The following is a 57901-nucleotide window of genomic DNA, read 5'->3' as shown; positions in this document are numbered from 1 at the left end:
AGTTTCTCTCTGCAGCAATTTCCATAAGAACAGATAAGAGATCCTAATATTGGAGTGGTGACATTATGAAATCTTGTCTTTCTTTTCCTTCTTTTCTTTTCTCTTTTCTTTTATTGTATTTTGCTTGTATTGCATTTCTCTTATATTTTATTCTATTTCTATTTATGTCTTATATTGTCTTATTCAATTTTTCCCTTCCTCAGATTTTTAAGTCTTAATTTTTAAGCTTTATATTACTGTCACACTGTTTTTGTTGTGTTTGGTTATTGTGTCTATGTTTTTACTTTGCTGGACATTGGCACTAATTTTTTTTTTTTTAATTCACTGGGATGTGCATCTGACTCCAGACACTCTGAGAAAATCCATTGATTTCATCTTCCAGTTGCCTATAAAATTTCTCACAGTGGCCCAGTAACTGTTCTTCCTGTGCTGATTTGCTCAATAGGATCCAAGTTATTTTAAGCAGTAGATGCATACAATAAGAGAAGATAAATACTTATGTTTTACCTCAAATCACCCCATAATAGGTGCAGACATGAGATGTAATCCATGTTCACCCAGATTCTTCATTTTCTGCCAGTGGTACTATAAGTATCTCCTCTGCTGCTTCATCCCTTTAAGCTGCTTGGTAAATGAAGGAGTAAATAAGGAGAGAGAGACCACTCAGGTGCAATCCTATCCAATACAACAGATGCTCCCTTGTTCTGGTGGGAACTGGGACTGCCCACCAGAGCTTCAGGAACTCCCCAAGCAACCTCTGAAAACCATATGGTTCCATCAGGCATTTGAAGTGGTCCAGTCAAATAGGTGCCTTCTCCCTGTGGAAGGTGATGGCATCTCTCAGCTCCAAAGCAATCATAGAATGATCTGATCATGACATGGGACTGATGGTAATGTTCCTCAATCTCAGTGTTATATCTGCTCTAAGACATAAAACAGGTTAAGCAAGTACTCTCCAATATATGTCAGGCCCTTTATGTCTTCTAACAGGTCCATGGCTGTCATGGTGGCCATGAATTCCTGGGCTGCCTCTAACTCTTCAAGGAAGGCAGACTGAAAGCTATCAAGACCAAGCTATTTTTCCCAGTATGGGGGTTGGGAAGTTAGTCGACCCAAGTGGGTTAGTTGCTGGTTTGTTTTGTTGCTGTAGTATGTTGGTTGCCCTTGGCCCTTGTTTCTTTTTTTTTCCTTTTCCTTTTTCTCTTTATTTTGATTGTACAGTTTTTTTAAAATTCACAGCCAACCAGAGTTGCACTTGCGAGATATAAATTACTTGAAATAGAGATATGCTTGAAGTGAAATAGAGTTTTTCTTATGGCTGTGGTATGTGCCAAACATAACCAGTACTACTTAAACACACACACACACACACACACACACATTGTGCATGTGAAACTAAGATGAAGGATGTTATAGATTAGAATGTAGGTGATCTGAGCTCATAGAGTGGAATGTAGTGGAGGTTGTTTGTTAAATTCCTGTAACAGTGCAGTCAAAAGGCTCTTGAAGCTATACAACATAATCTAAAATCTGAAACATCTATGGTAAGTTATTAAAACATCCATGGTACACAGTAATGGTAACATAAGAAAAGTCATTGTATGATGTGCAGCACAGGTATAATCTACTCCTGGTGCCTTATGCCAGTTAACATGCAGGCAACTGCATTGGCTCCAGCTATAGGCTCTGGGATACCTTTGAAGCTAACACATGGCAGTACTCCAACCAGATAGTAATGAAAACGTAAGAGTTACTTTTGCAAGATCCTCCTGCTCCAGATAGATCTGCAACTGTTGATAAATACATGTATGGAAATGTAGTTGGAAGTTTAATTACAAACAAAAGTATGAATTAGTGGCATCTGGATTACTATGGTTCTGTATGAAACTAAGAATTCAGGAATGGTGATAGTTGCATTTAACAGCCAACAGAATGATAATGGTGAAAGAACAAAGCTTTACAGAAGTTAACATAACAATCCTAACTTTAGGATAAGTTTTGTCTGGTTCGTGACACTTTTATGTGTTTTGAAAAAATAGACTCTCAAGCCAGTCACTGATTTCTTATTCCTTTCATTATTTTTAATCTCATTTTTGCCAATATGCAGCTTTTGTTTTAAAATAACAATTGCCACTCCTTCCTTCCTTCCTTCCTTCCTTCCTTCCTTCCTTCCTTCAAGCTATTGATGACTTTTTAAAAAACTATTAAACCCTAAAAGTCAGGACTGTCTATACAGAGGCTAAGGCTGTATACTGCTTCAAAAATGATTTAGAGGAAGAGTTTTAGAATTCTCATGAACATACCACTTCTCTGTGATTCATCAAAGCAATGCAACTTCTTTTTGGCATTTGTATAAACCTGAAAAAAAAAAAAAAAGGCTTTTGTGCCAACCATTGCTTTAAGATATCAACTCATTAAATTTTAATTCTTCAAGGAGGCTTGAAATAAGTCAGGATGCTTTATTTTTTTTTCAATAATTTTATTAAGAATTATATTAAACAGAAACTAATACAAAAAACTAATTGAAAAATACGTTGAGGGGGGGAAAAGGTTTTAAAAGTGCAAAAAAAAAAAAAATCCCCGTCAAAAAATGAAAGAAAAAAAAAGAAGGAAAGAAAGAAGAAGAAATTTCCCCCTTCATCCCCCGCAAGTATATTCAACATTAACAACTGATCACTGTCTCTTAAAATACAACCAAATACTTCTCCATTCCATACTTCAAAATAAGTTAGGATGCTTTAATGGATTGCAAAAAGATGCTGTGCTTACATGAGGTCCAAAGTATTTCTTCCAAATTCATTTTCAAATATGAACAGCCTCATGAGAGACAAAGAGAAGAACAATAGCTTAAGAACACAGCACAATGCTGCTGCAGTAAAAAAAATCATTTATATCCTATGTAGTTGTGATTATGGAACTCAAAGCAAATTATTTAGGAATTCCTAAACATTGTCATCTCCAGTCACTGGAGATATTCAGACTTGCTTAGCTTCTGCATATTTGTGGTTATATTCCCTTTGGATCACCCTGAAATATAGTCACACATTCTTCTGTTTATTGGTCATAGACATATGATATTTATCAGAATAGCAGCTATGTCATGGGAACTTCCTCAGAAAAAAATGTGGGTTGATGCATTCATCAGAAAAGTTCTATTTCTTTAGCAACCTTCTGTATATAAGAAACATAATAAATGATTGATGCAGAGATACATGGTAGGCTCTTGAGGTTATTGCTCCAATTTCTATGAATTTCTGTCCAATACAGTTAACATTCTCATATTACCAGCATGCAAGGGAAGGGAAATGACAAGAAGATCTCCTAGGAATCTAGAATTAAGGGAATAAGGTTCAAGCCAGCTAGACCCAACAGAAACTCTGACTGAAAAAGACAGTTGAGATGTCAGCAGTATCCAGTATCCATTCCAAAGAGGAAATTGACCTTTTTTTCCCAGCATAATTACATTTTCCAAATGTCTATATACATCTCAAAAATAGGTAATCCTGTCAAAGACAACTCTTAATAGTAAACATCAAAAACAAGATGAAAATAGATAAAAATCAGAAGATAAATCAAACCAAGAAATATTGATCAAAATGCGATTCCCTTTTTTCATACTTGCTGATGGAATACCATGAAAATCCAGATAGTGAAATTATACATGTTTAATGAAATAATTATTTAGTACAAAAAAGTAGGGTTTTTATTTTAAACAAAAAAAAATCCAAATTGCTTTTTCAAAAAATCGTTATTATACAGTCTATTTTGCACATAATAAAGGATATATAGATGCTTTTAGCTTTCTCTTTAGTCATCAGTTAGTTTATATACTGATGGATCCATTCATAAAATGCCGTGACCTTTGTGTAAACCCCGGGTCGGTTCCTTCGAGCACATCCTTCACCCCAGCTGACAATGCCTGTAAGGTACCATCTGTTTCCTTTTCCCAAGCAAGCTAATGGACCTCCAGAATCACCCTAAAAGGAAAGTCAGAAGTCTTGCTATTAGAAATAAAAAGTTTCATTACATCACTTAGACATACTGACATTTAGTTTCATGTTATAGACTAACAGATTCAGAATGGGAAATCCTACTGAAGGTTATCTAGTCCAACCTCCTACACAATGCAGCATTTATGACAGATAAGTCTAGCAAAGAACCACAGGCAGTCTGTTTTACTAAACTGCTGTCAGCATTATAAAGTGTGCAATGTTTATAATGTTTAGCTTAAAAACTCCCGCTTCTCTGCTATTTTCATCTATTAGCTTTGTACTGGCTTTTGGAACAACAGGAAATAAAAAACAAATGACCCCCTTGCTCATTTTTGGTATGATTGCTTTTCAGATCTTTGAAGACCGTCTCTTTTCATCTTTTCTCCTCTCAACCAGGATTAACAAACACAGGACTTTCAACCATTCCTCATTTGATTTGGTTTCTAGCTTTTCACAATCTCAGTTGTTGTTTTGTCCAAATGCAGTCCAGCTTCTTAGTGTTGATCTCAAAATGTTCTGCTCGGAATGGGACACAGCATTTTAAATGTAGTCTTCCTGGTGCATAATAAAACTATTGATCCTCTACTCTTTTTAACACAGACTGAGATTGCAAAGACCTCCTTCTTTCTGATGTACAGTATAATATTTTATTCATTTCTATAAATAATGACCAAAATCTTATCTTTAACTGGGAACAGTCACTGCATTTATCCTCATTTTGTGAAAAGAAATTGGTAAAAGTTTATTTAATTATGTATATTTATATACATAACTAAATATTCAGCACCTATTAACTTCTAAGAATACATCTATTTTATGCAAATATTACTAACAGACAAATCACAGGACTTATATTGTCTTCCCTTCCTTACAAAAAAGACATATGAAAAGTATTCTTTGATCATACCTTTCATTTGAAAAGGCAGTCATATAAATCATGTTTTCTTTTCACAGTTTTGTTTTTGGCTTTACCTGACATGCGTCAATACCACCATTAAGGTTCCCAGCACATAGCATTTGAGATGTAATTAGATAATCATAAAGCTTGTTGCAAACACTTTGGTTAATGATTTTCACTTTGGCTTCCTGCAGTATTTTTGTAAGCTGACCTAAATTAATAGAAACATTGTGTAAATCAGATATACAATTTGCTATGTAATCCTCATATCTGCAAGTTATAGCTGGTATAAATTAACGTAGGAATAAACCCATCTGCTGAAAGAGAGCAGAAGGATCCAAGCTATGCCTAGTGTGTGTTTCTGCAGTGGTAGGACCCAAAACGGAGTATTGCAAAAGGTCAATCATTTTTTAAGACATCTGAAAGTTAGATTGCTATCTATATCAATTAAAAAAAAATATGGGCGGAGTGGATAATAGATCACTGATACTGATTATTGTGATCCAGAAGATACTTAAATGTGGTTGGTGGTCTTCATATCACTCCCCCAGAGTGAAATTACAATATGTTTAATTACAACATATTTTGTAACATAAATTACAATTAAAACTCTCAAGATCTGGTCTATACTTTTGAAATTTTACTAGCTTATATGTTGCCTGTACGTTCCCTTATAGTAATTTGCATAGCAATTGGTACATTAAATAAATTAAATATAAATAAAGTTGTATGTTTCTTCCAATTTAAAGATGTGCCTTCCAACTGGCATAAGTCATTTAATGCTAAGAACATTATGAAATTAAAGATCTCCATCGTTTGCCACTAAGGATATGTTTTCAGAATTGCAACAGATTTTCCTTAATCCTGTTAAGTTTAATTATATCCAAAACATTTTAACTAAAATTGATTTCCAAAGCAGCTGACAGATATAATTCACAAAAGGGTACAACAGATTAGGGATACTTGCAATTTGAAATGAACATACTATTTTCTTTTACAGCTCCCCAGCCAGTTACATAGCAGACAGTTCCATAAATAAATACTCTAGGACTGCTCAGTAAACATATGGGTTGTACCAGCTCAGTGAAAAATACTGGTGTCTCCATTTCCAAGAGGGCAATGTCATAATCTGAGACGTATTGGTCATAATTTGGATGGAGTATTATCCTTTTGATTGATCTCATTACTGCTTGATTATTGCTGTGTTTGTTTATGATTTTTATACCCATATATGCTGTCCAGCTGGATGCTATGGAGTATCTGAAAAACAAAGATCGTAATTTTCCTAGTATTTTTCCTGTATTGATTCAGCAGAAATCATGAAAGATTATTTTTAATGAACTAAACCTAAACAATATAATGGTCACAAAATAAATCCATCAGATTAAAGTAGAAAGTGCAAGATAGGGGGTTTGAAGGTGCACCTTGTCTTGTATTCTTTTTCTAGGGGTACACTACAAGAAATGGTCCAAGCCATGGAATAAAAAATACTAAATTTGATATTAATTAAATTATATGTTTACCATGGTTGTTCCCTGTGCATATAATAATTTTCTTCTTTGGAAGCAACTTTTGGAAAGATCCTGGGGATTGTACCCAAGACTTTAAAGGGCTACATGTAGCCCTAAAGTTCAGATTGTGCAGCCTTGAGAGCACAATAGTAATTCAGATCAATAAATACTACAAAATACTATTACTAAATTCAGATCACTTAGTAAGCCCTACTGGTGATTATATATAGTAAAAGATACAGTATTCTATAAAGTCATTCAAAACTTCTGAAAATTAAAACTGCTTACATGAAAAGACACATTTCTAACTTAGGAACATGGGATATGATTTGACCATGGTTCTGTCTAGTCAATGTTGTCTGCATGGACTGGTAATGGGTTTCTAAGGTTTAAAACAATCTTTCCAAGCTGACCAGGGAATCCAAAGATCCAGACCATTTGCTCATGTGAATGATTGATGAAGGTGATGCTTTAACCTCGAGTTTTAATAGGAAGTGATTTATATTTCAAATAAATATATAAACAAAGAAACACCTTGAAGGCCACCCAGAAGTTAAAACTGGTTCAGAATACGGTAGTTTGCTGGGCTAGGCACTCTTTGGTTTATCCATGTTATACCATTCCTGCACGAGCAGCTACGGCTCCCAGTTTCTTTCTTTCTTTCTTTCGTGCAATTCAAGGTTCTAGTTATTACTTTTAAAGCCCTGTATGGCACATGGCCAGGTTATTTGCAGGACCTCTTCTCTCTGATGGTATCTGCCTGTTTCATCAGATTGGACAGGTCCAGGTCCCTTCCCTTAAACGTTGCCATCTAGGAAGCATGCCTTTTCCGTAGCAGGCCGTGCCCTATGCAACTTCCTTCCCCTGGGATCCAGCAGGCCCTCACCCTTTTAGCCTTCCAGAAAGCTGTAGAGGGCTTGCTTTTCCACCAGGCTCTGGGATAGTAAGATTGGAGCCTGGGAGCTCCAGGCTGTATAGATGAATAGATGGAGGTAATGGATCAGGCACTTGTTTTTTCTCATTTTTTTTCTTTTTACTGTTTATGGTTTTATTATTGTTGTGAACTGCCAGAGTTGTGCTTTACAAGATGGGCAACCATATAAATCTGAGATGATAGAGACAGAGATAGATAGAGATAGATAGATAGAGAGAGAGAGAGAGAGAGAGAGAGAGAGAGAGAGAGATACAAATTATTGCTGTTGTGTTCCTGAAATTTGTATTCAATATCATTCTGCTTCTAAATCTGAGATTTCTATTTAGCCATCAGAAGTTTATCTTCACCTTCTGGAATAATAAATTAAATTCTACAAAGTAACTGCTATTATTTTATTGTGACATATATACCATCTTGGTTCCTTGATATATCTATGTCTCTGATGCATTTTTAGTTAACCTATTAAAGTTAAAAAGACAGCTGTCATTTGAATCCTATACTTATCTACGCAGAAAAAAGTTCCTTTCAATTCTGTAGGGCTTGCTCCCAGCTTAGTAAATTTGGGAGTGGAGCCTAAGTCATGCTTTTTGACAGGTTGTATTTTAAGCAATTCAGCATCCAAAAACTTACACAGCATGGATACCATTGACTTTTTGAGGTCAGAAGGCACATTGGAGAGATATATTGTGGGTACTGTCCATAGTGGTGGATTAATTTCCCTGTTCATAACCAAGGTGCCTTACCAAAAAGCAGACTCTCACCTCCTTTAGACCTGCAGAGTGATCTCTACCATTCCTTACTTTTGTTTCTTTTATTTTCTGGTCAGTTATGCACAATTCCGAACAAAGTATTTAGGCTGTGGCAAGCCACATTTTTTTCCTAAAAGTTGTTGCTTTGACTTATGGCAGATTTCTTTTTTAGTATATAATTAAAAGTCTCTTTAAAAGAAAAGAATAAAATCAAGGAGTATGATAGGTGTCAAAGGAAGGATCCACAGAAGCCATGTGGTTTATCCATGATGTAAATAATTTTATGTTGGGCTATAAATTTGTATAAACTAATTCAGAGGACCCCAAACTTTTTGAACCAGTAAGCATATTTTACATTATAGAGCATCTTATAGGATTTTGTACACTTTGGGTTGGCTCACAAACCACCAGTTTATCATATAGCAACAGGTAAGGTTTTTCCTTGCCAGTTTCTTTATTAATTCCCTAGGATATTTCTTATCAACCCCCAATTTACTTTGGCCCTTTTGTTCTCAGCAGATTGGCACATTTTCAAACACATTTACAAACAATCTCCATTCACTATTTACATTTTCTAAGAACGTCTATGGAATCAATCTGCAGCCCAAGAGGATTTTTGGAAATAAAGAGGATTTGGGTAGTTGATGTTTTGCTCTGCAGCATGTCAACTTCCATTTAATTTTGTTTAAATTTAAAATAAAGAGTGAGGAGGGAATAGGTAGACATGAATGGAGATGTCCATGAATTAAACAATAGCTAAACGAATACAATACAATGGTTTGAATGACTATTATCAGTGATACATGCTTTGCATTACATAATGCATACCTTGTAGACTCAGAGTCCTGAAAACAATGTGCAGCTGATACCAACCACCGATTTGAAATTACAGATGCACCACATATATGACCAGATGTTCCCAGCTGCAAGCTTGCTTGCCAAGGCCATTTTCCAGGCCTAGCATCTTCACCACCAACAATTCTGAATTTCTTTATCTGACTCCTTCCACATGCTAAAAGAGAGATGCTGATTACTCTCTATGAATTGTGCAATGCAATCCCGAGAACACACAGAATCTGATTTGCATCCCAAAATAAATGCAGAAATACAGAGAATTACAGCTCACTTCAGCTATTCACACATTAATTACATACCACAATTCATTTCATCAAATCCATCTGCACAGTCTCTTATGCCATCACATTCTGGATTTAATTTTATTGGACATTTCCCATTCAGACATTTATATGAATGAGGCAGACATCTTTTATAGGCTGAAAAGATGCAATGACAGGTGAAAAAAAAAGTCAGTGTCTTTGATTCCGTTTGTAGTTTAGATTTCTATTCTACATTCCTCCAAGGGCTTAAGATGATACATATAGCATTCTCTCCTCACATTTTTCCCCAACAATAACCCTGTGAAGTAGGTCGGGCTGAGAGATGGCCCAGACTTATAGTTGCTCACAGGCTATGTAATTAGTGTTTTACAAAATGACAATATAACAGCATCCTTCTGATTGGGTGAGCCCAGTATCTTATATAATCCAGATACATAAGAAAATGGGCAATAGTAGAAATCCAATTCTACCACTGGAGTGCTTGATGTGATTCTGAGTTTAAATACCCAGTATCCTCACTCAGTGTAATGGTCTGTGGGAATGATCTTGGGAGACTGGGTGAAAAGATGCTGCCTAGGGAATGGTCAGATAAGAGGGAGGATAGCCTACAGTTGCATAGTGGGTGGACCAAGAGGCTCAGAAAGGATGCTCCCTACGTTATTGGGCTGTAAAGGTGATGGCGGAAGAATGGCACTTTCAGACTTTCAAGATTCTGTTAATGTAGCCTTACAATAAAGTAGAATTAACTCATCTGGTTGTGTTTCCTGTCTGGTCTACCTGGAAAGGCTGATGCTCAGGTTCCTCTGTGCATGAATGCACATAATGCTCAAAATGCTTATAGCACCCATTAACAGAGGACTGTCTTCTATAGCATTGGAGGGATGGCCACCCTTCCATTACTTAATGTCCACTGGAGTTGGGCAGCTAATAAATTTAAATAAATAAATAAACAAACAAACAAACAAACAAACAAACAAACATGCTTTGGGCAACTTGGTCTCTTCTGTAGCTTTCATAAATTCTAGACCATTCTGCATCAAAGCAGCAAGATATCAGTTATAAGAGAATTAAAGAAATGTGAGACAGATTTTAAATGTTTCTGAAATTAACATTATATATTACCATTACATATCCTAAAAGACAACAAATAATACCCAGGAAAGTTTAAGTGTATATATTAAAAATACTGCATTATTTTCTTACAAGTTATGCATTATCCTTTCAATTCCTACCTCCAATCTAAAATTAGTTTAAAGCATACTTACAACAGCTGACTTCCTTCCCTTCCTGGCTTTCATTCTTGCAGCTATTGTCTTCCTTGCAAGACTGGGAATAATTTTTACACCTTCCATTACTACAATTTAACTGCACTGTATTGCAACCTAAAGAAGCATTAACACAGTCAAAACTGTAGCACTCAGTAGCAAATATCTCCAGAAAGCATATTTACACAACACAAATTAACTTGGTTAAGCAGTATTTTCATATAATGCTAATCCAAATTTGTTTTAATCAAAGTATGAGATTAAAGATAGGAAGAAGCTGCGTAATCATAGTTCATTCAGGCCAATTCATTATAGGTAGTTCTCATTTAATGACTGCCCTGTTTAGTGACCATTCAAAGTTATGACAGCACTGAAAAAGAAGTTAACGACCCATCCTCACACTTACAACCATCAGCACATCCCCATGGTCACTTGATTAAGATTTGGGTGTTTTGCAAACAGCGGGCATTTACGACCATTGGAGCATCATGCAGTCACATGATCACCATTTGTGCATCTCATAGCCAGCTTCCAACAAGCAGAGTCAATGCAGAAGCCAGCAATAAAATCACAAGTCACCATTATGTGATTTCTCACTTAACAACCTGGGTGATTGACTTAATGACCACAACAGAAGTGAGATCGTAAATCTGTCATGGTCATGTGATGACTTCCTTAACAACCTCATCACTTAGTGATGGAGTTGCCGGTCCCAATTGTGGTCATTAAACAAGGACTACCTATATTGTTTATACTAGACCCCAGAAGAAATTGGCAGAGCATAAAATGAGTAAAGTAGTAGTAAGACAGGATCCTGGAACAAAAAGCCAATTATTCCAAAAAAAATCAAACGTAGTTTATTTCTTGGAATGGATTTACACATTACACCCAATCTTATGTCCACTTCTGGCTTATGATAATCTTATTATCATAACTTAAGTTAATGGACTTTGGAACTGTCCCTAGAATTCTGCAGGAATTGGGTAGGCTGGCTTGCCCAATCATGAGATTCAATTCCCTGAATGCTGTAGGAAAAATTAATTAGTGCAAATCAGTCTGTACGGAGCAAAAGCATGCTCTAGGAATTCTGCATAATTTAATAAGACTTTTCAGCTTCAGAGTTGTTTTATACAGTAGATTAGGAGTAACAAGAGAAGTCATTTTATTGTAATACAAATGCCAAAATAAAGGTATCCCCTTCATACACATTTTAGCCAAGAATGTTTAGTTTATGTAGCACTGATTTTGCTTGCCTTCTTATTCAAAACTTTTTATACAAAGCAAAGCTCAATTATATAAAAAGTTGTTAACATTTTATAAGGTAAGTAATGGTAAAGTTTCCAAGCTGATGGCTGGTGTGGGTCTTCCGGGCTGTGTGGCCGTGTTCTGGAAGTTTTGTTTCCTACCGTTTCGCCAGCAGCTGTGACCGGCATCTTCAGAGAGCAGGAGCACAGGGAGAACTGCTCTTGTCTGTGCTCCTGCTCTCTGAAGATGCCGGTCACAGATGCCGGCGAAACGTTAGGAAACAAAACTTCCAGAACACGGCCACACAGCCCGGAAGACCCACACCAGCCATTGTATTCCAGCCGTGAAAGCCTTCGACAATACATTTCCAAGCTGAGTTTGAGTCCTGCTGACTTTTAGGTTGTTTTTGTTGACAACAGGATAAAAGTGGTTTTCCATCCCCTTCTTCAGGGACATTTTTTTTTTTTAAACATCCCAGGCTAGCCAACATCTCTGCATTTCCTGATGTCTCCCATCCAAATGCTGACCAGAAAGATCTCTGATTAGCTTCTATGATCAAGGCTAACTATGTACTGCCACATGGCTAGGCAATATTTGACAAAACCAAAGATTATCAACTATTTTATTTGTAATAAATAAATGTTTACAGATTTACCATGGAATCTAATGATCCTCTTTCTTAGCAAATCCCAAACAACACTTAAAACATTAAAAACATAAATTACCACAATTAAACAACTTACCACAATCCATTTCATCACTTCCATCTGTGCAGTCATTCCACCCATCACATTTACTATTTAAAGGAATGCATGTTCGGTCAGAACATTTAAATTGCCTAGGACAAGCTAAAAGAACATAATGTTTCAGGCTATTGCAGTTGTGAAAAACACTGTATAACAGATCAGTCCAATCAAGGAATGATGTTTGCTGCACAGAATATGGTCTTTATATACTGTATCTATGAGATGTTTCACTTTTACCCCACTTTTTAAATGGCTTCTAAATGTTCTGCATAAGAAAGGAAGTTTTGAATAAGAAAGGAAGTTTCTCAACCTTGTTAAGAAATTAAGAATGGCAACAGGATTAATTTTCAAAGTTGTCCTTGATCTTTTATGTCCCAAATGCATAGAATTCTGTGAGCAGTTTTCATAAGAGGAGAAACACATTAATAGTAACTAATATAATTTAATAATACACAAACATTAAACTTAATAAGCCTTTAAACAGTTCCACAAAGCTGTTTTTTTTTTTTTTTATCTGCGCTCAGTCGTTACCGACTCTGCAGTGACTGCTTGGACGAGTCCTTGCAGTTTTCAAGGCAATTGTTTTGGAAGTGGTTTGCCATGGCCTCCTTCCTAGGGCAGAGCCCAGCTGGCAAACGCAGGAGGCGGGGTTTCCGTTGCTTCGCACCCTTTTTGGGCATGCACAGTTTTTTGCGCTTACCGGCAACTGCTCCCGACTCCTTTTTTGCAAGGCGCCGCCAGCATTTTTCCTCCCACCGGAGTGAGAGTACCCATTTATCTACTCACGTGAGTTTTTGAACTGTTGGGTTTACAGGAACTGGGGAGGAAACAGGAGCTCACCCTGCTAACGCGAAGGCTGGACTCGAACCACTGAAGCGTCGACCATTTCTGGCCGGCAACTTTCAGCGTCATTAAGCCGCTGCGCCACCGCGTCCCCCTTCACAAAGCTGTAATCATTTGTTAATAACATGCAAGTAACACTTACGATCTGTATGGCTGAAAGCTCTGAATTCTATATAAAAACCTCTCTGTGTGACCAGTTCATCAGAATGGAAGCTGATTGAAATGGAATAACCATATTCCTTGACCCTGTTTTCTTCTGCAATAGCTTTGCAATATCTGAAAAGGATATATCTGAAGTAAAATGGCAGATATGTCATTTTAACAGAGCTAACCAACTGTTATATTTACTCTTGCATTTATTATGACTTGCCATTTGGACATCTCCTAACATTTCTCTAAGTTCATCTCAAGGATGCCTCACCGACTGCTCAAGCCTTGCTCATTGTGTACTGCTTTGGTGAGGACCATTGTGAGACATGGCAGGGCTGGGTTCTGCCCAAATTCTATTGGCCACTTTTTGTAGTGGCATGACAGGGACTTATCTCTTGGCACTATCCAAAGAGAGAGCCTGTCCATTAGAACATTTACATATTTATAGTCAAGTTATGTAGGAAGAAAAGCCCTGAATGAATACAGGTTGCTCAGCAAAGTGTTTTCCTACCAACTACTCATGCAACACAATCTGTTAGCAGCAAGAGTTCCCCATTGAGCAGCCCCTACCCATTACCCACTCCATGGATCACCTACTGTACCCGATCTGCAGGTTAGGGTGACAGAGGCACAGAAAATGATCCATGTGTGGGAGCAGCTTTCCAATAAAGCAGGAGTGGAGAGCATCCTTGCGTTACTGAGAACAGCCCTCCACTGCCTGATAGTTTTATTTGGGTAAAATAGGCAACTGAATTTTTAATTTTTAATGATTCCATAGAACAGGATGATAACAATGTAAATGTAGCTTAATTCAGAGAAATCATCTTTCCTGTTTTATTTTATTTTTACATTTGTTTGTTTGTTTCTTTTATTATCCTAAGGGTCCACACAGTAAGATAATTTGAAAAATGGTCAATTATTTCCTTTGTTTTCTTTTTAAATACTTAATGAAAAGTAGTAAAAGTAATAACTGAAATGAGGGCTTTACAATAGGTTTGTAGCTCACCTCACTCCATCAATTGCCAGCCAATCTTTATCACATTTCTTGGATCCAGGAGATTGTTCCTGAATTTGTATTACAATAATTTTTAACATCAACCTATATCCAGGGAGTGGGGCCTAAGATTTAAAAAAAAAGAAAAAGAAAATAAGAATTTTAAAAACAAAAGTTTGAAAACTATGTTTGTGGTAAGGTTTATACTCCAATAATTTCTGTACTTCAGAGGAACCAATGCATTGCAATACTATACCAGTTTACTAAGAATCCCACTGACATCAGTGGGACTTACTACCTGGTAACTGGATACAAGATTGATGCCTGATGTTTTCTTTTGTGTTTATGCATTCAAGAAACTGTATTCATCAAATGACACAGCCATTCATCTGATTATTTCTCAACATTTGTTGTAAGAAGCCTTGCCACTAAGTAAGAATACAAATACTACAGATATTCATTTGGGCTATGCATCAGTTCATGACAGATACTGTGTAGTTTGTATCACAGTACAATAAATTAAACAGAAGTTATGCAGAGAGTTGGTTCATATACTGTATAACACTAAGCCATAATATGGTTAATTGTCATTTAATTAGCATGATGTTCATACCCATGTATTATGGCTTTTATTTCTTTCTTGGGATGAATTTGCCTTCCAATCAGCTACAGGTAGTTCTCCAGTTGCGACCACTCATTTAGCAACTGTTTAAAATTATGATGGTGCTGAATGAGGGGGATTGATGAGTCCACCAAGTTGTGGCTGTCTCAGTGTCCCCACAGTCACGTGATTGCCATTTGCATTCTTCCCTGCCAGCTTCCTACAAGCAAAGTCAATGGGGAAGCCGACATGGAAGGTCTCAAGTTGCTCTGTAAGTCACTCTCCCTGCTTTTCTTCTGAGGAGCCCCATTACAGAGTACAAGATCCCAGGGTTCTCATACTATGTGGCACCCCCACCCACCCACATTCCATACTCCATGCTGGGACACAGCACCCCACCATCCACCTGTGACCCTTGCCATCCCACCTGCACTCCTCAGTGCCCACCTGTGACCCTCTCTGGCCAGCCTGTGCTCTCTAGCACTCCCTGTGGCACCCATACACCCCCCTGCGCTCCTTACCTCAGACTCCTGCTTCTTTCCACTTAACTACCCACCCAGACCTGGGGTTACAACAGCAACCGGGATTGCTGGGATTGCCGTCGCTAAGTGATGCAGTCACATGATGTCACGCTTTATGCCACATTGCTTGACAGCAATCCCGGTCCCAATTGCTGTCATAACCCAAGGACTACCTGTATTTTTTTTTATAATCCATGACAAGCAAATAGTATGATTCTTTGTAATTGTTATTTTAAACATCTAAAATATATAGAATTTGATGTAAATAATCATGATTTGAATATGCACACCCCCACACACAACCTTGTTCATATACCACCTGGATAGAGGTAGTTTACTGTTCTTTTTATTAAGACTTACTGGACAAAAGATACTGTCTCTCAATCTAAAACTTTGAAATTATTAAGAACTAACTTACTGCTAGGAAATTGTTGTCCATCTGGGTATCTGAATATGCATTTTGCAGAATGTATTTTTTTAATAAAAATGAGTAAAAAATCCAAGAGTTCCAATTCTATAATGTTTGATAATATAAGAGCTAGACTGAAGCTAATCATTTGTAGTTTGTGTAGTAAACAAAGATTCTAAGCTACCTCTTTAAGGCTGAGAGCACACTTAGGAGCATGTGATGGACATTTTTACAAAAGACCACCATACAGAATGAGAAGGTTTTGCACATGTATGTAACGGTTGTAGGATTTGCATGGCTAGTCACCAAGTGTCCCTTTAGGCTTCTATTACCCTCTCTCATGGTGCTTCTTACCATGCCAGCTAATCTTAACCCCACACCCTACACTCATCTGGGCATCTGGCCACATTCCAAATAAAGCTCTAGTCTGTTGTCACCCACCTATTTTATTTTCTAACCAAGCCAAGAGGCATTTTTGTAAAGAAAATTAATGTTAGAATTTTCATAGATGTCAAATGAGCTACAAAAACTGATTAAGTACCAGATACATTCTAAACATAGAATTTTGACATCTCTAAAACGTGATACATTGTTGGATATAAGAATACATACCCTGATAACCCAGTGGCAGTCAATATTTGGTGGATAGTAACTGGGATAATAAGGTGAAATTACACTCCCATTCCAGGAAACATACCAGCCACCACAAACTAAGGGGAAAAAAGCAATACAACAATTCACGTTTTGAAAAGTACAAAAGCCAAAGAGACTTTTTTTTTCAATACACATTCCTCTATGTGTGCAGATGAGATCCACCTTTCAGCATTAGAGATCCTCTTATCTGCAATGTTACACAAAGCACAGAAAAGATGTAATAAGTTGTAGGACAAAGAAATTAAAAGAATAAAAAACAACACTCATTATAGGATTCCCTCACTTTAGTTTAGTTTCACCCCAAAAAATTCATCATTTTTTTTTAATTGCATTCATTCTGCATCAGGATTGCTTCACATTTTCTCTGTCTCTTTTGATAATAACAATTCTCTTTTCAGCTGTATCCTTCTCAGTTTTTTCTTTCTATCGTCTTCATTTTTAAAGTGATTATTCTCTTATATACATTTCTTTAATCATCCACCGCTTCTTTTGCTTTATCATCTATTACACAACCTTCTTCATCTTTTTTTCATACTTCCCAGTTCCAGACATTTCTGTGACATCATGTCATATAATCCTTTTTACTCTATTCCAGATAGCTTCTGTATCATTTTCCACTACATCCCCTTTCCATGAATTCTGTTAGAGATTAATCCATCTTCTAATACTTTTTCAGAACAATCTGGCCTCTCTTCCTGCAGTTACCTTATTGCAGATTGTTTTCATTTGCTTCCTTCTTCTTCCACATCCTTTTCCTCCCATGATATACTCTTGATGCTACCAAAGAAATGTTGTGTTCTGCATACACAGCCTATAAACACCCATGTATCCTTCACTATTTTTCTCAGTCTTTCATCATGAGCAATTAAATCGCTCATGCTTTTAGATTTATATTAATTCCTTTCCCATATATGTGCATGAATAGGCATATGCTTAAATTACACATATAAAACAGATAAAGCTTTTTCTAAGCAGATACTCACCAAAGTCAATTTTTCCATTCATTTTTGGGTCTCCAAATGATCCCATCACTTTTTATGTTCTCTTTCATCTCATTCTCACCCTATGTTATCAACTAGAATATTTTTCCCCTGGATCATATTAATTCAGAATGTTATCCATCATTTCCCAAAACTCATCTCTGATTCTTCCATTATCACCATTCAATAGAATGTAACATGCAACTATAATCTACTTATGGATTCCTATTTTCATGCCTACCTGCAATACCTATATATAGCACCAATTTATACTTTCTGACAAGCACTTATGTCCTTTAGTTCATAATTAATCCTACACTTACACTTCCCTACATGTAATCATCAACTCTATTACATCCTATTCCATTCTTTTGGTTTCACAGACATGTATCTATATTTTTTCCATTAATTTAATTAATTAATTAATTAGTGCATGTTCTATATCATTTACTCCTCTTACATTCCAAGTTGCAATCTTCCATATGTCATGGTCGTCACCAGATGGGCCCATAGATACTGACCTCTGCAACCATCGCAGCTTTAGTCACTTGAAGTCTTCATAAAACTCTTTTTAGTAAGATAGAGAAGTTGTAGACTAGGTTAACAACCTTAGTTGTATCTGTGCCATGTGCAGCACTCCATGCCAATGGTAAGGACATAACCAGTCAGCTTTGGCTTAATTGGCACAGTATGCCACACACTTAACCAAAGTTCAGTTTTATGCAACCTAGTATCACTAACCTATAGACTGCATTACAATCCATCATAGTGCTGCTCATATCTCATAACTAGGAGTAACTCATAACTAGGAGTAGGAACAATGTACTAACATGGTACATCCATTCAAGATGTCATAAACAAAACAAACAAAAAATGACTTTCACATCGTTTACAATTTTGGGTGGACCATCAAAAGTAATTAATAAATATCAGGGTACAAACAATCCCTGAGATCTACTAATAGAAGTTATGGCAACTACATACCAATTTTAGGAACAGCTTGGAAATATGCTTTCAATATATTACTCCGTTGTCGTCGATCCAGTGAAAAAGTGACCAACATTACATTACTTGATGAAGTTAAACGTATAACTGGAGGTTTCCAGGCCCCTGACATTCCACACCATCTGAAATACAAATTTGGATACAGTAGCACCTTGTGACTTAGTTTAATTTTCATCCTAGTAGACAATATTACACAGTAAGCCATTGTATAAAATATAATTCTGTACATATTTGCTGGAACCAAAAGACATTTTGTACAATGAGATATCTATACAATATATAGCAGTTCTTCATAATCTGGCACCTTCTATATATATTGAACTTCAATTGCTATAATTTCCAGTTAGCTGGCTAAGCCCTTATTAATTCATCACTTTTCCTCCACCAATAAATCATGGGGTTTATGCAAATGTAGTTTGTGCAATAAGCGAGCTGATTGTTTGGTCTAGAAATTAAGGCAGAAATCTATTGCCACCTAAGAATGTTCTCTAAGAACACTTAATAGGCACTGTCAGAGTCTGACTGTCCTTCAGCATTCTCTCACTGAGCTGCGCATTACACAAGTGTAAGATTTGTCTTTGCATTGTTAACGTGTTCCCTACCTGGTAATGATCTTGTTCTGCAGAGGAAGAAGGAAATCATATGCAGATAGCCTGTGAGATGCACAACTCCCAGGAAGCACATCATATGAGGTTACAACTACCAATCTTACAACATATTCAGATGGAACACGTAGCCTCCATTGATAAAAAGATTTCTTGGGATTCAACAGTGTTAAAGTCCTGTTATTACCAGGCTTTGCATACAGGTCAAAAGCTGCTGGTAGACAAAATAAAACACATTAATGGCTGAAAACCAGGAAGAATGAGAAATTGAAAGTGAAATTAATCCCAACCCTATTGTTGCAGATCCCAGGGAACAGATACCTTCATTACAAAAGGCAGCCTTGTCATCCCACAGTATAGTATGCTGTGGCCTGAATATGCTGTGAGACAGTACTATGTTTTCACCCTATAAAGTTGTCCCTTTAGGGACAGGTCTCAGACATAAAGGCTGTGAAAAAGGATCTCTTTCATGCACCTGATTTATGACTGGGAGACCTGAAATCCTAGAAGGAAGCCAGCATTTTTCACAAGCCAGTACATTGCAAAGCCATTCTAAACGTATCAGCCAACAGTGTATCTAAGTGAAACACATCAGGTTAAGTGGATAGTGTTTGAATCAATCTTTTTATAGCACAAATTCTAAATAGCATTTGTGTTGTTGAGAATTAGTTAATCATTTGTTGTTGATAAATGATCTTTTATATTTGAATATCTTTTGCTCTTTTTCTTTAAAAAAAATGGTATGAGGTCACTCATACCATCTTTACGGATGAAGAATCAAGACTGCCTGGGATAAATGGAACACTATTAAATTAAATTAACTCAATACTTTATCATATCAGTAAACCTTGTTAGAACAATCAATCTATTTTTTTTAATCATTCAAATACCAAGGTCAAGATGTATCCAGCTGGTAGTATTAAGTAATACCTCTTCTCATGTATCATCTAATTAATTACAGAATCCTAGATGAACAAAACAGCTCAGAAGAGATTTGTTGCTATCGTACCATAATCTTTTAGCAACATGCCTCAAGGCATGGTAGCAATTCTCAAGTGAAAAGGAGATTCTGGTTCTTATCATTGTTGGAGCAGAGAACAAAGCTGTACTCTTTGTTCTCTTCAGATGCTATGTGTGGGGATAACAGAATATGGGCATTGGGAACCAATCTATAGTTGTTGGCCTCACTTTTCAGAGCAGCCATCAGATAAAAACTGTGAAGTAAAAGTCAAGTTCTCCTTTCAGCTAAAGGAGCAGGAAGGCTGTCAAATACAGCATAGCTGAAGTTTCACAGTTTTGAAGTAAATGAGTAAGCAATACTGAATATCACATTCTGTCTCCCCAACTCCTAAAGAACTAGTCAAAAACCCATCTTCACTAAACATGCTGTATATGTCTGTCTGTCTATCGGTCTATAATTAGTTTAAAGGCTGCAGGGTTCCAGAATGACCCTGGGGAGCTTACACTTTAAAAAGATAGAAAACAATAAGAAAAAAATGTATATTTCGACAAACCACACTCCATATGCCATAAAAGATAGCCAACAGGGGCTCCCCAGCCACCCTACTCCAAGGTTTGGGAGAACATCAAAGTTTTTAAGAGGTCTGGAACATCTTCAGGGTTGGAGCCACATGGATCTCTAGGAGGATATCATGCTGGAGGACAGGTGCTATGACAGAGAATGCACACTTCCTGGATCTCAATAGATGGCATTGCTTAACCAAAGAAACTCAAAATGGACCCATTATGCCAACAGGCAGAAACCATGTGAAATAGGTGGTTCCTCAAATAACCTAGCCCTATACCATTAAGGGCTTTTTAGGCAATAAACAGCAGCTTAAATTACACCTGAAACTCCATGGGCAACCAGTACAGCTTGCAGATAAATGGTATCTACTGGGTATACCAAGGCATGGCCATCATTCCCCATGCCATTCTGGACCAGATGTAGCTTCTGAGTGATCTTCAAGGGCAGCCCATGTAGAGAACACTGTGATAGTCCAACCATGGCATACTATGGCATGGAGACCCTCCCAATCCAGGATGGGCACAACTGATGTACCAGAGGAAGCTGTGCAAAGGCCCTCTTAAGCATAGCTGCCACCTGCTCTGGAGCTGTGAATCCAAGATGACCCCCAGGTTGCATACCACCCTTGAATAGGGAAGTGCAATCCCATTCAAGCTTAAAAATGGAATATCCCCCTGCCCAGGTAGCCCTAATATCCACAGCCACTTGATCTTGCAAGGGTTGAGCCTGAGTCAATTCCTCACCATCGAGACTTGTACAGCTTCCAGACAATGGGACAGTACATTGACAGCATATCTCAGCTTAAGGTCAAAATGTACAGCTGGGTATCTTCTGTATATTGATAATACCAGACCCTGAACTAACAGATGACTTCCCCCAGTGGCTTCATGTAGATGTTAAACAGGATGTAATGGGAAGAAGGAATAACCTTGAGGAACAGGAGGAAGAGCCACAACCAAGACAACAGTCAGATAAAAGAAATCTGAGTCCAGGCCAGGACTAACCCAAGTAAGTGTCTCAGACAAGAACCTCCCTAATTCTCATTAAGATAAAGGGAGGGAGAAGGGAAGCACATTCAGACTTGAAAGATTCTGATTCTATAACCTTATAATAAAAGCAATATTAGCATGCATGACTTTGGTTTCCTAGTCTGGTCTACCTTGAAGTAGAAGGGAGAGAGTGTCTGCCCAGCTGGAATGAGCTGACCAGATTCCCTTCAATTAGACAAAGTCATCTTTCAAGAACCAGTAAGTGTGTCATGGAGCCTGCTACTGGAACAAGCTGCCATCTTGTTCTTGTTCTTGTTTTTGATTTTTGATTTAGTTTTTATTTTTGTTCTTTATTTTGTTTCTGGTTATTCATATTGTGTTTTATTGTTATTACACTGTGAGTCACCCAGAGTTGTCTGGAGTTGGATGGTGCCTAAATTGAATAAATTACATTAAATCAGAAAATGTGTCTTATGCAAGCACTTTCAAATTAAAATATTCTTGAGCAGTTCCTATTCTTTGCAATAGTTCTTGGACTAAAGTAGCTCCCCAGATTCATTGTGCCTGCAAATTCAGCTTAAGACAAGAGTAATCACTAGTTGCCTTCTTTTCTCAAGGCACAAGACTGCACAATGGGTGGGGGGAATAGCCCTTACCGGATTTCAGGATTGTGTCATAGTCCATAGAATCAAATTCTGAAACCAAAGAGGATAAATGCTGTCATTAAAAATATTGATGTATATGTAGGCCTAAACATTTCTTAATTTATTAAAAATAAAAAATATAAAACATCACCTTACCAAAAAGCTCCATGGTAATAATATCAAAGTCTTCTTCTAATGGATATGTTTCAGCAGTGTTATTAACTATTGCAGGTATTCTTTTACTAATGAATTGCTTCTGATGTGCCAAAGAATGCTTTTTAGTAGGGAAAACAATATCTTTTGGGGCCCAAAATGTGCTCCAGTAATATGCTCGAGCACCACTTTTTCCATCACTGGAGGAAGATAACAAAATAAGTTTCAAGTATAGCACCATATTTTATTTCAATTCATATCTGTGCCCATTGGTAGAGGTCAGAAGACTGCATTTGGCTTCTGAATGACATAACAGTGGAGCATGTCAATAAGTAGGCATGACCAGGAGAAAGAAATATAGTTAATATAAGTATACTTCATACTTGTGTTATTTCAAAGCCTGACATGTTGTATGAATCCAGAAACCTGTTCATTTCTAAATCAAGATTGCCCCCCAATCCCACATAAGTAACAGAGTTAATTATGCCAATTCTTTTAGTTGGCATGTATCACATATATCCAGAAGAGGGGCTTAACTTTGCCTTCCAATCTCTGGAGACAGGTAGGCACAGAGATAAATATATAGAGCAGCCTTGCAAAAAATAAGAATACTCTGGGTGCTCTGTCTCTATTTTCCTTCAAATCTACCTCCCACCCAACTGGTACATGGGAGTGAAATCAGGGTAGAAAGGAGTGGCAATAGTAGATAATTCTCTTCCTGCATACTGTGGTTCTACCAATACTATTCACACTGCTGGATAGTATTTTTTTAAAGCAGAAAATAACAGACAGCCACTGCAAAGTGGCAGAAAAAGTTATCTAAGATGGTTGCTATTAAGATGACTGGAGTAGCCATCTTGTCTGTAGATCCAATAGGGCCAGACAATTACAGATGTTGAATTTCCATAGCTTAGACCACACTGAGTTCATTCTATTGGGTGAACATTGCCATTATGTTTTAATAATGTTCTCTTCTGTATCTTATTAACAATTATAATTTGTGGGAACTTTGAAAGGTTTTATGGCTCACATCCAAGGACTGAGAAGTGGCATATTGTTCTGAACCAACAAGTTGTATGCTTTTTGTATAAACCATTGTTCACATCATTTTTCTGAGAGAATATTTCAGTTCCTCCACGTAAATGTCTTGCTAATTTTTCTTTTTCCCCAGCCTGCTTTCTATCCATCTTGCTCTCCACCATATATCTTTAACAAGGAGAAATGCAGCTAATGACCTTATAATCCTGAATTATGTTCAGTTTTTAGATGGTAATGTATTCACCTCTTGGAGAAGGGAATTTGAATAGAATGTGCCAACTTTTCTCAAATTTATGAATAATGAACTATGTTTTAAAGTTAATTCAAGATACACCCAACTACCATAGTAAACAACATATGATTCAAAATAGATCTATTTGTAACATCAAAAAACACAATGGTCAGAATATTTGCTCGTATTGATGCATTAAGAAGTTAGCTAATCTTATAATTAGAAGTATTCAATTGGCATTATCAGACCATGAATATTCACATCTCTAGCCTTTCTTATTTTACCAATTATGCATATCTTATTACACTGAGGAAATGCTAAATATAAAAATTCAGAGTTGCAAATCTTTACAAACAACTCATGTGTCTCAAAAGCCTCAGCATTAATCTGGATTCTTTGCACTATTTTATAGTTATCATTATTGTCATAAAGGTAGCATTTTCTTTTTCTAATAAACTTTACTTAATCTTACAATTACATTTACTTACAAATATCCTGCTAACTAAATTTTGGCAAAGTCTAACCAGAACTAAACTCTATTTCTGATAGCATCTACTCTATTGAACATTATTCCCTAAAACCATGAGTAGAAAAGTAAGCAGATATAGCAGACAAATTTTTATTTATGTAAGTTACATAGCTTAAGTATGACTTACCTGAATGCAGCAATAACAGATTTCAAGTAATAATTTCCTACAGCAGAAGACCCATATATTTCTGCAAACTGACAGTTAAACAATTAGAAAGCTAAATATAAAGAACAAGGGAAAAACCTATTAAGTTGTATGTAACTGTATCATTTTTATTGCTTTATTCCCAGCCCCCAGCCCCCAGAGACAGTTGAATGGATACATAATCACAGATGACTCAACGTAATTTTCTCTTTAAGTGATATCTTTTACAAGGTGCCATATGGCTGCTTCTTTACCAAGTAGAGACTACTGAAATAAAAAAAAATCAGTATGAATTTCAACTACTGGTCCTTTCATAGGCATCTTGTGTTATCCATGTACAAAACAGCTTTGAGATCCACAACCAATTCATCTGGGAAATGTAAGCTAACAGAAAGGTGCTTTGTACTTTCAAACCTTTTTTCTGTTAAAATAGGCCCAGAAAAGTATACTGATCTCATCAATAAAATTAAAATTAAATTTTGAGAAAGTGCAAGAAAGCCAGTATTATTATACTGGAGAAGAAATTAAAATAAGTGTGTGTGTGTCTGTTTTAATGTAAAAATAAAATAATAATGCAAAACTCCACATATGGGTACACAGCATAAATACAAGTATTGATGTAAAGAAGCAGAAGCTACAATTCTGCTTATTTTAATAACATATCAAGAGAGCTTTGTTATTTGAGTGAAGTTACTTTGCAGAATATTATCTGTATTAACCTGTTGCAGTAATTGCAACAAAACATATTAAATCTATCTAAAATGTCATCGATTACAGTCCATTTCATCAGAGTTATTCTATGACAGCAAATAATAGAAAGTGTTGGAGAAGAGAGTGTCAGGTAGTAAGAATAAAAAAAAGTAAATGCAAAGCTAACGCTTAAATTGTATAATATCAGCATTGTAATGACAAATATAGTGCCATTTCAGAGTCATCGAAGTGGCATCCTTGCCCAATAAGAAAAATAGAAATAGTGGACCCCTTTCTGCCCAGAATTTGCAGTCTGAAGCAGTCTTCTCTCTCTGCTTAATGATACCCTGGAAATAGTCCCATAAAAAATATCCTTCAGCTTGCAACAAACTAGTATTCTTATACTTTCTATTTATCAGGTATATTAACATTTAAATTACCTTTAAAAATTATTAATTCAGTAAAAATAAATTCTTCCCTAATAATGTTTGTATATCTTAGTTCTTTCCACATCAACATCCCCATTTCAAGAGCTATTAAGTGAACTGCAAAACAAAACACAATTCTTTTATATTTTCCATAGCCAAACTTACATAATTCTGGAGAGCTTCAGCTTGCAGTATAAATGTATGAGACTTGGGATTCATGAGGTCATTTGTGTAAGTCAGGTTAGGAATTTCCACACTTCCACCAACGTAGAAAAAAGAGAATGCTGGAGCTGAAAGTGTAGGATCCCATATTGGTAAACAATCAAAACTTTCAAGAGTACATGAGGAAAACTGTCAGTGAATTTATGTGTCTATGGATAATATTTTGTAGCAATCAAATAACGTGATACAGGTGTTTTCTTAAACTCACTATCTTAATGTAGGCTTTCTAAATGCTATTTATTTTGTTTATTTTGAAATCATTAGAAAAAGTTGGGGTAAATTCATAACAAACAATCAACACATTTCATTTCTTAGACTGTTCTGGTTCCCGCTTTGTTACCTCCCCAAGAATGTAAAAAATTGGGGTTAAGATAGAACTGTTAAGGAAAGTGATATTACCTCTTCTGAATTGGCACTACCCTCTAATAAGAGAAATGTTAATAATATTTGGACCACTGCTTCTTATGCTTGCAAAAGCAACTATTCTGACATTGTTGTAAAGGTAAGAATGATATGCTTTATTGGAATTCTAACATTTATAAGAAAATGAATTCAGTTTTATTTATTGAAATAAACTTGCACTTACATAAAGTATAATACATAACCAACAAAATTACAATGATAACCAAGGCAGCTGTAGGCAACATTTCTAAAAGGCATTTTTTCCAGAATTGCATATTCATGTTTTTGCCCAGAGAATGCTTCAGATGTATAATGTTTTCTGAATTCTGGATCTGGGGAAGAGAAAGATCTTGCTGAAAGGACAAAAGAAAGAAAAACCATTCAAATAAAGCAAATGATTCTGCCTTTTTCTTACTTGATACTACATTTATTGTTACACTACTTGAAAAAATGCAAACAGATAGATATCTTTATTTTGGACAATGATCAGCTTTAAAAAATGCAAACATGAATGAATATGGTAGGAAGAAGAATTGTGGTAGCTTACCAGTCCAGAATGAAAGTGTGAGCCACTAGGAATGGGTATGCTGTATATAATGGAGGAACGCCTGGAAGGGATAATTTTCATTATAATGTTTTGTTGGCTTGCTCTGCGTAGTTCTTTATATCAGAATCCTGAAGGAACTTAGAGTACTTAAAGATGAGCAAAAAATAATAGCTGTCTACCTTGATTTTTCTTTGTTACATGACTAAACAGCTGTCTGAGTATCCAGAGACAAGTTAGGAGGTGGGAAAGAAAATACACTAGCTGTACAGTAGTGTAACTCTTTCTTTTCCAGTTGGCTAGATATAATCAGGAGACACACAAAAATGCTTGTGTGAGAGAAACCCTCAGCTATTCACACTACTCTATCCATGTGTAAGCTGGCATAGGCATCAATAGCTTTTTTAAAAAAAAAATTGTTGGGGAGTTTGGAAATTGTAAGCAATCATTACTGTTATTTTTTTTCAAACTGAACCTCTTGGTTTTTTGCTTTCTTATCATGACATTTTTAAGCTATTTTAATGGGTAAAATAGCACTGGCTTGGGAGGAAAATCCTTTTCAGTGGTGTCATTCTTAGGAACAAATCAAAATAGGTTAACAATATAGGGAAATCAGAAGTATATAATGCGTATTATATGGATTCCATGCAGATTGTTGCAATCATTGTTCAGACTGTGTGTGTCTACCAATTTTATTTCCATAATTATGCTTTATCAAGTAAAATATTAATTATTTGAACATAAACATATGCATTCTTACCCAAAGGATAGGAACAACATCTGAAAAACTCTGTATATGCATATATTTGTTTCAAAAAATAATTAAGGAATTCTGCAGATATGATACACTCAGTATCATAGGATTTTAGTGATGTACATAAGTATTTTCTGTTTCATTGTGCTCTGTAACTGTGGCTTGAAGAAACCAGTTTAATGAGAAGACATTCAGCTCCAGTTACCAAATGGCACTACTGTTAAGGCAAGAACAATACTCTACTTTGCATTATAATTTGTAGGTTGCTTTTATAGTTTATTCAGCAGAAAAGTGATAAATGCATGCATAAAACAAATATTAATATTTGTTTATTTAGATTTCTACTTGGTCTTCTATGAAAGATTTAAGGCAGCTTATAACTTTTTAACTACCAATATGCAGTTAAATTTAACAACATCTAATGTAGACTCCCAAGCCTGATGCCCTCAAGATATCTAGGAATTGTACAATTTGCAGTTCGAATGTTGCATTTGGAAATGAAGAAGATCCTTGTAACACGTGCTGATTGGTCAGCAAAGTAATCCTTATACTGTATATCACCCACAAAGCTTTCACTGGATAGATGGGTTATATATTCATTTTTCACTTAGAGGATTTGTTTTGGTCTACTAAAGGCAGTTTACATTTTATAAGATAATATAAAATTTAAACTAATTCACACACTTGTGATAACACAAGTAAAATATAAATAGGCCAGTGCTAAACATATCTCATTAAAGAGTCCCTACCAATTCAATGGGACCAACTTCCTAGTAAATGCATTTAGCACTTGTCTTCTAGTGCCCTCCAAATGTGTTGGCATTAGAACTCCAAGAATTCCTGATTTGCATGACCAATCATGCTGGCTGAAAATTCTGAGAATTTTAATCCTTGGTGAAGAGACTTACCACAAAATGTTGCAGCTCCATCTGCCTTCAGGTTACCACAGATCTCTCATAGGACACAAGCAGCCTATGAGCTACAAGTGGTGTTCCTGTGTCCTAAAGAGAATTCCTAATTCCTATTACTTATTTATTTCAAGTAGGGTATCCCATCCCATCCCATCCATTCCATTCTTTCTCACTTACTTACTTTGATAGCTTGATTATCAAAGGTAGAACTTATGTTTGAACCTACATTGTGGAAATAAGTGAGGCAAAACACCAATACTTTTCTGCTGTTAGTCCATTAGTGGCTTTTTTGAGGGTGATCTACAGAATTTATACAGGCAGAAATATCTTTTCATTGGCTGCTTTGGAGATCTTTGTGCAACTTGGACCCCCTTGGATCTCACCATTTTGGACAACTAATGTCTCAGTCTCCAACATTCCCTTTTGACAAAATGTTGTCAGGATGTGGTAAAGCTGCAACTGCAGAGATTATCTAGAAGCCTTTTAGTCAGAGTTCAGAGGTCTCAACATGGGATAGAAATCTCATTGGGTGCTCTGATTAATGACCTCCCTTGTTGTAGACCTCTCAGAAGCAATTAATATTCTTAATCATGGGATGCTTCTAAACTGCCTGAGAGAGTTGGGTGCATGGGCATAATACTACAGTGGGCCCGGTCCTTCTTGACTGAAGTAGAGGGAAGGGATGTTAACTCAGTGGTTGCTCCTATGTCGGGTACAAGAGCTTTGTCTCTCTCTATCCCCTACTTTTTAACATCTACATGAAGCCACTAGGAAAGATCATCCATCAAGTCAGGGAGACATATTATCAGTATGCTGATGATACTCAGTTATATATCTCTACCCAGGCCAGGCCATGGTGAAATATTTATCTGGTATCTGGAGACTGTGAGGGACTGGATGGTGGGGGATATGCTGAAACTGAATCCTTGCAAGAGAGAGGTAATGTTTGTACAGAAAATGTATAGCTTTCTGTCTTTTCTAGTTGTGTCTCTGGATGCAGTGGCACTCTCCTTGAAGGAACAAATCTGTGACTTGGGGTTCTCCTAGACCCACAACTACTGCTAATAGGCAGGTAGAAGTCATGGCTAGGACAGCCTCTGCCCAGCTTCTGCCGGAGTGGGAAGCCTTGGCATCATACCTTTTAGGATAGACTATTTCAGTGTGCTTGGAGGGAGCGAAGTTGGGATTGCTGTCTGTGCTTGGGAAAAGTAGCTGCAGCCAAACAGAAATGCTTCTCACCCCATTTCCCTAACTCAAACTTTATTCACAAGCATCCAAGCCTGCATTCCAGCTGCCTGTGATAATGGAGCCACACCCTGGTGTTTTCAAGGACACACTGACATCCAGAGGCAGCCTCACCCCCACCCAGGCTCTTAGCTTAGAAAAGCAAATACTAAGACAGAGCAGGGAGGTGTGTGTGTAGGAGGAAAGGTGAAAAGCAATCAGTGTACAGATGGGGAAGCGGAGGTGACGTCTGAAGATTGGCAGCTATTACAAGCAGGCAAGAGGACTATGATTCAACTGCCAAGATCGCATGTTATGGTGAGTAGCATATCCTGGTGAGAGTCCTGCCTGGAGCTTGGAGCTTTGCCAGCAGCTCAGTAGCAACTAGAACAGGAACAACTACACAGAAGCAGCACCTCATCTCAACTAGTGGAGCAGCATTTGGAAAAAGGCAAAGGTGGTATGCCGCTTTACAGATTTCATCGACTTTATATATTTATATAGACTTTATACACTTTATACACTTTTGCTTGAACTAAGTATTAAAGGACTGAGTATTAAAGACATATTCACATGGCAATATCACCTTGAAAGTCCTAGATGGGTGGAGGGCAATAGTCTGTTGTTGGGGAAGGTGTGTGCTGCAATTAAGCATTGTGCACAGATTTGCTACGCTGTGGTGTGTCCAGTCCTTGGAAAGCAAAGAACCCTCACAGTGCTCTATATGACATTGTCTTTGAAGACTATCCAGAAGCTGTAATTGGTGCAAAATGCAGTGCCCATATCCAGTCCTCTTCTTGAAATTTAAGCAGGCAAATCATGACTGGCAAGGTAGTCCCTGATGTATCATGGTACCACACTGCAAATAACTTTGTAGGTAGTTACATACACTTTGAATTGGGCCTTGACCAGTAGCCAAAACAGCAATCTTACAATAGGTTCAGTCCTACTAATTGAATAATGGATTGTCCCAACTGATGGTCTGACCACGACATTTTGCACTAGTGCATTCTGAGCTGTCCTCAAAGACAGCTCCACCTACGGCATGTTGGAGAAGGAAGAGAGGGAGGAAGCTAAGATTGTACCATTTCTGCCTCTGAATATTGCAATATGTTAACTACAGGTAGTTCTCAACTTATGATCATTTGTTTAGTGACCGTTAGAAGTTACGACAGTGCTGGAAAAAGTGACTTATGACTGGTCAACCTACTTATGACCATCACAGCATCCCTGCAGTTACATGATCATGATTCGGGCGCTTGGCAACTGTCATGCATTTATGATAGTTGCAGCGTCCTGCAGTCACTTGATCGCCATTTGCGACGCTCCCAGCTGGCTTCCAATAAGCAAAGTCAGTGGGGAAGCTGGCAGGGAAGGTCACAAGTCACGGTCATGTGATGTCTCACTTAATGACTGCAGCTGATTTACTTAACAACCATGGCAAAAAAGGTTGTAAAATTGGATGTGGTCACATGATGTTTCACTTAATGACTGCACCCCTTAAAAATGAATTTTCCAGTCCCTATTGTGGTTGTAAGTTGAGGACTACCTGTATGTTTTAAAATGAATAGTATAATATGTATAGATGCACATTTCACAATGACATATGGCCATGCCATGGATTTTGTAGACATAGAAATGAAATTCACAATGCAATTAAAAACACATTTATTAAATATGGTTTTAATGAAGATGTTCATGACCTCTGGAGTATAATCACTGCTAGCTAAAAATGGAAGGCACATATTTTTGTATCCATGTAGCAAAATTTGATACCCTTGTGTACACTCCAGGGAAATTGGGTCTTCCACAACCATAGCCCCAACTAACAATTCCAATCAAAAACCATTTTCCATCGCCTTTATTTCGACATGATAGAGGTCCTCCAGAATCTCCCTAAAAAGAGATTATTTTTAAAAGTTAACATGAGCAATGTTTCTCCACATAGCATGCATGATAGGTATCATTATTTTAGTGATAAGATTATTGGTAAATTATTAATATTGAAGCAGCTTAATCAACAAGAAAAATTTTAAAAAATCAAATCCTGCATAAAAATAGATAGTATGACAGTAAGCTAACCTAGAATTTTTTCCTATCATCTACTAGTTTTCTATATATGCCTTTTCTTCCCTTGATGACTCAGTGCATCTATAATGTGAAATAATATAGTCCATCCCAGATTATAGAATCACTTAACCTTCCATTTCTGAAAATTAACCACTAGGAAAGATGATTTAGTTACTCCATGAATAACCTATCCATTTTGCTGGAGTCATAAAGTTCATTTTGGCTGGATATTCATTCTGGAGGTTGTAGTTCCAAGTGTTCTGGAGGAAATGTTCATTATGACAACACAGAAAAAATAAGTGGAAAAATCAGTTTAAAGGTTGTTATTTTTTTAAGATAACATTTCATGAGTTCACCTCTCATTATTTTATGGAAATGACATGTCATTTTTTGGTCAATATACAGTAGTAGTTTTCCATAGCCTTTTTCTGGATTTTTTTCCAACTTCCGAGTCTAGCCTATAGCCATGCCAACTCTATGTTTTGTTTTTTTGTGGGGAGGGAACACAAACGTGAAATCCTTACTTTGCAGCTATCCCTTTTTCCAGACATTATTCCAGCACATAGCATGCGACTTGTGATAAGTCCATATGTCGAATGACAAACTGTTTGGTCCACAATTTCTACCTCTGCTTTCTGTAAAGTTGCTGGTGTGTCTTCATCTGGGGGGAGGGGGTAATGCATAATAAAGCAAGAAAATACATTTCCAGTACCTCGTTTTTAATTTTAACCATGATGCATTTTTCATAAACCAACAATCTGTTTATATGTATTTTGCTATTAGCTTATGGTTTCCTGGGAATAAGTTCTATTGAAATCTAAGGGGCTGTGTTCCAAGAAAATGTGTTAATAACATGATACACCTTAGAGCAGCAGTTCTCAAACATTTTGGTCTCAGGACCTCTTTACATTGTTTAAAATTATTGAGGGCTGTAAAGAGCTTTGGTTTATGTGGGTTATATCTATTGAGATTTAATGTATTAGAAATAAAAACTGAGAATTTTTGAAATATTTATTTATTTATTTATTTATTTATTTGACTTAGCAGATCCCCTGAAAGGGTCTCAGGGACCTCCAGCAGTCCCCAAACCACCAACTGAGAACCACTGCTTTAGAGCATTCTAAGAACTTTACATCATCTCATTAATCCACAAAATGGATTAAGGGAAGTAAGGGAGCAGATTTAGGCCCAAATGGCAGATAAAGTAATTGAGGATGAATTAGAAGACCAGGTTACACAATTATAAGCCAGTCCAGACTATTAACAACATTACCAATAATAAGGAATCTACAGTGTAATTTTCGAAACAGCACTCTGCTTGCCAGATACTGCTTAAACTGAAACACTTAGTCTGAACCAGGTCCATATGGTTTGTGAGGAAGTAAACTATATCCATGGCATATGTAGACAAGCTGGCTAATGTTCCAGGCCTACAGCACCATTGTTCTGTGTAGCAGGTAACCCATCTTCCATTTGTTTTGAATGTCCCACTTGTAAAAGTTTACCAAACTCTGTAATATTTCCAATACATTCAGCTTTTTGATATTATGGAAGAATCCATAAAATTTGCAAGAGTTTCACAGTCTTGCCAGAAATTTTAAAAGATGGCCTCTAAGAACACTGAGATTTGATGACCCTGCAAGATTTCAGCCATTAAAGACAATTAATCTTCAGCTTTAAATTTTGGGTTCTGGTGATCATATCTAGAATTGCTGAGGGCACAGATTCATGTGTACAGCTGTTGTGAACCTGTTGCCAGTCCTTGGTCTACAAAGTTCTCCCTAACTCAGGATCATCATTATTTCTTGAAAAAAAAACAAATATTTGATCAGAACGTTGAAGAAAGTAGGATTATTGTAAATGTGTTATGCATTTTTTTCTAAGTGTGCCCAATTTACAAAGAATCTTTCAAACGGTTTTCATAGAATATCTGCAATTCAATTTTCAAGCATAGAGAGCAGAAACTTGGAAACACATGGTATCTTACTATTAGAGGAGATCTGTATATATTAATTTGGACAGAATTAGATATTTCTACAGAAGGCAACACTGAACAGAATTTGCTAGCATATTTCATGTCTTACTTTGGTTCTAAAGCTGGTTTTCCCCTCCCCTCCCCCCCCACTTCCTTTTGTTCATAAGAAATGCATTTGAACAAGAATGATTTTTTCTGGAAATTGCATAGAAACAGGAAGGTAAGTTTATATTAAAAAGCCTACACTGGGGAATAGAAAATTTACCAGAGAAAGCTATGTTAAGAATCATTTCTTGAGAAATTTACTATAATAACTATACAAATGGGAAACCTCTGTACAAAAGCTTTCTATGATTAAGAAAATTGGGAAATTAAGAAATTAAGAAAATATATATCATGATACAATGATTTATATTTATATTCATATATACTGTATGTACAGACACATAAAGCCATAGTCATACATATGCATCAGGATCTGGATATCAGGATATCAGGATATAATCTTAAAACAAAGCTATTAAAAATTACATGACAAACCAGTTTACCAGCCTATTAAAGTGGGCAACAAAATGAATAGACTTTATACCCCTAACATGGATATAATGAAGATTGAGTTCAGAATTTGCTGTTTTGGCCACTTTAAGAAACCCCAGAGATAATTCCTTTGGCTCTCATGATCAAATTTCACCTAGATTACCTGTTTTTAATGATAGGTATTCTTAAATAAATTTAATTGATTTTATTTATAATAAATTTAAAGCACTTCCAGGGGTGTCCACAGGGGAGGAGGGGAGGGTTGGAATGGCAAAAGCAGCATCAAGGCTTGTTCCTTTTGTTCATTCGTAATGTTGTCATACAGACAAAAAAGGCAGAACTCACCATGCAACGCTCTGACACTGCTTTACTCATTCTAACTAGAACAGCCACTTCTTGCTAATCCTGCTGACCACTTCTTATTTTACATAAGCTTTGCTTTCATTGGCAATGAATGAATGAATGAATGAATGAATGAATGAATGAATGAATGAATGAATGAATGATACATTGCAGTGGGCTTACTTGTTTCTTGCTTCTGTCCCCAGCCTGTTACCCAACATTTTTCTCCAGTGTGCATTCTTTGCATGGTGGGAGGTAAGCATATTGGCCTAATTGACCATCTCATTGTCTCAAGCCATGGAGTGTTTAACTGTAGCAGAGCAATATCATAATCATAATTTTGACTGTTATAATATTCATGGACAATGATTCTCTTCAAAGTAGAGACAAATTTGGCTTTTCCTTGAGTGTGCATTCCCAAGTAAGCTGTCCAGATTCTAGGATCTGATAACCTAAATGAAAACAGAACATTCAAATATCTATGATTGAACAACATGATATTCAGCCAAAACAAAGGGCTATTTCTAAGTCCTTGAGCCAACAGAACTTTATACCAACATAAATGTGCTGTTCCCACTAGTGATTCCTATTTGCTACAGGTACAATGCTAGCAAATGAAAAATAGCATGATTCTGTCTGTATGGTATTCTGAGTATGTTAAAAACAGAGGTTTTGTTTCTTTCTCCTTTACTCAAGGGTCACCAGTCTCTGGAGGAAAAAAAATCACCTATCACTTTCCCGAATGTGAGATGGGACTAGGGAGGAGGCAAATTTTAACAGATGGCTAGATCAGTAGTTTTGCACAAGTATTTTCACTGGTTGTGTTTGACTCTTTGGAATATGGGTTTGGCATTATTTTAGACTAGCATTATACCAAAAAGGTTCTAAACCCATATTTAAAAGTGGGCTGAATAACAGCTAACAGGAATGGAGAATTGTCTATGAAGTATCAGAAAAAGCTGGCTGGCTATCTCCTGCTTCAATATCTGTGCCTGCCCTACACAGCAACATTCCTCCTGAGATTTGGATGGCCTCAACCCTGTCAGTGTTCCAAAAAGCTTGAAAAATGTGATTATTCCCTCAGGCATTGAACTAGCCTGTTAAGTGAGCCCAGTGTACCATTGTATAATTAAAGAATGTAAAATTTTTGAGAATCTCAGCTGCATTGAATTAACATCATAGTATTGTTATGGTTATTTTTATCTTATTGTTATGTTTTTAGTTGTTATTAGCCACCCAGAGTTGCAGAAGCAAGATGGGTGGCCATATACATGATTTAAATTAAATGAACTATTTTCCCAAGATCAGGTCATGAATGTGGTGTCCACTATCAATTATTGGAGGCTGTAGCTATTGCTAATTGTCTCCTTTAAACTGTGGAAGCTGCTAATCTTCGGGTCCAATAAGGTAAAGACAAGCAGGAACAAGCAGGTAGTCGGGAGATCAAGATCCATTTCATATTAAGTGACTACTATTGCACCAAAAGTGACATGCAAGTTCATTGAAATACTAAGAGTGCAAACCAAAGGTTCTGGGAGAAGTATCTGACCCAAATAACACCATAAAAACAGAGCTTTCAATCCATATTTATTTGCTTTGTAAAAAATGCAATTGAGGGGAAAGGAAGTAGGAACAAGGAAAAAAAAAAAGGCTTTCCAAGACACAGCACATCAAAGAGACAGAAAAACTGGAACGTTGACAAATAGAAGAGCTCCTCCTTGTTTCTAAGTAACTGAGCAATAACAGAAGTAATCATAACCCACAACTTCAACTTAGGATCTTTGGGGCAGCATTTCGTTTGTGCCCAAGATCCTCACTTGTTTACCCATTTGACAACGGACTTCCCCTGCTGATTTTCTAAAAGGTTCTTTTATGCTAAGGCCTGTGACAGTGGAGTCCTTTCAGTGCACAAACCTGAATGTCGGACTCCTGCACTGACAAGGCTCTGTAGTCCTTAGGCCTGGCAGAAACAAAACTTTCTTGAATCTGAAATCTGCTTTAGTAAGTGAGAAGGGGCAGGAAAATATGAAGATAGCAAAGGCCTTTGACAGAGATTGACATGTAGGAAAGGTTTTGTGTGCAGGCCTAGATCCAGTTATCTGTTTGGGTGTGTGAGTACATGCACGGACATACACGAACGTATGTACATATGTATAGTGTTACTGCACCAATGTGCATTTCAGTAATGCCTGTGTGATGTCATATTTCACAATGGAAAAAAAAAAGTGGCATATACTGAGTTATTACATAAACAACCTTGCAGAACCTGCATTTGGCTTCTAGAAAGCTTTTAGGGTTAATACACACAACGGTATTCAATTGTGGTTCTTGATGCCCTTGTCTTTTCTTCAATCTCTGCCATTTCCTTGTGACAGTGCAATCTGACATATGGAAAACTAAAACTTACATTTGTATGGAAGAAGTTGAATAGCCCATGAGCCAGAGGGAACTATTACAGGCTGGTGTGGAAGAGTTAAGACTACCACATCTGGGCTTCAAACATCTGTACAATTACCAGATGGCAACAAGGAGTTAGAGTTTTTTATATTTCTTTGCTGTCATCAAGTGGTCATGTGGATTTTTGCATCCAGGAGATGGTAGTCATAGGATAGGGAGATATAAAAATGCTAAGAAGAGGACAGTCTTATGCACTGCTTCTTTAGCTATTGGTAATGTCATGATTGCATTGCATGAATGATTGTTGTAAATTAAGGGAAAAACAATACACCCATTGTGCTCTACAAGGTATCACATGCATGACATTATATTAGAAGAAGACTCTAAATTACAATAATTTTATCTACTCACCTGTTCCCCTGAAAACAATGGGCAGCAGAGAGAAGCCACTCTTTTGATATCACAGAGGCCCCACAGTAAGCAACTCCAGCAAAATGCAAGCTGGCTTGCCAGGGCCATTCTCCTTCGTAGGTCTCGGAACCCCCCACAATCCGGTTGTGAGTATTGCTGTATCTACTAGTGCCACAACCTTTTGAAAGAACGTAATGATTTAACATGGTTTTTGCTTAGCAAAACTGCACTAGTAATTGGTTTTATTTACTTATTTAAGTTTAATCAATTGCTATCTTGTCTGATTTTGTGAAATGCCATACAGCATATCCAGAAGGGTATCCAGTCTTTTTCAGGCTAATGGCAACAGTTGAACTTTGCCAGGGCCTGTAATCAAACAAATGGATGGAAAAAGGACAAGGAAGTATCTTGTGTGGGACAAAAAAATTCTAGCCATGACAAATTTCAATCATGTAAATTAAATCGACATTATTTGTTACTCTCTGTGTATTTAATAATTCCTCCTTTGTCTCACATCTACTAAAAATTACATGTTTCAGAAGGGCTCTAAAACCTTACCCTAGCAAACAGCTCTGGAATCTCAACCTGTATACCCTGGTGCATAAGACAGCCACGTGGTCTCTAATCCAAGCACTATCCAGCCCAAACTTCATATTGCTTCAGCATGTCTAGTTTAAAGAACTAGTAAATCCTTGGGGGCGGGGAGATCTTCCAGAAAGCCACTGCCTATCAAAATAGTCATACGCTTCACAAAATGGTTTGATCTGGTAGAAGACAACTTCCTAGCTGCAGGTCGATGAAAAAATAAGCACTATAATAATATATTATAATAGCAAAATACATGTACTATATTCCATTTGTGTACCCTAGTACAGGAGCTCTCAGCCATATTTTGCTCATGGCCCCCTGAGACTCATTTGTCTCTGTGATCTCCCTCATTATTGCTGTTAGCTGGAAAGAAGGCACTTTATCATCTGCACTGTTTATTAATCTAAACTGTATCATATAAAGACTGTGGCCCCCTTGAAATATGGCATGCCTCCCGGGGGGCATATAGCCCACATTGAGAATCACTGCTCTAGTATACATGGAAGTAAATTTGTGCACCTGGAATGCTTTGAAAAGTTCAGAAAATTACCTGTGTGAACAGGCAAACAGTTTTTTAAGGGAAAATAATCCCCAAGTCCATCTATCTATCTATCTATCTATCTATCTATCTATCTATCTATCTATCTATCTATCGAATTTGTCACCACCCATCTCATTGAACGACTCATTGAACAATTACTTTCAATGGTGGGCCAGATACTCCCCATCCCACTTCCTTTAATGCCTGTATAGAGCTGCAACATATATTATTTAATTATAAGTATTCCCAGAATGTTATAAAGCTGAAAACTGTTTTATCTTAATGAAACAATTATTTAAGAAGATAGTCATCAAATTCCAAACTTTGTTTGATGGGAAAACCCACCAATCTAAATATTATAAATGATCATAAATGAAATGGTATACATTCTAGAAAAACGATGAGGACTAGACCAAAAGGAAAATGACTATATACTATATGTGAATATGCTTGGGTATTCCTTTAGGCAGACTTACTACAATTGTTTTCATCACTTCGATCATGGCAGTCCAAGATTCCATCACATCTTGCATTTCGTTTCCTGAAGCAAATATTATTGTTGCATTTAAAAGTACTGCCAGTACAGGGAATGCCTAAAAGACAACAACTGTAATGTTCAAACAATCTCAGTTGTCTAGAAGTCAGAACAGTCATTCTGGAATTTTATGTAAGTGCCCTTCACCCTTGGTATGAATTTTTTAAAAATGCAAGCAAACTAAACAAACTATTTCAATAAAATTATACTATGTATGGAAGAATCCTCTAGAGCAGTGTTTCTCAACCTCAGCAATTTAAGATGTGTGGACTCCCAGAATTCCCCATTTTGGAGCTAGTGATTGCCATTGCAGATGCCCTTGTACAGCCACAATGCACATACCCTCATAGTTTTCCTAGCAACAATAGAGTAGTAATTGCTATTGTCTTCCTTTAGAATGCTTCCCCCCGCTCCCATCTTCCCACTCTACTTTACTGCTCTTATATTTCCTGTTGGTTTTTTACACATGTGCACAATTAACCAGGTCCAAACTGGCAATCCCTATTACCTCTATTATCTTTGTACTTCAGGATAAGAGTGATGTGTTAAAGAAACATTAAACAACATTAATGATGCTGACATGGTTTGAAGCAAGGGTGTCTACAACATCTATGCATGTAGAAAATGGTGGGGCTTCCATCTATGGTTGTGCCTGCCATTTTGCTTGCCCCCAATTGTAGATGTCTCTGTCTACAAATCTAATTTCTAATCTGCTGCAGGATGCAGAATGAGACCCATCTAATTCTGTGTTTATGGAAGAGACTCACTTTCTGTGCAATGTAATTCATCCTGACCATCTTCACAGTCATTTATTCCATCACAGATAAAAGAATGGTGCTGTGTTAAGAAGTTGCTACTACAATTTTGTTTGGGTGTGTCTAAAAAAAAAAAAAAAAGGAAGATAATCAACAAATTACTTGGAGAAGCAATACAAAAAGGCAGACAACTAGAATAATTACCATATTTTTAGTTGCTGTGTACTACAGATACTTAACCACAAAACAGCTCATCGCTTTCATCAAAGCAGTCGCTGATCCCATCACAGAGCTGAATTTGTTGGATACATAACCCAGTGTGGCATTCAAAAGACCCAAGCGGACAAGCTAAAAGGCAAAAGGGAGGAGAACTATGATTTCAGGCTTTCTAAAAACTTCTGGTTCTTGTATTAAAGCTCAAGTTATGACAAAGTGAGCGGGAAGTATAAGAAAGTAAGCCCAAACGTAAACATGATTAAATAGTGTTCTAGCACTGCTGCTATTAATTTCAAAGGGACAGCAGTTCTACAGACTCTTCCTTTTAATAAAATCCCATAGAAATATTATTTTGAAATTGCTCTAAAAATGAGATAATAAAAGATAGCTGTAGAAGCTGAAACTTACATAGGCTTCTAGACTCAAGATGCAAAGGATTCATCTGAAATTCATCTTTTCTCATGAAATACAGTATATACTAGGAAGAGCTATATAGAACTTGGATTTTGCCACAGGAAATCCCATTGTATCCAAGAAATGTCCGTAGCTCAAGTGTGTCTCTTTGAGTGATATCTGACATTTCCAACTTTCTTCTTTCTGCTGCTCTCTAATCTCCATTTCTACCCTCTAGTGTAGACTTTGTGAGAAACACCCAGTATAAACTGCACATCTCCCTACGGTGCACTGATACAGATTCCAAAAAATCACACAACTAGTTCCATATGTTTAGAGCAGCCTTTCTCAACTGCAGTCACTAGAGGTTCTGCAAGAGATCATGACTGAAAGAAAAATCATTTTTTGAACTTTACATGCTGCACCATGCTAGATGTAGATATTATTTTTAGGCAGAGGTTCCCTGAGACATGAGAATTATTTCAAGGGTTCCTCCAGAGTAAAATGTTTGAGAAAGGCTGGTGGAGCCATTTTCATAATAGGTAAAATCATTTGATTCAGAAATTCAGCTTGAGATGTGACATCTAAATCAAAGGGGAGGGGGGGGGGCTTAAAAAAAAGTCAGTGGGCAGCCTAAAGTCTGAAGCAGCATTTGATCTGTCTGTCTGTCTATCTATGATCTATCTATCTACCTATCATCATCTATTTATCATCATCTATCTTAGGCTGAGAGACATTTCTTCCTCACTGTGGTCCTTCACATGGAGAAGAACAAGAGTGGGCTTTCCTTTCCCAGTTGCTCAGCACATCTACTTGAGCTACTCAGTTCATCTGTCCACATATCAATGAAAAGATATTAATGAAAAATACAAGTTAATTATTATCTGAAATGAGTTAATTATCTGTATTCTTATTATTAACTCATGTTTCATCTTATTACCATTGTATATGTTGTAGTATTAATTCCTCATATTACAGGCCATGGCCATGGCTATTTTCCATCTATGCCTGATTTCTAAACTGACTGGGAGTGCAGCTACAATTGTAGTACATCCATTGGGACTAACACAAATGAATTCAAAAACTTCCACTTGATCATCGAATCATTCCAATTTTAGCAAATTAATTTTTGAAATGACAGTTTGCTGCTATATACAGTTACACAATCTTTTGTCCCAATCATATCAAGCTTAGTTAACTATAGGTGATAGCTATTAAATAGAAGCTAAAAAAAGGAAAATATATTATCTTTACATCTGTACATAACATCTGCATGCCAGTAAGGGTTTCTGATAATTTTATAGTCACTCTTACGCTGGCTGATGTTGTAACTTCCATATTCCACAAGAAGAGGCTGCTCTGAGAGCTTAGAGCTACACTGAAACTCCATGTTAGCCACCAAGCTTGCCACACGGAATATTGTTTGATGATCAATGTAGTAGCCACAATACCTGCAAAACGGATTATATGAACTTATGCAGAGTATCTTTTGTGATGAAGTTAGTAGTAAAATATAGTTACAGTATCATTTTGCATTACTGCAGTCCACATGCAAAAAGCTTCACATAACAATAGATTGTCTCCATGCAGTGCTGTATTTTATTCCCTGAAGGTTTCTACGATTCCCCTTTCCAAAACACCATTCTGTATTTTCCTCTGTATCTCTCTAATTGAAGCCAGTTTTTGATTCTATGTCACTCCAACCTTGCTCCCATTTTCTTTCTTTTCTCCTTTCTAATGTATGGATGAGAAAACGGTAAGAATCAATTTCTTACCTTTTGCTTTACATTTTCCCCCAACAGTGTTTGTGTTTTGTGGTTGTTTATTGTTGTTTTTAGTTAAAAGATGGCATTCTCAGAGCAGTGTCAGGACATACAAGACAATATATGCCCAACTAAGTGACAGAACCTAGCCAAAATTGGTTGATCTTGAAAAGCTGAGTAGGGCTGCATCTGCTTAGAACTTGGATAAGGGATGACCAGGAAATCCAAATTTGTAAGCTAAACTGCAGAAGTAAAAAAATCATTCTCAAAAAGAGCAAGTGTAAGTCATTTCTGTACAGCCGTATCCACAGGAAACCATGGTGATGCCAAAATGACAATACATATTTGATGGGGTCCTCACATAAATGCTGCCATTATATGTTAGGATACTGACATCTGATGCAAGTACTAAAATCACAGCGTCTCACCCGATTGAAGCCCATGCTTCTGTATTGTTTCAAGACAAATAAGTGAATCTCTCCATGGACATATCCATGGAGTCACTAAGAATCAAGCTTGACTTAAAGGAGATTTTACTGTTATGCATGGCACCTTTCATATAATAGACAATATTCAGATGTAGTCTTTAGGCAAACCTAAGGACCTGAATGCTGCTATAGATGTGTTGAGTGTGTGTGTGTGTATAATTGAATTTGCCTCTTCTGATGCCACGACATAAACTGGTTTAAAACTCTGTCCATGTTTAGTAGGTTGCTATGCAGTTCCAGAAACTTAAAGCTCTTTGTGGGAAAAAAATAGGTTAGCTCTTCATGAACCATATTACAATTAAACTTGAATACAGAACAGTTTTTTGGTGACATTATTGATGAGACATAATTATTTCATTTTGGCCAATATTTACTTGTTGAAACATGCAGCAACATGTTTATGTTGTTAGAAATAAAACTGTCCAAAGATCATTCGATTTTCCTATATACACTTGATGAGTTGGGGGAGGTACACTTCCACACGCTCACTCATACACTTTTGGGATTCCAATATACTAATCCAAAGATTGCTTAGATATACATGGGAGAGATCCTTTAAGTCAGTTGACATCAAGTGTCTAATTAGTTCTGTCCAAACTTTCAGAAATAGGAAGAGCTTAGTACATTACAACTCCCAATTAATTTTGATGTCTGCTGTCACCCAAATGATATCTCAGGACAACCATGGATATATTAGGATTTCTGCTGTTGGAAAGCTTTCATGTATGTAATTATAGATGTCTTACTTAGCTTGTCTATCGGGACAAATAATACTTTGCTTGATAGACAAGTAATCTGATTTAATACACTAGCTTCCTATGTTCTAAGACAGAACATGCTTCTAAGGGTCCATAAGATTAATTTACATTTCTCTACACACATGCACACGTTTATAGCTATATTCTTTTTGCCTTCTGAATTCTGTGCTGTATAGGTATGCTTACTGTTACAGTATGCTGAAGGATACAGATACATCAACTGCACTGGAAACAACTTGTACATTGCAGTGATAATTAAAATGAAAGCCTTTCTAAATGATCACACAGTGATAACTAAACTGACCCCTCCTTATCCACCAAACTATTTCTTTATAACTAATATTAAAAACTCCTAAGTATACTACTTCATCTGCAAAGCTTTTGCTTGCTGCACCATTAAACTATCTATATCAACATACTTACATTTGCTCATTAATTTTCCACCATCCATGTTCACAGCCTTTAATGCTTTTTTCACTGATCTTATAATTATGAAACTTCAGTGCTATACCAAAGTTCTTCTGAGGTGCCTGATTTTAAGAAAGAATAAAAACATCTGTCATTTTTTACAAAAGGGAACAATTCACCTTGGCAATTTTTATTGTGTAGAAACAGTACCATGTTCTCCTTGTTATCAGAACTCATTTCATATGCCACACGCATAAAATGGGAATAAATTAAAAGATATATAACACCATTTTATATTTGTATTATCATTGGCTGAAATGGGAAGTTAATGGGGAGTGACAGCTAAGCTGTAATGTGCTTTGGGAGGGAAGCTCCCACTGAGTAAAGTACGATGGGGAATATCTTCCATTTTGTTCTGTCTCCATTTCTTATTTTGCCAGTCTTTAATTGTTCCATCTTATTTCCACATGTCTGTGGAAGAATGTAGAGACCCAATTTGGTGTAGTGGTTAAGGCACCAGGCTAGAAACTGGAAGACTGTGAGTTCTAGTCCTGCCTTAGACATGAAGCCACCTGGGTGACCTTGGGCCAGTCACTGTCTCTCAGCCCTAGGAAGCAGGCAATGGCAAACCACTTCCAAAAAGCCTTGCCAAGAAACTGCAAGGACTAGACCAGGCAGTCACCAGGAGTCAACACTGACTCAAAGGCACGCACAGGAAGGAAGGAAGGAAGGAAGGAAGGAAGGAAGGAAGGAAGGAAGGAAGGAAGGAAGGAAGGAAGGAAGGAAGGAAGGAAGGAAGGAAGGAAGGAAGGAAGGAAAGAAAGAAAGAAAGAAAGAAAGAAAGAAAGAAAGAAAGAAAGAAAGAAAGAAAGAAAGAAAGAGAAAGTGAAAAAATGTAGATCTGGCCTTGGGAAGTGGGGAATAGAGCAATGAAACATGGTGGTGGTGGTGGTGGTGGTGGTAAATGGCAACTTAAGCCTGAAGAGCCTGAAAACCTGAGAAAGAAACTCAAAATAACCCCATCTTGATTTTGTTTGATTTAAGGTGGTTCAAACTCTGTCAGACTTTCAAGATTCTATTATCTGACTTACCACAAAGAGCATTCCTAGAATCTCCCTTGTGCTTGTTTCTTGACCTGGACGATCTTGAAGGGCTGACATGTTTGAATGCTTTTCTTAGCATCCATGTAACAATAATAATGCATTTTCATATACCTTTTTCCTTCTATACCATTTAGTGTGGAAGTTTGCTTAATGTAAGCATCCTTGCATATAATTATCTCTAATATGATCCATTCTGAACAATATTCTCATTAACCATCATCAACATCTTTGTGTGTTCTACTATACCCCACAACACGGTTTTATAACCATTTTTAATTGGAGCCAATACTCCAAAAAATAAGTGTTGTAAAACTGAGAGCATGAACATTGAAGTATTTATGTATCTATGATATGTATTTATGAACATGAAGAATTTAAGTATCAGTTCAGGAAGTACAAGTTAGACTAGTTCATATTAAAATACAAATAATGAATTATCTTATTACATGTTTCATCCCAAGTAGAGACTGCTTTTTTCTTCCAGTTCCAATAACTTCCAATACTAGCTCTGTGTTGGCATTCATATTGGCCCCTCAGCCTCTCACTGGCACAAAACCAGGAAATAACTTCCAGTAGCCATTTCTCCTTTCTCTATGCCAGGCTACAAAGAGACATAGTGATTGCCTTAGTTTAACCTGCCAGTTCTGAGAGCTTAAAGAAAGAGGGCAGGCTGGCAGAATCCAAGAACAGGTGCAGCTTTCCACCACTCACAAGGAAACCTTTCATCTCCCATTACAGCTATTTGACCCAAAAACGGGAGTGGGAGAGACATTAAAGCTTTGTGCAGAGATCAAAGAGATCAGAGTCTTATAACTTCATCTCACTAAAGAGACAGAGAGCCCTTTTTCCAGCTGACACCAAACATGCAGAAGCGTACAATATTTGAGACACTCCCCCAATAATGGGATTTCAAATTACCTGAAAAGTCCACACACAAATACATTTTGGAGGGTAGTAGCTGGGATAATATGGACTCGTGATTCGCCCTTCAAATCCGGCACTTCCTAATGCCAATACAGCTTTTCCACATTCTGAGAAGAGAGGATGATCCTGTTTATTATTATACAGTTGGGAAACCAAGAATCCATCAAAAAAAGAAGAGACCTTCTTTACAGTACTTTTTTAAAACTGTTAGTCCAGATTCTCTGCCATTTTACGTTGAGTTCAGTGTGACAAAGACTGGAAATAAGTGAAAACAGGAAAAAATGTAGTAAGAGAAATAAGACAGCAATAAACAACATTTAATCCTTCTGTACATAGCAGAAACACAGATAAGGAGAGTCTGAATGTGATGTATCCTAAATAAATGCTGTTGAAAACTGAGAACTGCCTTTGCCTGGATTATGAAAATAGCATGGAAGGCATAGTCCACATGTCAAGGGCATGACTTTCATATTTTTGTGACCACAATGAAAAGATCTCTTAAGCTTCTAAATACCTACCTCAGACCTTCATGAAAGGAAGTGATGGTTAGTAAGGAAAATAAAGGAATTCTGAGACCCAAGAAGAGTCAATGACTAAAATAGTAGAAAAAAGATACCCAAGGCTATGTGACTCCCTGTGCTATGTTGAAAAGTCCCCATTACTAGAGATAGTAAAGTAGGATTAGTTTATTGCTATTAAACTACCAATATACAACTGAATAAAACAAATGTTTAAAGGTCAAGATGCTTTCAAATCAAGCCCTGCTCCTGTTACTACATGGACAATTTTCTTGGCAACTATTCAGAAGTGGCATGCTGCTGTATTGCTGTCTTCAATTCCCAGTATTGTCCACCAAGTTGTGGTTTTCCTGGTGATGTTCAAATACTTTCAAATACTAACCAGATCTGATCTTACTTTGGAATATTGATCAGTAAAGTCAGGAGTTGACAAATTACTTTTTAAAAATAGTTTCAGTGCTGGGTATATATGACAACCACGCCATCTACTGGGATAAAGTAGCATAACATGGATGGGTTATTGATGTAACTGCAGCTGGGCTAGCCCTTGATGTTCTAAGCAGAAAAACTCATTGAAAGTGAAACAAGATATAGAAAAGATGAAAAAAAGTTGGAGAGGAACTAAATGGATTCCAGAGAGGATAAAATGAATTGCCATGGATAATGCACTATTTATAAAGGCAGAACATAACCTAAGTAATGTCCAGGATATGACCACACTTCCACATTTTTTTTAAAAAAGAGAGAATACTCACTTTCTTGTGGAATGACCTCAAAGTAGCCATGAAATTCCTTCACTTTTCTCATTTGTGTAGACTTCAGTGTAACTAACATCATATTATTTGTAGAAACAAAAGATATGAATGAATTGGATGGTTCACATATTCTGAAATAAAATATTTTGTTATAAATGTATAGATGTTAACAGAAATTACTAGGTATATTTTACATCTGTGCTAGAATTCTCCCTCTGTTTAGTTGGTTAATCTAACCAATTAAGCATACCACAAATTGTTCTAACGAATGAAAATACACTTTTTAAAACAAATATAGAATCCCTATAGTTCTGAATAACATACATTGAAAACAAACTATTACTGATTACATAATATATATGCTTGCCTTGAGACTGGCCACAAGAGCTTCTAAATTCACCCATATAATAAGAACAAGAACATAAATAATAATATCACAATTACCATTAGTGAAGAAAAATCAAAACTATTTAAAGGATAAATATTGAGATCTTGTCCATTGCTAACTCTGTATGAAATATATGCCTCAAAATAGTGTATAAATATATGGTTTCTATTTCTCACTAATCCATTATGTGATTTGCTTGATGGGCTTAATGTGTGGTATAAACCTAGTTATTGTGGTTTGTACATCATGGCTTATATTTGATATGATGTATGAACCTAGATAACTATGGCTTACTGTTAAAACAAACTATGTCTTGGCATACTGTATGAACCCAACCATTGTTTCTGTACATTATGAATTCTATAACATTTAGCCTAATTCCAATGGAGACAACATTTATTAATATAGCATCTGATCATGTCCGTGTGAAGAAATTGTGAGAGTTTGTTTAAAACCTTTAGATTTTTAAAACACCTTAGCAAGCAGTCTTACTAGAAAAACCTACTTACCGATATAATATCTTACTCTTTATTGGCATTAGGGAGTCATAAATGGTCAATGAATCAGTAACGCAGTTGTCTGCTTCAATCTGAATAGATGCTATAGAAAGGCGAATTAAGTAGCCAACCAATGCAATCAGTTTAAAATAACAGATCATCCTTCCTGATGTTTCCAAAAAGTCCAATGGAAAATGTTGATGCAAACGATCTGCATGCAGATCATAGATGCAGTTTGCACCTGCAGAAACAGCCCAAGCCCATTTCATTCAACCAGTTGCTCCGCTATAATTGTTAGGCAGGAATCACATTTTGCATAGCATTTCTCATGTCACTGATAAAAATGATAATGTAACTACTTGCATTAACAAATCATTTACTTATGAAAGTTTGGCTGATCACAAGATCAGATTGATTGCAAAAAAAATTGAAATTTTCTCGATGTTTACAATTTTGATTTTCAATATTTACAAATATAGCGAAGGGAAGGGAAGGGAAGGGAAGGGAAGGGAAGGGAAGGGAAGGGAAGGGAAGGAAAGGAAAGGAAAGGAAAGGAAAGGAAAGGAAAGGAAAGGAAAGGAAAGGAAAGGAAAGGAAAGGAAAGGAAAGGAATAAGCCACACATAATTAGAATCTACTTATATGGATATATGGTTACCACTCCACACCTTAAGTGTCTGTGGAGGGGGGGGGCAGTCAAAATTGTCAAGATGGCAGAAGAAGCATTGCAATACAAGCCTCTGCCCCCTTGGAATGACCATGTGATGTCAACACATCTATGGTTTGCAATGCAGTGGTCTGTCTCCATCTTGCCCACCTCAGGGATTGCTGATCCCATCTCCTCTCTCATGCAGCATTGCTTCGTTCCATCTCCCTTTGATGATATGAAGATACGAAGCTGAAGAATTTTATTTATTTATTTTATTTTATTTTATTTTATTTTATTTTATTTTATTTTATTTTATATTTTATTTTATTTTATTTTATTTTATTTTATTTTATTTTTTATTTTATTTTATTTTATTTTATTTATTTATTTTCAATTTATATAGCCGCCCATCTCACCACAGGTGACTCTGGGCAGCATACAACAACGCTAAAAACAGTAAAATGCATTAAAAAATATATAAGACAAAATAAAACAGAGAATAAAAGGAAGTTAAAAATAAGGGAGCTATCTCACTAATTCCCCCGTCCCCTGGAGTCTCCAGGCCTGCTGACATAACCAAGTCTTAAGGGACCTCTGGAAGCTCAACAATGATGAGGCCAGTTTCACCTCAGAGGGAGAGGATTCCACAGTGCAGGTGCCACAGCAGAAAAGGCCCACCACCTGGGGCCTGCCAAATGTGATGGAACCCGTAACATACCCTCTCTGCTGGATCTGGTAGGACAGGCAGATGAAATCGGGGAGAGGCAGTCCCTCAGATAGCCCATGAAGGGGTTTAAAGGTCAACACCAACACCTTGAACTGGACCTGGAAACAAACTGGTAACCAATGCAGCTCATGAAGCAGAGGTATAACGTGTGTTCTACTAGAAACACACAAAACTGCTTGTGCCACTACATTTTGCACCAGCTGAAGTTTCTGGATTCTCTTCAAGGGCAGCCCCATGTAGAGCACATTGCAGTAGTCTAACCAGGAGGTGACCAGAGCATGAGTGACCATGAGTAGGTGCCTCTGATATAGGAATGGGCGCAACTGGTGCATAATACCAAGTTGTGCGAAGGCCCTCCTAGCCATGACTGCTACCTGCTCTTTGAGCAGGAGTCATGAGTCCAGAAGGACCCTCCAGATTGCACACAGGGTCTGTTTGGGGCAGTGCGACCCCATCCAGTACCAAAGATGGTAAAAACCTAGAACCAGAGGGGCTCAAAACCCAAAGCCACTCAGTCTTGCCAGGGTTCAGCTGAAGCCTGTTGTTCCCCATCCAGATCCTCACAGCCTCCGGACACTGAAATAGGACACTCACAGCATCGCTTAAGTTGCCAGGAGCAGATATGTACAATTGAGTATCATCAGCATATTGATGATACCTCACCTCATGGCAACAAATGAGCTCACCCAGTGGTCTCATGTAGATGTTAAATAGGAGAGGTGAGAGCACCTACCCCTGCGGCAACCCACATAGCAGAGGGCAGGGGTGGGATCTCTCCTTCCAAATCACCCCTGATTGGAACTGACCCTGGAGAAATGAGGCAAACCAGCACAATACTATGCCGCCCACCCCCAATTCTCTGAGTTGGTCCAGAAGGACACCACAGTTGATGGTATCAAAAGCCACTGAGAGGTCAAGTAAGGCAAGGATGGATGCACAACCACCATCCTGCCCATGCCAGAGATCATCCAAAAGTGCGACTGATGCTGTTTCTGTACCATACCCAAATCTGAACCCTGGCTGAAAAGGATCCAGATAATCCGCTTCATCCAAGGTCCTCTGAAGCTGCTGTACAACCACCTTCTCAATCACCTTCCCCCAAAAGGGGAGGTTGGATACTGGGCGAAAGTTGTCCAGTATCATGGGGTCCAGCAATGGCTTCTTGAAGAGAGGGTGAACCAAAGCCTCCTTTAGAGATACAGGAACAACTCCCTCACTCAAAGAAGAATTCACCATCGCCAGAACCCACACACACACAACACCTCCGCCCAGGCCATTCTCACAAGCCAGGAAAAGCATGGATCTAAAGAGCATGAGTTAATCCCATAATCTACATAGAAAGTTCTTCTGCTGTGATGCTTCATAGTCACTGGAATTTATCCTAATGAAGTTGGTTAGTAATGGGTATCTGACAATGATTACAGCAGAATATTGGTTCACATAGATATGCTGTTGCTTGAGAAGTATGCAGTGAATGCTAAATTGATTCATCCTCAGCCTACAGCATAAGGCTGTAATTTTGTTGTTGTTCAGTCGTTAAGTTGTGTCCGACTCTTTGTGACCCCATGAACCATATTGCGCCAACAAAACACACAAAATAAACCTCTAGCTATAAAGAAAAAAAATCAGTCCTAGAACAAAAGCTTCTTATCTCTGTTTTTAAATTTCTTACTCTTGGAAATGGAAAACATCTCCTAATTTTCACTTATCTCTAGCGTCTTTGTAAGAATTGTGCTTTGTAAAGTACATTGAACAATCAAAAGCATTGTACAAATGTAAAGAGTGTTGAAGAAGCCATAAAGAAAAATGGGAAAAGGTGATCACTGGAACCAGAACTGTTGCACCACATACACTTCCCAGTTAAAAGGAGGTTAAGAACAACAGTTATGATAGGCAAACTCAGTAATGTACCTGTTCCTGTTGTTGAGGAATAATCCAATCGAAGCCCAACTACATTGGAAAAAAAGAAATACTAATCAATCTATTTATATTTAAGCAATGTTTGCAATAAACGGCCAGTAGACGATACATATGCATATAATAAGCTATAGAATTGGAAGCTGAAAAGCAGAGCAAATTCATATTGCATGATTACATTTGAATTTATGATGCCACTTGAATACACTCAGTGAAGAAAAGCTGATAAATTCTCTCTGTGTTTGGTTCCACTGTCAAACTTCTTACTATTAGGAAGATTTTTTTTTTCCAGGTTCATTTGGAATCTGATTTCCTGTTTTTTATATCCATTAGAACCATATCCTGCATTCTGAACTAAGAGAGATCAGGTCCTTGCCTAATTTTCTGTGATCGTTTCTAAGAGTGTTTCATTCCCAATTCCTTTAATTTCTCTTTGCAGGACTTAGTTTCTTATCAGCTGGTAATTCCTGTTGTTCTCTGAATCAATTTATCAGATCTCTTCTTAAAAAAGAACTAATAAAGGCATAGCCTGACCATGACAGATTAATATGGAGCTAAACCTTCCTGTGATTTGAAAAATGTGCTTCTGTTTGTGCAGTGGCATACTTTGCATTTTGAAACCAAGAGCATATTATTATTCTTTAACACACTTCGCCTCCATTGCTGCTACACCATGCCACTAACCTCCAAAGAGCTGATTGGCATGCAGAAAGCAACAACCCAACTCCATATCTGCCACTAACCTCCTTGATGTCTTTGGCAGCACCCCCCCACCCCTTTGCCTGCACCCACAACCAAACCACCCCACCAACACCCTTGATATTCCACTGTATTGATGCATTCTAAAAGTGTCTTTGCCTTTTTTTGCAGCCACATGATGCCACTGATTTATATTCTGTTTGTAATCAATTAATACTGCAAGTATTTACCAGTCTGCACTTGAGCATTTGATTTCTGCCTAAAAAGTGAAGTATTTCGCATTTTTCTCTGTTAAATTTCATTTTTTTTATTTTCAGCCCATTTCTCTAGCTAATCATGAGTATTTCCATGTCCTACTGTATGGTATTACCTGTGCCTCATTTTATTAAACTGACTGCGTTGCTAAGTATTCTGGTGCTACTCAGTAATAAAATTGTTAAAGAGTACAGGGCCCAGATCCAGTATTGTGATATCTATCCATTGATGAACACTCTGAGTATGATTTTCAATCAACTAGCTTGATAATCAGAATGTTATAGGGTACCTTTCTAAATACTTTCCTGAAATCAAGATATAGTACATATACACCATTCCCAGAATCAACTAATAAAGTTATCCACTCAAAAACTGATTTTTGTTGACCAAAGAATGCTGATTTATGATAGTTACTGTATCATTTTCAATTTGCTTACAAACCGACCTCTTTAATATCTGCTCTAAAATCTTTCTAGGTATTGATATCAAAGCAATCTGTAATTGCCTGGATCCTCTTTTATCCCTGTTCTGAAATAGTGACATATGCCTTTCTCTAGTCATTTATAAGTTTTAAGATAACAGTTGGAAAATATTTCTTAGTAACTTTTAAAATTCCTAGGAAACAGGAAAAATTATGCATACTTTTTAAAAGACTTGATGAATACAGAGAATATATATTGCAGTGAGTGGGTTCTTGCCCAACTGTGAAGAGTAGTTGTTCTAGTATAACAAAATTATTCATTTATCATCTCTGGGGAAAGGGTAGTTCTTTCCATCAGAACAGGAGTGGGCAATGCATAGCAGAACATGGCCCCCAGCTCCATTTTTGCAACCTTCAAAAGCTCTCAGGATTTGGCAGCTAATATTTGGCAGCAAATTTTTCAGCATTATTTTTGAAACAAAAGTGAGGCTTCAGTTAGGCATGTTTAAATCTCTAGGAGCTTACAGATCTATTCTGGGTAACTGCCTCAAGCACTCCTAACCATTTTAAGTTAAGAAGCAGCGTGAACATTTTATCTCCATGAATTTACAATTTCCATGCATAACTGTCTATGTCACCTTCAATCCCCAAATAAAAATGCTGTGCACTCAGAAAAAGGAAACCTTCAGATACAATTAATACATATATGAATTCTTGATTTAGAAATACCGACCACTGAGCACAATGGAATCCATATCCACCGCAAGACCTTGAAGACTTCCTACTGAGGTTCGATTGGTGATGCTTGTGTGAATTGAATTTTTTAAAATAGCTGCAACGCAGTCTTCACAAAATATTTGGCCTTTTGCCTGCGGTACCACAAACACAATCCAGAAATGGACAAGAAGTCCCCCATTGTTGTTATTGCTGAAATCAGTACAAAACAAATTCCATTTATTTAACTGATTTATACAATCACTTGTACAGTTCTTACTTTCAAGGGCTTGGGGCAGTTTCCAAACAAGGAAAATAAGGAATAAAACTAACTTACTAATTAAACTAACAAAGATTATCCACTGAGGCAGTCTAGGTCCATCTTCTGTATCAAATGCTCATTAGGGCAATACAGTTATTAAAACCTTGTGAATGTTGAGCAAAGTGAGGCCCCCCACAAACCTCAGGGAGCAAGGTGTTTCATGGTGTGTGAGCTGCCATTGACAAGTATACCTTTGAGGCCCCTCTGTTATCACTTCACAAAAATTGGGAATCCTCAGCAATTCAAGGCGCATGCATATACTGGGCTAAATCTGGACAGGAGACACAACCCACTAAGTATTCGAGTGCCAAACCATTTAGGATTTTATATGTGATAATCCGCACCTTGAATTGGACCCAGAAGCTTATTGGCTTACTCTGAAAAATGATATGCTTAAAAATTTACAGCTCCTGTCACTATTTAAAGAAAATGCTAATCGCTTTTGAAATATACAGTTTTAATATAGAATAGAAATACTGTCTATGCAAGCATTCAGTCATTTTAAAATGGTGCTTGACTTGCAGCAAGATAATGCTCATAAATTAAATGATAAAAAACAAGCTACAAATTGTGTCCCACCTGACATCAGAGACAATGGATTGCTTATAAAATTTTGAGAAAGCAGATTTGGTATACACCAGGTTCATCTGAAAGAGAAAATTTACAGACTTGTTTGACTGTCCTGCATAAATTCAGTTTAATTTTATTGAGGGCAGTCTAAATTGTGGATTCTTAACAAGAATTAGTGATTATTTCTTCTGAGAATGATGAAATGTTTTTATAACAATGTATTTATTATGAAAGTAAAGAGCAACGCTTATGAGAGCTTTTGTTTGCCTGGATATGAACCTTCCCCCATCCCCTGCCAAGTTTTAATTAGATGTGACTTAAATATATATCTAGAAAGCCAAATGAGGTTCTACCAGCCTAAAATAAAATAACAATCCATAATTTAATGGAAATGAAATGAGATTCTGTTACCAGTTAAATTATAGTCCCAGAATAATTTCCTCAAACAGATAATAACTTCACCTTTGGCTCATTGCAATATTGTACAACTTGGAGTTTCCAAAAATAATAAGTCAAGATCCTCTACAATAAAGAATCTAGTTCAGAAAAAAAAGTGAAAGTGAAAATAAGCTAACCTAAGAGTAAAGTTACAAAAGAGATGTTTTCCATTCTTTTCTACTGGTTAAAAATGGAAGCATATCAAGAGTTATTCAGAGAAAGATGTATACTTTTTACAACTAATCATTTCTCCTTCCATGCCCATTTTTTCTTGTTTTAAAAAAACACCTGTGTGACATATTGACATTGCAATAGTGTTTGCCCACTTCCTTGCCCTAGTTTACAGCAAACTGATTAACACTAATGCAGTGTCAAAATATTACACCTTTATTTTAAAATACCCTGCATATTACTAAGGATATGTAGGTTGATACACATATTTGCCATACGCATTTGATACACATATTTGCCATACCAATTTGATACACATATTTGTTGATACACATATTTGCAGTTGATACACATATTTGCCATACCAATTAATATGCATACTTTGTAGTCTGGAATTTGTTGGTTTGCTTGTTTAAATAATTTAAATTATTGTTTCAACATAGTGACTCTAGACAGCTAACAATGCATAAAACTATGCCACAAATGATGGCAAACATATCATAAAATAAAAACAATAACTTAGATATCTAATAATAACAATAACATCAACAACACATACAGACACATAAACAATACAATCCCACTGAGGCTCTTAATAACCCATCTGGGGGAAAAAAAATACTTTAAGCAACCTTACTCATCAGGCTCAACTAACAATCTGCCCCAATGCCTTCAAGGACTTACAGAATATAGAGGTATAAAATCCTCAGACCTGGGGGTCCCTAAAACCTACACCCACTCAATCTTGCTAGGTTAAGCCTAATTTTTTTTATTTTTGGGGGGGGGGCTCACACACATCCAGATCCCTACAGCTTCCAGACACTGGAAAAGAACATTGACAGGATCAAAGATGTACAACTGAGTATCAGCATACTGATGATGCTAACATATGACATTGTTGTCAGCTTATAATATAGACCAGACTAAGAAACGAACACTGTGCAGAACGAAAGCTACTTTTATTAGAACAGCTAGAGTAACAGAATTTTGCAAGTCTGAATGTGCTTCCCTTCCTCCCTCTTTTATCCTTCATGTGAATTAATGTGGTGGGGAGGGGAGCTGTCTGAAGCATTTTCATAAACCATTTTCCTGGCCTGGGCTCAAGTCTTGTTTATCTGATCATTGCTGTGTCAACAGATCTTCCTTTTGTCCTTCAAGGCTATGCTGTATACTCACTACACTTGCATAGTGGTTTCACGTAGATGTTAAATAGGAGTGGGGAAGTGTAGAGCATTCTCTGAAGTACCATGCAGTGCAGGGGTCTAGGACTTCACCCTCCTGACATCAACTAGAACTGCTGTACAACCATTCCCAACCTCCTATGCTGGTCCAAAATGATACAGTGATTAATCATATCAAAAGCCAGCAAGAGATCCAGAAGGGCCAGGATGGGTATATCACAACTATCCCGACCCCATCAAAGATTACTGACAAGTGCAATTGATGTTGTCTCAACCTGGTGTGGTACACAACTGAAAGGGGTCCAAATAATCTGCTTGCTCCAGGGTCCTCTAGAGCTGTAACCTTACCAGTTTGGCAACTTGATGGAGACTGGATGGAAATTGTCCAACTCTGTTGGATCCAGCAGTAGCTTCTTGAGAACAGGGTGGACCACCACTTCCTTCAAAAGTGATGAATTGGTCCCCTCCCTCAAGGAAACACTTACCACCACATGGATCCAACCACATGTTGTCTCCCAGGAGCCTTGATCAACCAGAAGGGACATGGATCTAAAATATAAGTGACAGAACTCAAAGCCCAAGGACTTCATCAGGACTAATAGCCTTTATTTATTCCCAGTTAACAAAACATAACCATTTCTCAGCCAGAGTTCAAATCTGAGTGAATCTGAACAATATTATCCAACAGATGCCTAGAATAGTCCTCACAGAAGCCCTGTAGCTGACATCTATCTGTGGATGCAATAAAAGTGGAAAAATAATTAGATTTTGCCACTCTTATTGACACAAGGTAATCCTTAATAAGGGTTCTTACCTGTGCTCAGTAGAATTTGCCCTTTGTTTTCCTCCAGTGGTGCTCTAGGTATCTTTTGTGCTGTTTCATCCCCCAAACATCCTTTGAAAACCATGGGTCCTCCAGGATCAGGGCACACAGTCTGCAGAGTCTGCACAGGCATGATCCAATCCAAGACTGCTGTTGCCCTCTCAAGCAGCAACTAAGTACAACAGAGCTTTGGGGGCAACTCCAAATTCTCTCTGAAACCCAACAGGGTCCATCAAGTGCCTGAGGTGGAATGATCAAATAGATCCTTCTTTTGAATGGAGGGGAAAGCCACAGACAAATCCATTGCTAACAGGTAATGATCCAACCATGACAAGAATCTGATAGTAACAACCTCCCAACTCCAGATAATGTCACTACTGTCCCCAAACAAAAAAACAGATCTGGCATGTGACCTACACAGTGAGTTTGGCCCTAAGTAATCTGGATGAAGTCCATGATTGCCATGGTGGGCATGAACTTCCAAGCTACATTGGGAAATACCCAAAACAATTAGGTAGCAAAATACTAAGCATGTTGGAAAACGTCCAGGGCCTGCAAATGAGCAAATAATACCAGGCAATGAGCACAGGTCTAAATGTAGGTTTCTACTGAGAAATACTCTCATATAAGGAAAATGTTTTTTGTAAAACTAACATATTGACATACATGCGCAGATATGGAACATCTGGAGTAGTGGAGATTAGCCGTTCCAGTACATATTTAATATTGTATAAACAGGGGTAGGGTCAAAAAGAGAAAAGGAGGCTATATGAAGGCAAATAAAGGTCTGTTTTAGGAATAGGATTGTTTGTGCCACAGGACCTACTACTGTATGTATTAACTGATCAAAACAGTTGCTCCCATCTTCTTTTATATAATCACCTCTTTATATATAAACACACACACACACACATAGTATATAATCCTTTCACTATTGAGGATCAGGACCCCTTTCTCATTTCCCTTTGCACTATTCCAAATTCTCTTGACTGGGGAAAAA

At 37.1% G+C, this 57901-nt stretch overlaps 2 protein-coding genes across 2 annotated transcripts; both read right to left on the bottom strand.

The window, feature by feature from the left end:
• Positions 1-5843: 5843 nt before the first annotated feature.
• On the bottom strand, positions 5844-22565 carry LOC103048601 (suppressor of tumorigenicity 14 protein homolog). Its single transcript, XM_088144444.1, has 12 exons — positions 22538-22565; positions 22394-22432; positions 19218-19434; positions 18595-18737; positions 16589-16686; positions 14458-14570; positions 13444-13577; positions 12456-12560; positions 10468-10584; positions 9239-9358; positions 8913-9096; positions 5844-6150 (listed from the first exon to the last, which is right to left on the bottom strand). The coding sequence occupies exons 1-12, from the start codon at positions 22548-22550 to the stop codon at positions 5844-5846; spliced, it is 1590 nt and encodes a 529-aa protein (XP_088000570.1). The 5' UTR covers positions 22551-22565.
• A 7408-nt stretch (positions 22566-29973) lies between these two features.
• TMPRSS7 (transmembrane serine protease 7) lies at positions 29974-54377 on the bottom strand. Its single transcript, XM_007423805.2, has 15 exons — positions 54298-54377; positions 53416-53609; positions 51302-51340; positions 48028-48256; positions 47131-47261; positions 45852-45964; positions 43846-43952; positions 41728-41864; positions 40045-40152; positions 39817-39927; positions 38991-39107; positions 37386-37563; positions 34761-35029; positions 32248-32384; positions 29974-31549 (listed from the first exon to the last, which is right to left on the bottom strand). Exons 1-15 carry the CDS (start codon positions 54363-54365, stop codon positions 31376-31378), a joined length of 2112 nt encoding a protein of 703 aa, XP_007423867.2. The 5' UTR covers positions 54366-54377; the 3' UTR covers positions 29974-31375.
• Between the last annotated feature and the right edge of the window lie 3524 nt (positions 54378-57901).

This window comes from Python bivittatus, unplaced genomic scaffold (genome assembly GCF_059951505.1).
Source record: "Python bivittatus isolate LINGU-HERP-01145 unplaced genomic scaffold, Pbiv_v1 ctg000350_np1212, whole genome shotgun sequence".
NCBI classification, from domain to species: Eukaryota; Metazoa; Chordata; class Lepidosauria; order Squamata; family Pythonidae; genus Python; species Python bivittatus.
The sequence above is the reverse complement of the archived record's forward strand: the minus strand, read 5'-3'. Positions and strand labels throughout refer to the sequence as shown.

Coding starts and splice junctions, on each gene's coding strand:
- TMPRSS7 (XM_007423805.2), bottom strand. CDS start 54,365: ATGAACCTGGTGTATACCAAATCTGCTTTCTCAAAATTTTATAAGCAA. Junction 51,341..53,415: donor GGATTCCATTGTGCTCAGTG/GTCGGTATTTCT, acceptor TTTCCAATGTAG/TTGGGCTTCGATTGGATTAT. Junction 47,262..48,027: donor AAGAGTAAGATATTATATCG/GTAAGTAGGTTT, acceptor ATTTTATTTCAG/AATATGTGAACCATCCAATT.
- LOC103048601 (XM_088144444.1), bottom strand. Junction 14,571..16,588: donor ACTGCCACTGGGTTATCAGG/GTATGTATTCTT, acceptor TTTAAATCTTAG/GCCCCACTCCCTGGATATAG. Junction 6,151..8,912: donor CAGGACTCTGAGTCTACAAG/GTATGCATTATG, acceptor TTTGTTTTTCAG/ATACTCCATAGCATCCAGCT.